General features: G+C 36.2%; 3 protein-coding genes across 5 annotated transcripts; all 3 read right to left on the reverse strand.

The window, feature by feature from the left end:
* Positions 1–7824: 7824 nt before the first annotated feature.
* LOC110696447 lies at positions 7825–8433 on the reverse strand. The gene has a single exon (XM_021873734.1). The coding sequence runs from the start codon at positions 8431–8433 to the stop codon at positions 7825–7827; it is 609 nt and encodes a 202-aa protein (XP_021729426.1).
* Positions 8434–24300: 15867 nt separating this feature from the next.
* Positions 24301–41715, reverse strand: LOC110696539 (3beta-hydroxysteroid-dehydrogenase/decarboxylase-like). 3 transcript variants are annotated; one of them, XM_021873862.1, is made up of 13 exons: positions 41582–41715; positions 41103–41353; positions 40878–40967; positions 40626–40759; positions 37617–37787; positions 35173–35298; positions 34411–34490; positions 32863–33061; positions 32487–32592; positions 29879–30053; positions 28276–28432; positions 25082–25148; positions 24301–24994 (listed from the first exon to the last, which is right to left on the reverse strand). In XM_021873862.1, the coding sequence occupies exons 2-13, from the start codon at positions 41332–41334 to the stop codon at positions 24867–24869; spliced, it is 1665 nt and encodes a 554-aa protein (XP_021729554.1). In that variant the 5' UTR covers positions 41335–41353; positions 41582–41715; the 3' UTR covers positions 24301–24866. The 3 variants fall into 3 exon arrangements, with proteins under 3 accessions (XP_021729554.1, XP_021729555.1, XP_021729556.1); XM_021873863.1 differs by lacking the exons at positions 24301–24994; positions 25082–25148 and having other exon boundaries at positions 28348–28432; positions 29870–30053; XM_021873864.1 differs by lacking the exons at positions 24301–24994; positions 25082–25148; positions 28276–28432; positions 29879–30053 and adding an exon at positions 30411–30836.
* A 28078-nt stretch (positions 41716–69793) lies between these two features.
* LOC110696448 lies at positions 69794–70504 on the reverse strand. The gene has a single exon (XM_021873735.1). The coding sequence runs from the start codon at positions 70502–70504 to the stop codon at positions 69794–69796; it is 711 nt and encodes a 236-aa protein (XP_021729427.1).
* Positions 70505–72089: the final 1585 nt, after the last annotated feature.

Below are 72089 nucleotides of genomic sequence, written 5' to 3' on the forward strand. Positions count from 1 at the left end.
GCCCGATCGGGCGAATGTCTTGCGAGTTTGCTGTTGACTAGTTATGTCGGTTTTGATTTCCTTTAGAGTTCTATTCTTAGTGGGATTTGTAAAAAAAATCCCATTAGCTTGGCTATTTAAGGGGGTAGTACGTAGAGTAGGGGGTTTAGCTTATTTTTATTTTAGTCTTAGTCTTGTTTTAGGGAATTAGTTTGCAACTTTAATTATTAGCTTAGAATAAAATTTGTCTTTGGTTTTTACGTAGTTAGCTTCGTAGGAGGTTGTGAGGGATTTTTGTTTCTTGTTATATTATCTCGCTTTCGTCTCTTTTGTCTTTTCTTAATAGCATTAGTTAGAACTTTCTTGTTTTCTTTATGCTTTTTACTTTATTTTCTCATATATTAGTTTTGATTTATTTCATTAGTTTGAGTTTCATTAACGATAGTTTTTACAAAGTAATTTTTGTTTTATTATGCATGGTTTTATTGCTTTGTTTATTTTAATTTTAATTATGTACGAGTAGTTTAATTCTAGGATTTTTGGGGATCCATAAGTAATATGAAGGGATGATTTATTATTGTTGATTGTTAATGTTTTAGATTAATTTCCTATTGATTGATTTAATGCTATGCAATTAGATTAGCGCTGGTTTAATTGTATGAGTTATGCAATATTGATTCGAGATTCAAGAGATGAGAATTGATATTTAGGCTTAGTTTATGAATGGTTAAGTCATGATTCGAGAGATACAATTTAATACCGATAGGTTAATTCTGTGATTATAATACGTAGCGAAAGCCCTTTATAATCTGATTAATTATGCATTGATAATTTATTGTTGTCTTTCATCTCGATATTGGTGGACCTATGACCCTAGAATTTTTGTTATTGATTATTCCCTTAGTTTAATTATTGTCATAGTATAATTCTCACAAAAATACTCGTTTCTTGATAATTTAGATTATAATAATTTATTAGAAATAAAAGAACATTGTTTCCCTGTGGAATCGACCCTACTTCCCTATATATTTTAGTTAGTGGTTTTAGGAATTACTTTTGATTATGTGATACGACTTTAGCCTGTCAGGAATTGATGACCAGAAATTCTACCCTTACATTTCTGGCTTGTGCCCCCTCTCCAATTTGGACTGATAATTCTATGATACCCTCGGGAATCATTCCTGGGCCATCAAATTCGGTGACCTTATATTTCACTCTCTTGAGATCTCTATCATCGAGTTTCATCTTCTAGAAAGCTTCGATAAACAGGAGTTAGTTGAACTTCCTCCATCTACCAGGACTCTTCGGACTTTCCACTTTGCAAATGTCATGGAAACCACCAGGGGTTCGTCATGAGGATAGACGATGCCTAGTTAATCATGCTCATCAAACACCACTTTAGGATAAGGTTGGTTGTAGTTTACTTGGTGTACCATATCTCTGACGTCAGCCCTTACTCGGCTGACTGTCACTCCATGTACAGGTCCGCCACTTATCACCAGCACTTCCCCTAGCTCTTTTTTGTCTTTATCTTTGTCGTCACGTCTATTCCTGTCATTCTTATTGTCCCTCCATCGCTCGTTTCTGGGTCTATCATTACTCTGAGCCCTGTCCTAGCCATAATATTGCTTAAACTGATTCAGGTACCCTCTTCTGATGAGATCTTCAATGTTATCCTTGAGGTGGATGTATTCCTCAGTCGTATGACCTTTATCTCTATGAAAGTCACACCAAGTCACGCATGGTCATTCTTGGGGATTTCCGCCACCTGTCGTCATACTTATTCATATTGAAAATGTGTGATCGGCTGTGGGTGAGAGGCGTGTACTGTTCATATCTGCCCTGCAGGCGTCCTCTGCCCATCCCCGGTCTTCTTTGACCTGTCCCCCTGTCATTATCTCCCTTCTGTTGATCATGTTGGGGATTTTCTTGTAAACAAGGGTCACAAAGAAATGGAAATGAAATTATTGGAAAAATCTTCGAGGCGTGAACGGGATCACTTTCCCAAAAGTATAATTCCGACCTTATACTACAACCGGGTATCACGGAAATTACTCTGAAGATACAACGTAGAAAAATTACGATAACTCGTAGGGTTATTGCAATTTAATGTATAAAAGTGTTTGTAATTTTATGAAAATTAACAACTAATTATAACTTCCTATGCCAAAGTGATAAGATAAAAATTATATTTCATTCTCAACCTTCGTCATATGAGGAGTCTCATATATATAAGATAGTAGTATGTGAAACAATGCATTAAGTATCGAAACCGAAACTATGCATTCACTAAATAATGCATTAAGTCATCAAACGTTAAGAGATGCATTAAACAATGCATTAATACATTCATTAAACAATGCATTAAGACATGCATTAAACAATGCATTAACAATGCATTAATTCATTAAGTTATAATGCATTAAGTAACTTCCAAACTAAATCAAGAGAAATCAAAACCGAAACCGTAAGTAGTAACGGTTGCAACAATAGTGACGAATCAGGCACTTTCTTTTATTTCTCTTGATTAGTTGCATACCACTATCTTAATCATATGTTGTCTAAGTCATGACACCTTAACAAAATGACTTAAACTTAACATAACATGAATATAATCAACTAAATACTCTAAATTCTCCAACAATCCTCCCCCCATTTAGAGTATTTAAAACGATTTATTGCATAAAAACATCATCATTCCAAAAAACAATCTTATGCATACATGAAAGTGTACAAAGACTTGAACTCCCACTTAGTGCAATATACAATCCAAGAATCTGTATCCATTCGGTATCGTAAAACGTTTGAGCCAAAAGCAATACATATTGGATACTTGAAGATATTACACACAGAAGATTAAATACTTAAATACATATTAACTTGACACTTAAGCCATGTGTCCATATCGAAGTTATGCCCATAATAACTTCTTGAAGCAGCTAAACCTCATACTTATATAGGTAGATTTCCAAAACATGCTCCTGTGACAAAGCACAATATTAGGAATTCTATTAAGTTAAATAACCTCTTATACATCACAGAAAATCTGGAACTTTACCTTAGATGAATAAACACATTCCCAATTAGCAAATGAGAAAGTTAATCTTATTGAACTTAAGACCCAACGTCTTATTGGGCGTTAAGTTAAGACTCCCTCATTTGCAATTATTTAGGGCTCCAATCCTAAACCGATTGACATCCTATTGATAACATCTCTTTCCAATGCCTTTGTGAAATAATCGGCGAGATTAAGATTTGTTCGAACATAATCAATAGTGATCACACTATCCTTAATAAGTCCTTGGATGTAACTATGTCGTGCTCCAATGTGTCTTGACTTACCATTATAAACTTGGCTATAAGCCCTTGCCAAGGTATCATTATTATCACAATGTATCACTATTGGTGAAATTGGTTTTGGCAACAAAGGAATCTCAAACATGAGATCCTTCAACCATTGGGCTTCTTTACCATCCGAATGCAAAGCAATGAACTTCGATGTCATTGTGAAGTCCGCAATGCAAGTTTGCTTTTTAGAAGCCCATGAAATAGCACCTCCTCCATATAGAAATACCCATCCACTTGTGGACGAATGATCTTTACTAGAGATCCAACTTGCTCCGAATAACCTTCTACAATCGAAAGATATCCACTATAAGACAAACCATAATCCGTGGTTTTCTTCAAGCACTTTAACAAGCGTCGAACCGCTTTCCAATGTAGCATACTAGGATTACTAATGTACCTACTTAGTTGACCAACTACATAATCAATATCCAGCCTAGTACTTGTCATGGAATACATCAAACAACCTATTACTTTAGCATATTCAAGTTGTGAAACTGCATTACCTTCATTAGGAATCAACTTTATGCTAGGATCCATAGGTGTTGAATAAAGAGAGGTCGAATCATCACTGACATTGAATTTCTTGAGCACTTTCTCAATATAATGAGATTGTGACAAGATCAATTTTTCTATTTTCCTCTTTATCCCTATGCCCAAGATGACATCCGCTTCTCCCATGTCTTTCATAGAAAACTTTGAACTAATGAAAGACTTTGTCATTTCAACTTGTGACAAATCCGTTCCAAAGATCAACACGTCATCTACATATAGACAAATTATGACACCTTGACCGTTGTCATCAAATTTGCTATAAATACACTTGTCTGAGTTGTTCAACTTGAAACCATTAGACAACACAACCTCATCAAACTTTTAATGTCATTGCTTAGGTGCTTGTTTTAGCCCATACAAAGATTTAATCAACTTACAAACTTTTCCTTCTTGACCTTCCACAACAAACCCTTCCGGTTGTCGCATGTAAACTTCTTCCTCTAGATTTCCATTCAAGAACCCTGTCATGACATCCATTTGATGGATCACAAGATTGTGGAATGTCGCAAGTGCAATTAACAACCTTACAGTTGAGATTGTAGCAACTGGTGCATATGTTTAAAAATTATCGATACCAAGCTTATGTGTAAAACCTTGTGCCACTAATTGGGCTTTGAACTTTTCCACCGTTCCATCAATCCTCAATTTCTTTTTGAAGATCCATTTGCACCCTATTGGTTTACATTTTGGTGGAAAATTAGCTAACACCCAAGTATTGTTTCCCATGATAGATTCTATCTCATCATTAATAGCTTCCTTCCGAAATGGAGCATCACGAGATCTCATAGCCTCATCATAGGTCAAAGGATCATCTTCCACATTAAAAATGTATGGAAATTGTGTCGTAACAGAATTCCTTGATCCCTCAACTGAGTACGCATGAAAGTTCGGGCCAAAAGATTTTCCTTTCCTTGCCCTCTTACTTCTCCTAGGTTGAGATTATGATGTTGATGCCTCCTCTAAATGATTTTGGTAATCTATCTCTTGATCAAATTCAATTTGGTCAAAACTTTTAGCATCGGTATTTGGAGTTATATCATTTGGTCTAGGAATTGATGAATATCGATTTTCATTAAACAATGCATCTCTAGACTCAATGGTGGTATGAACCGACCAATAGTCATTTTGTTTAATCACATAGAACCTATAGGATTTGCTATGTTCCGCATATCCTATAAAAATGCATTCCACTGCTCTTTCACCTAACTTTTTACGTATAGGTTCCGACACTTTTACAATTGCCCTACAACCCCAAACTTTGAGATGACTCAAGTTTGGTTTCCTTTTATACCATAGCTCATATGGGGTTACCTCATTCCTTTTCATTGAAACTCGGTTTAAAATGTAAAAAGCGGTTAATACCGCTTTCCTCAAAATCCATCACTCAATCTCGAATAGGACAACATGGAATTAACCATTTCATCAAGAGTCCTATTCTTCCTTTTCACTACACCATTTTTTTTGGTGTATATTCCGCGGTAGTTTCATGTACTATTCCTATTGATTGGAAATAAATTGGATTATAGTATTCACCGCCTTTATCGGTTCTTAATCTTTTAATTTTACCGTTTGTTTGCAATTCTACTTTATTCTTGTAGATTTTAAATTTGTCAAGGGCTTCATCCTTAGAATGAAATAAATAAAGATAGAAAAATCTTGAAAAATCATCAATGAAAGTTGCTAAATACTTTTTGTTGCCTAAGGAAGGTGTGCTATGAAAATCACATAGATCACTATGCACTAAATCAAGCAATACATTATTCTTTTCTACAACATTAGGAAATGGTTTCCTTGTGATTTTTGTTAACATGCATGTCCTAGACTTCTCTAATCCTTGGATCAAAATATGGAATTAAATCATGCTTTGACATAAAATATAACTTTTTATAATTAATATGTCCAAGTCTTACATGCCATAGAGAAGAGCAATCATTAACAACATACAAATTTTCTTTTAAAGTATTAGAAATACTAAGTTTAAACATTCCATCACATAAGTAACCAAGTCCTACAAATAAACCACCTTTAGACATTATAAGTTTATCCGACTCAAACACCATTTTAAATCCTAAACGATTCAAGATAGCATCAGAAACTAGATTCCTCCTAAGTTCGGGAGGATACAACACATCCCTTAAAATAAGAGATTTACCAGAGCTAAACATTAACTCTACTTGTCCCTTGCCAAGTACTTTTTCGGTGGAATCTTCCTCATGTAAAGAATCTCTCCATTGGTCACCTCAACAAAGGATTTAAACAACGAACGATCCTTACAAACATGCCTCGATGCTCCTAAATTGATGTACCTAGAAGTATCACCTTGTACACATAGGATTTCAGAAATCACACACAAATAACTCATTAAAGAATTAAATGAAATTTGTGTATAAGTATTACCTTGCTTGTCTTGGGATTGGCTTAACCCGCCTTTCCTGCCTTGAGCTTTCTTGTTGCTCATCTTTTTCTTCCAAATGGTACAATCTTTCTTAAAATGTCCGGGTTTTCCACAAACCCAACAAGCTCGTGAATTTTGACCATCACTTCTCACTTTAGGATTTTTGCCTTTGTTTTTGTTTGAGTCATTTCCTCTCTTCCTCTCATAAGACTTAGCATCCTCCACCACATTCACCGTGGTAGAACTAGGATTAACATCCTTTTGTCCCTCTTGCACTCGGATGTCCTCCTCAATCCGAATGTGAGAAGCCAAGCCCTCAAGATTCATATCATCTTTCTTATGCTTTAATACATTTCTAAAATCTTTTCCAAGATGATGGTAGTTTATCATTATAGAAGAAACAATAAAGGTCTCATCAAGATTGATATTATGTTGCCTAAAACTCCATAAAACTCTTTGGATTTCATGAAATTGTTCCATAACCGGCCTACTATCAATCATCTTGAAATTATTGAACTTACTAACAAGAAATTTCTTGCTAGATGCATCCTCAACCATTACTTATACTTTAATTCATCCCAAAGCAATTTAGCGGACTCATGAAATTGATAAACACCAAACAATTCATTAGACATGTCGTTAAGGATGTGACCACGACATATGTAGTCATCATTCTCCCACTTGTTCCACTTTCTAGTAGCCTCCAATGTCTCGTTTTCCTCCTCAGGTGGCTTCGGGAATGTGAGAACATAAGCCACACCGAGCAATGTCAACAGAAAATGCATTTTATTTTTCCACCTTCGAAAATCCACACTCTCGAACTTGTCCAATTTCTGGAAATTAGTCATCATTTCCTTCACATTTGCCATCTTTGTAGTGGATTATACTTTTGGACTATTCGGAATTTTCTAGTAAACAAGGGTCACAACGAAATGGAAATGAAGTTATTGGAAAAATCTTCGAGGCGTGAACGGGATCACTTTCCCAAAAGTATAATTCCGACCCTATACTACAACCGGGTAGCACGGAAATTACTCTGGAGATACGACGAAGAACAATTACAATAACTTGTAGGATTATTGCAATTCAATGTATAAAAGTGTTTGTAATTTTGTGAAAATGAACAACTGATTTAACTTTCTATGCCACAGTGATAAGATAAAAATTATATTTCATCTCTCAACCTTCATCATATGAGGAGTCTCATATATATAAGATAGTAGTATGTGAAACAATGCATTAATTATCAAAACCAAAACTATGCATTCAATAAATAATGCGTTAAGTCATCAAACGTTAAGAGATGCATTAAACAATGCATTAAACAATGCATTAACAATGCATTAAGACATGCATTAAACAATGCATTAAAAATTCATTAATACATACATTAAGTTATAATACATTAAGTAACTTCCAAACTAGAACAATAGAAAATAAAAATCGAAACCGTAAGTAGTAATGGTTGCAACAATAGTGACGAATCAACCACTTTCTTTCATTTCTCTTGATTAGTTGTATACCACTATCTTAATCATATGTTGTGTAAGTCATGACACCTTAACCAAATGACTTAAACTTAACATAACATGAATATAATCAACTAAATACTCTAAATTCTCCAACAAGTCCACCCTTCCATTTCCGCTAGAATTTGAGTCCGTCCTGCCTGCTACCTCTACACGACTCGACTCTGGCTTTCTGCCTAATTTGGCAGAGATCGACCTTCTAGCCAACATTGCTCTGTCTATCTCACCCCCTTCAATGAACTCATGAGCTTTACCCAGTGCTTCAGCCAGGGTTTTCAAGTTCTTTCTACCCATGTATTCTCTGAAGGCTAACCTTGGCAATAAGCCACTCTGCATTACCAACAAGGCCACTTCTTGGCTCATATTGGGGATTGAGGTTTCCTCCTTGTTGAACCAAGTAATGAAGTCTCTAAGAGATTCTGTCTCTCCCTGCTCCAGTGACATTAGCTCTGTTGTCATTTTAGTGCTATCCACTAGTGTGACGAAGTAGTCCATGAACAATCTCTTCAAACCATTGTAAGAGTAAACTGACCCTTTATCCAGCAAGCGATACCACTCTACTGCCAGCCCTTCTATGGTAGGAAGAAAGGCTTTGCACCATACTAAATCAGTTCTAGTGTATAGGACCATGTGGCTCTCAAAGGTAGACAGATGGTTCTTTGGAGTTGTGGTGCCGCTGTACTAACATGAGGGAATTTTAAATTTCTCCATTGGATCCTCTAGAATTTCCTTATAGAAGGGTGAGTCCTCAGGGATCACCATAAATTTGCCTTCTTTGACTGCTCTAAACTCAAAGATCGGCTATGTGTTGGAGATCTGCTACGAATGTTCCCAAATGGAACCTCTCCCAATTCCTCTATACTCCATTCTCTGTTCAATTTTTTGTCCTCCAGCTCCTTCACCTTCTTATGCAGGGCTGCCGGCACTTTCTACTCTAGGGTCAGATTGAGCGCAGGTGACCTGTCAGAGGGCTGACCAGCAGGTGCCAGCGGCCGAGTGGAGCTGGATCCTTTCTCTAATGAGTTCAGCACAACTGTCATGGCAGCCAAGTGATCCTTACTACACTAAGACAGATTCTATAGCACATCTGGTATTTAAACTGTCGGGAATTTTCCAGGTGGTGTTTGAGTAATTAGCTCATTGTTTGGTTTGAGGGTGGCATTCCGAATCGGATTGTTTGAGGTGGTCCTATTGGCCTTTGAACTCCAACGGTGCTTTTGGTGACACCCGAAGAAGCTCCGGTGGGATTTGGATTCTGGATACTAATCGGAGTTGATTTCACGATAGATTTCGCGGAATCGGGTTTATTTTATGGTGTTTGGGTGTTATTGATTGTAGGTGTTTGGTCTTCAGGTCGGATTTTTCTCCCATCATGGCGGTTTTCCTAGCTTAAGATAAGCTAACCGGCTGAGCAAACGTGTTGGAACTACCCCCTCTTTCTAGCGGCAATTGTTCCGGTGTAGTTCCGGAGCTAGGTGGGCAGCTGACTCTGGACTTCGGCTGTGTTATCCTGCACAATGAACGGCGGTTACTGCCCTCGGGGGTGGTTTCGAGGAACCCCCCTCCGATGCTTAAGTTAGTATAATTCTTGGTGAAAATGCAAATAATGGAAGGTAAGTGATGAAATGTGATTCTCTAACCTCTTCTTCGTTGTACTTTGCTTGCTATTTATAGTGGTACTATTCTTTGTGCTGCGAGTTGGAGCCCGCTAGAGTCAGCCATGAGGCTGAGCCCCTAGGAGATTACCCATGACTTCAAGCTCACGTACCGGTGTGAGTGTACACTTCTTAGGGTGTGCTGGAGCGTGGGTCAGCTTTGCGGGAGCTACCCTATACAACTAGCCCCCCAAGATTTGGTTTGAGGCACTCAAGCCAGCTTTTGCTGAGTGAACATGTTCTTCCAAGCTGAGTTCGGAGCATTGGGAGAGCTACCCCATAAAATAGTATTTTGAAACTTCTCAACTAAACCTATTTTATAGCATTAGTACTAGGTCTTACTGTTTGTATGTGGCTATTCTTTTTGCCTTCTTTCTCAAGCTTAACTGCCTTCTGCTTATATGATTTTCTTTCTCTTCTACAAAATTCTACCTAAATTCGGCTTTAATTTTAAAATTTCCCTCTAAATGTCATTCAATTTGTGTTATAGAAATTAAGCTGATGAACTAAGAATATATAAAATAGAAGCTTTACATTGCAAATGATGGAATTGATTAAACTACTTATTATTAATCCAATCCCAATTGATATCAAGAATCAAATTTAGCTTTGCATGTGCATCAATTTATGAGAATGAAAACCATGAACATAACAACATATTCGGTTGTGGGTTTATTTATAATGTTGAAACAAGATCTTTTCAGTGGTTATTTTCAGCCTATTTGAAGTCCATGAATGTTTAGAGCAATTAATTTTGGCACACCAAATTTATTGTTTGCACACCCATTCTAAGAGCACATTTTTCTAATCCTCCTATCTCATGGAGGTGTGCCAATATCTATCAAAGGTGTGTGCCTGTCATACATCAGCAACTCCTATTGTAATTAATTGCTAATAATGGAAATAGAAGATGGACTGATGATTGATAATTTCTGTCAAAAGGTTACAAGTTGAGCGACTTAACGCTGCCAATTTCCTAAGCAACTTTAGGTTGCAAATCTCTCAAGAATTTCCTCACTAATTTTCTGGATGGATTTCTTGTTACACATACTATTATACTTATACTAAGATTACTAATGGTCAAAGCTGACCTTAAGGCTAAACATGTGACTACTTAGCTAATATAGAAAAACCATGAGAAAACATAATAGAAGCTGGTTGCTTTCTTTCCTTCTCTTTTTGTTAATTGATTTTGTCACCTTACTCTTTGCTGTTGTTGACTCATGTTTCACCCCTTTCCTGCTACTGATGTTCCCTTTTCTTTGATTGTCGCTTCTTGACCATTGACTATCCGTTTGTCATCCTTGGGCCTACGGGTGTACACTTGTATGGGATGGGCCGTTTGGTGATCCATAACATTACCCGTCAGCTCAAGATTCACCTTGTCCTCAAGGTTGAACCTAGGGAAACGATATGTCACCTCCAAAGTCAGTTCGCTAGTGAGGGTGATTGGCAGCCCTGCCATGGTGAATCTCATTTCTTGAGTCTTCCAGTTGATGCTCATCACCCCTAATTTCTTTAACCATTGAATCCCCAAAACTAGACCGGTACTCCCCAATTGTAAAGGAAAAAAATATTCCACAATCCTCACACTGCCATCCATTTTCACATTCAACCCTTCACACACACCACTTCCTTTGACAGTAGCTCTATATTAAAGTCACACGGAAAGAGTCCCTTTTCTTCACCGGAATTGCCGCCTTTTCTACCACCATCATAGAAAGAAAATTGTGTGTTGCCCCAGATCGATCGTCAGCACCACTCCCTGACCTTCGACTTCTCCCTTTAGTGTCATGATTTTTGGGTTGGATACATCCACCATGGCGCACAAGAATCATTTAACTGTCGCTCCACCCTCTGCAATTTCAGCACTTTCTTCTTCCGCATCATCGTCTTCGGCCGCCACCAACACGCTGAGCTCCTTGCACATACATCGATGGCCCACCCCCCACTGCTGGTCACAATGGAAACATAATCCTTTTGCTCTTCATTCTTGAAGCTCTGATTCTGTCAGCCTCCTTGTCTCACTATTGCTCTTGTGAACAGAACTCTCACTAGACTTGGCAAGATTAATTGAACCTTAAGATTCTGGTGGGGCCTCGGGCCATGTTTTTGCTGGGCTGGCTGGCCTTGGATTCCACAAGTCTGAATCAACCCAGAATTCCTACCTTTGCCATTTGAGCTTGAGGGATTTGAGGAACCTAGTTTTGGCCCACTTTGAAATGAGCCCAATCCACTTCCACTAACTTGACTGACCCTATTCCTATCCTCAATCCTCCCTGCCAGATTCATGGCCTGGTCTAAATCATACGGATTTAAAATACGCATCTCAGCCTTGATATCTTCCTAGAAGCCTTTGATGAATTGCCCTAACATTAAGCTCAAAGGTATGTCTTCTAACGGAAAAGCTAGCTCAATGAACCGTCGGCGATACTCCTCCACCGTTGACGTCTGAAGTGTCGTCTACCACTACTCGTGTAGCGTGCCCGTGTTCCAAGGCCGAAATTTGTTGAGCATCTGGCGTCTTAGATCAGGCCACCGCGTAAATGATTGGCATTTGTTTTCCGACTGAAACCACTTCAGTGCCGCCCCATCCATGGCAAAAATAATAGCATCAAACTTTCCCTCTTCCCTCAACCTATGAAACTCAAAGTATGTCTTGGCCTGCACGATCCAATTATCGAGGTCTTCACCATCAAAGACCAGCATCTCCAATTTCCGGTACTTTCGATAACCGCCCCCGCCATTGCCGTTTCGGTACCCGCGTTGGTCGAAGGCTCGGTTGTCCTCCTCCCTCACCGGTGTTCACACCCTGTTCTCTCCATTGCCTGGCTGGCCTCCAAGTGGATGTACGATGGCCTTCTGGTGGCTAGGTTGCCTTCAGTCATGGCCTTAAGCTCTGCCTCTTACTCTCCTCTGTCCTCGGCTGCTTGAGTTTCATGACGCTCACGGAAGCGATCTATTCTCCCCTCCAGGTGACACTAGCCACGTTTTCTTCTTGCTTCTTCCTCTCTGCCTCCATGAGGGTGGCGATCTGTTACTGTATGGTTTCCTAGACAGTTTTCATAGCCTTGCTAACGGCTTCAGACACCAGCTTGCTAATGGAATTCTTCTGTGTTGCAAGATTCCCATCAGTGGCAGCAAGTTTGGCATCTACGCTGCCCACCTTTTCCTCGTCATGGATGTCACCATGATCGACTACTGTAATACCAAGTTTGTAATAGACTAGAAAATCCTACTATAATTAATTTCATTTAATGGAAATAGAAGATGGACTGATGATTGATAATTTCTGTCAAAAGGTTACAAGTTTAGCAACTTTAGGCTACCAATCTCCTAAGCAACTTTAGGTTGCAAATCTCTCAAGAGTTTCCACGCTAATTTTCTTAATGGATTTCTTGTTACACATACTAGCATACTTATACTAAGATTACTAATGGTCAAAGCTGACCTTAAGGCTAAACATGTGACTACTTAGCTAATATAGAAAAACCATGAGAAAACATAATAGAAGTTGGTTGCTTTCTTTCCTTCTCTTCTTCTTAACTGATTTTGTCACCTTGCTCTTTGTTGTTGTTCCTGCTATTGATGTTCCCTTTTCTTCTATTGCCGCTTCTTGACCATTGACTTTCGGTTTGTCAACCCTGGGCCTACGGGTATACACTTGTATGGGATGGGCCGCTTGGTGATCCATCACTATGCCAAAATCAGATTCCAAGCTTTGTATCCTAAAATTTTCATGACAACACAGTCTTTTACTATATATGAAATCGTGAAAACGTGTGTGGTGCAACCATGAAGATTGGATTTGTACACTTGAGAGGTGATACATCTGCTGCTTATAGTCTAAGGGGGCATACAATTGCATTTGCTCAAACAATAAACTATAAGTTGGTAAGGAATAAAAGAAGAGATATAATTGGTGTTTCTACTATTTATTATAGCCAACGTTGTTGAAGATCTAAGTTGTTGAGTAGGAGATCAAGATTGAACTAGCTATTAAAAGGAAGATCCGGTGCATATTAAGGGAATCATGTCAAGGCTATGGTGGAGGAGGGCATGGACCTGAGGGTTCAGGGTTTATCTCACACATCTTATCTGCATCAGCTCTTTTAGAACAACCCTTGAATCTCATACCAAATCGTCATCAGATATGTACAGATCACATGCTGTAGCAGCAGAAGCAACCAACTCTGGTGGTGGAGGGTGACTGAGGCCTCGAGAGCATGCCTTTAAGATCCAGAAAGAAGCCCATTCCGCCCATTTGAGTCACCCGAGAGACACCCCCAATGCGCTGACATCATAGATTCTCGGTTAACCTATGCCCAGAAGAGAGCTAGGAGTCAGTGTCATCAGTGAAAAAGGCAACGTCATGGACGTCTACCTGCATCAGCCCGCAGACAGCACCATACATCATGAACAAGTTCTAAACAGTATATCAGAACAAGTTCTAAACTTCAAAATATCAGATCATAACACATAACTTCTAAATATCATACTTACTCTGTTTCTTGATACATGCAACAACTCAAGATGACTTTTTATGACTGTTTAGTGAAATCAAGTTGTTGCATGTATGAAGATATGGAAGAAGTAATTCAATTTTCAAATGATAGTTTTATTATGAAATTGAAAACACTTTGTCAAAAATTACACTGTGAATTATAACTAAATATAAATATGCCTACACAAGTTTTATACATAAGAGTAAAATAAATAAGTAAAACCGAGCACACACTAAACGTAATTCGTGAACGTATGATCTTGTTTGCATCACCGACTTTGTACTCCCTAAGCTTCCGCTTCTTCAATAGCTTATATTTTGCTTTTACATATGAGTAAAGATTATAAACAATTGATAATTTGAAAATATATATCAAGACAAATTTAACAAAATCCCATATGATAATATTGTTTTGATATTTGTAATAATTAGAACTTTGACCACCGCTTAAAGGAACATAGGGGCTAGTTATGATTGTAGGTGCCTCAACCCAAAAAGAATACTTCCAATCTCTTAACAAAGAAGGATTAGGGCGATCTTAAATAGCAACGTTCTCGTTGTGCGCATCTTCTTCAACAAAGTAGATACAATTAGGCTTACAATAAGAAGGAGATGCCTCAATGGAAAAGGAAGACATATCACTCAAGAAAAGGGCTTTGTTCCCCAGACTCTTCACCTCCTCCTTAGTCAGCCCCATTATCAACATTTACCTCATATACTTTGAAGAATGATGGCTTTGATAATAATAAATGGTTAATCCAATAGCGATCATACTCCATAACTACTTGCAACAACACCCCGTATGATTCCACACATTATATCTTGAAACGAAGTGGCCTAAGTTCCATTGCCTCCTTTAGTCTCACAAGCCGAATTGCGTCTCCAAACTCACTTACCGCAATCCTTTTGCTGATCTCGTAATCCACAATATAGAATTCACCCTTAAAAAATGTGATACTATAAATCAGATCAATAGAATAAGGAAGTGTCGTAATCACCCCCCACTCCCATCCCTGCTATTCCAAAATCACTCAGAGTTCTCAGGGCACTTGTTGAGAACAACGGCAAGGGTGTAATGAGAAGTGGTTGAAATAGGGCATGCTGAGAGAGCAAAGAGTGCTTCATCATATAAAACTTCTTCACATCTTCCTCCTCCTTCGCACAGATCACGCATTACCAAATTTTTTGGAAGAGAAGGAATTCTGATTCTTACCCCAGAAAGCGGGTGCACTAAATAAATAACTTTATTACCAACATAATCGTCTACGAAAATAAGCTACCCACGGGAAGTACCGAATTGTCGCTTGTGCTTATTCTCCCCCATATCGTCTAAACTCGGGAATTCCACATCCTTAACCGAGCGAGTGAGCGACCCAGCACAGGCCTTCAAGCAATGGAAACCCGGAAGAAACAACCATGGGGTATTACGCGATGCTGCATATCTTGCAGTTTGTTTCATTGCGCTTCTCCACCGGGTACAAACTAGACCAAAATTCTCAAAATCTTCGTGGAGTTATATATGCTCCGTGATCTTTATAGTCAATTCTAAAGGAAGCTCAGTATAACTTACCATAATCATTCTTTGTGTTATTAGCACTGCAATTTGTTAGGTTTTCAAGTAATTCAATAACAAGAACTACTTTAATAATTGTGGGAACAAAACCTAACTGTGTATGATCAAAATCAAATTATACAATAATCCAGATACAAATCAATGTATTTCAACCAAACACCAAATTACCAAAGTATTACAGAAAATACAATGAAAAACACTAGTTGTGAAAGATAATATACTTGCCTCTACTTCAAGCTTTAACAACCAACATGAACATGAGAAAAACCGGTGACCACTTGAGTCTCAATCCTTGATACACTGACTTAGGCGTATGAATACATTCCTAAAGAGTTTAATTTCCCCCACAATGGTGCTTGGGTTTGATCCGGAAATACTCTTTGAGATACAAAAGTCAGCCCAATTGTTCTTTGCACTAAGAAACAAATTGATGATGAATAATTCACAAAGAAGGAAAAAATCAAGAAGATTTCTCACAAAAGTTTGCAAGATTTTTGAGAGAAATTATGGAGAATATCTTAGGGAGAATATTAGAGAATAAAGTTCTGTATATCTTCTATCCCGAAATCAAGTCTTTAATAAAGACTTCACCGTCAAAAAATTCGCGAAAAACAGATGGCGCGGGCGCTCCTCTTCTGGAATCCCAACTTTCTGATTTTCCAGAAAGTTGACGCGATTTTGTCGCGATTTAGGCGCGGGCCGCTCCTAATAGTGGCGTGGGCGCGCCACCTGGAGGAGCAGGCGCTCCTCCAAAGACTTGCAAGATTTCCAGAAACCCATCGCGGTTTTGGCGCGGTTTCATCGCGGGTCGCGCCTAGTTAGCGCGAGCGCGATCAAACAGTAGAGCACACTCCACTCCGACACTCTAAATATTCCAACAATCCTCCCCCATTTAGAGTGTCCCTTTAAACATTCTCCAATTCTATCATTTAGCCACATCTTATGCATCAATGTTAATGTCCCTTCGGATTGAATTAACACCTAGTACAACACACTTAACGATGATTATATCACATGATTTCCATATGGATTGAATCACACGGATATATCCAACCATTCGAAGGTGAAGTACACACAAGATAACTCGAATCATTCATCACTTGACACTTTTAAACAGCCATGTGTCTGTATCTTTCATAAGTTCATTAAAGTCTATATGTCCATCTAGACTTCTTGAAGCGGCTAAACTTCGAACTTATATAGGTAGGTTCTCATATACGTGAATGTGCCCTTGTGACAAGACACTTACATTTAGAGCTTCTCAACTCTAAACCTTCGAGAACTTTTAATTGACGCTACCTAATACATCACAAGTACCATAGTAATATGGGTCATTAAATATTGCTAACAAACATCAAAGATGCGATTCAACCACATTGAATCTAAGACTTGATGTTTCTTCAAGCGTTAGATTGGGTTTCACAAATTTGTGTTTTTGGACATAAACCCATTCCATTCATAGCAAATATGATGGAATGTCTTGGCATTGCATTTTTAAAGCAATCCGCCAAATTCAACTTTGTTGGAACATAGTCAAGACTTATGACCCCATCATGGATAAGCTCTTTCACTAGGCTATGCCTTAGTGAAATATGCCGAGACTTACCATTGTACACTTAACTATAAGCCTTTATCAACGCCGAATTGGAATCACAATGCATTGCCACCGGTGGCATTGGCTTTGACAATAAAGGCAACTCTATCATGAGATTCCTCAACCACTCAACCTCTTTACTAGCTGAAGCAAGAGCTATAAACTCTGCTTCCATAGTGGAATTCGCAATGCAAGTTTGTTTCTTGGAAGACCATGAAATGGCACCTCCTCCAAACATGAATACCCAACCACTTACAGAGGAGTCATCCTCTTTGTAAGTGATCCAACTAGCATCCGAAAATCCTTCTAAAACTGAAGGAAATCCACTATAAGGTAGACCATAGTCTAACGTACCCTTAAGGTACCTCAAGACCCTCCTTATTGCAAACCAATGTTGTGCACCCGGGTTACTAGTAAATCTACTTAATTTTCCCACAGCCAATGCAATATCCGGCCTTGTACTAGTCATGGCATACATCAAGGATCCAATTATCCTTGAATATTCCAATTGGGAAATTGTTTTCCCCGAATTCTTAACCAATTTGACATTTAGTTCCATGGGGGTGTTCACGGGACACTTATCAAACATATTGAACCGTTTGATCATTTTCTCAACATAGTGAGATTGACTTAAAATAAGTCTTCCATTGTCCCGAATTATCTTGATGCCTAAAATGACATCCGCCTCCCCCAAATCCTTCATCTGAAAAGATGAGGATAAGAATTCCTTGGTCAATTCTACTTGTTGTAGACTTGTACCAAAGATAAGCATATCATCAACATATAGACTAATGATGACACCATGACCTTTGTCATCAAATTTTCTATATATACACTTATCAGCTTGATTCACCTTGAATCCAAAAGACAAAATTGTGTCATCAAATTTTCGATGCCACTGTTTTGGTGCTTGTTTAAGTCCATACAAGGACTTAACCAATTTACACACCTTATCTTCTTGTCCTTCCAAAACAAACCCTTCGGGTTGTTTCATATATACTTCTTCCTCTAGCTCTCCATAAAGGAATGCCGTTTTCACATCCATTTGATGGATTACTAGATTGTATACCGAAGACATTGCAATTAATAACCTTATTGAGGTGATTCTTGCAACCGGTGCATAGGTGTCAAAATAATCAACACCATGCTTTTGCCTAAAGCCTTGGATAACCAATCTGGCTTTAAATTTCACAATGGAGCCATCTGGTCTCCTTTTCCTAGTGAAAATCCACTTGCAACCAAGAGGTTTGCAACCGGAAGGTAAATCCTCTAAGACCCAAGTGTTATTTCCCATGATGGAATCCATCTCATCATTTATAGCCTCTTTCCAAAATGCACTATCTTGGGAAGAAATTGCTTCATTATAAGTTTTTGGGTCACTATCCACATTGAAACAATATGGAATAGTAGAACTTAGGGTATCCTGAGAACCTTCAACTAGGTAGATTATAAAATCATCACCATAGTTCTTAGGTCTCCTATCCCTAGTACTCCTCCTAACTTGAGGAGGCTCAACATTCTCTTCTTCGAATATTTCTTCATGAGGAGGTTCAAGTTGGACATCCAACTCTATTATTTCCCTATCATTGGCACTAATTTGTAGATCTTTCGGTCTACTCATTGATGAAAATCGGTTTTCATAAAAAATTGCATCCCTCGACTCTATAACCGAATGAACGGAAATATAGTCATTTTGTTTTATTACATAGAACCTATAGGTTTTGCTAAACTCAGCATAACCTATAAAAATGCATTCCAAGCCCCTTTCACCGAGCTTTCTCTTCTTGTTGCCGGGCACTTTTACGACTGCCCTACAACCCCAAACCTTGAGATACTTCAAGTTTGGCTTTCTCTTGTACCAAAGTTCATAAGGAGTAGATTTTTTTCCCTTTGTGGGAACCCGGTTAAGAATGTGACATGCTGTCAACATAGCTTCACCCCAGAACCCTTCACTCAAACCTGAGTAAGACAACATGGAATTAATCATTTCTTCAAGAGTTCTGTTTTTCCTTCCAGCTACACCATTTGATTGTGGTGCATAACCAGCTGTAGTCTCATGAATTATACCCAAAGATTGGAAATAACTTGGATCATAGTATTCCCCTCCCTTATCAGTTCTAATTCTCTTAATAAATGAATCTACTTGCAATTCTACTTCCCTTTTATAAATATCAAACTTGGTTAAAGCTTCATCTTTGGAATGCAAAAGATACACGTAACAAAACCTAGAATAATCATCTATAAAAGTGACCATGTATCTTTTGTTCCCCAAATAAGGCGTACTATGAAAATCACACAAGTCACTATGAATTAGTTCTAAAATGTTAGAACTTCTCTCAACTCTCTTAAATGGAGTTCTAGTGATCTTGTTCAACATGCAAGTAGAACACTTATTAGGAGAAATATCACAACATGGAATCAATTCTTGTTTGGACATAAAAAGCATTTTATTATAATTAACATGTCCTAATCTTGAATGCCACAAGTCAAATAAACTTAAATCAACATGAATATCACTTGCATCAACATTCAAACAAACATCATCAAATCCATACATGTCTTTCAAAGAAAGCTTAAATAATCCATTACATAAATAACAACGACCTATGAAATTTGTTCCTCTAGTAATAATACACCTATTAACTTCAAACACTAGTTTATAGCCAAGACTATTCAGGGAAGGCCCCGATACAAGATTCCTACTAATATCCGGAGAATACAAAACATCCCTAAGAATGATTGCATTCCCCGAACTAAACATTAGTTCTACTTGTCCTCTACCAAGGACCTTGATGGTTGAATTGTTCCCCATAAAGAGATCTTCTCCATCACCAACCTTGTGAAAGGTTTTGAACCAATGCCTCATCTTGCATACATGCCTTGAAGCCCCCGAATCAATCCACCATGAGTCATCATCCTGCACCATAAAAATGTTAGGATCCGTTGCATTTAAATCCAAACCGGAATTAAATTCAACCTCATGAATTGGAAAACCTTTGGTGGGTTGTTCCTTGCTAGTGCTAGCATGGCCCTCCTTGGCTTTCTCCATCCTTTTCTTGTAAGAAAAGCAGTCCTTCTTACGGTGACCAACTTTACCGCATTCCCAACAAGCAAACTTGTTATTGTTTGCTTGCTTCTTGGACTTTCCCTTGAAAGAGGTATTATTCTTCCTCTTTCCACTAGTGGAAGCACCAGTTTTTCCTTCCTCCACCAAATTAATGGTAGATGAGCTAGGATTCCCATCCTTAGCATTTTCCATGGCTCTTATCCCTTCTTCAACTTGAAGATGGGTGGCCAACTCGGACAAAGACATGTCCTCTTTCTTGTGTTTAAGCTCATGCTTAACACTTTTCCAACTTGTCAATTATACTTGAAACAACAAACAATTCATCCATATAAATACCATGTTGTTTCAAGTTCCCATAGATTCGTTGTAATTCATGAAATTGGTCCATTATGGACCGACCATCAACAAACTTAAAATTATTAAAATTACTTACTAAAAACTTCTTACTTGAAGCATCTTCAGCCATATATTTCCCCTCCAAAGACTCTTAAAGCTCCTTTGCCGACTCCACATTTTGATAAACATCAAAAAGATCATCCTCCATACCATTCAAAATATGACCACGACAAATAAAGTCATCGTTGTCCCATTTTGACCTTTCCCGAACATTCTCCAAGGATTCATTCTCATGTTCACTAGGTCTTAGAGTACTAATGACATAGGCCACATTCAAAGATGTAAGAAGAAAGTACATCTTCTTCTTCCATCTCCGAAACTCCACACCGTCAAACTTCTTGAGTTTGACAAAGTTTGTGGTCAATTCTTTCACACTAGACATGCTTGCTAAGTTTGCTTAAACTTTTTAGATTGTTAGGTTTTCAAGTAATTCAATAACAAGAACTACTTTAATAATTGTGGGAACAAAACCTAACTGTGTATGATCAAAATCAAATTATACAATAATCCAGATACAAATCAATGTATTTCAACCAAACACCAAATTACCAAAGTATTACAGAAAATACAATGAAAAACACTAGTTGTGAAAGATAATATACTTGCCTCTACTTCAAGCTTTAACAACCAACATGAACATGAGAAAAACCGGTGACCACTTGAGTCTCAATCCTTGATACACTGACTTAGGCGTATGAATACATTCCTAAAGAGTTTAATTTCCCCCACAATGGTGCTTGGGTTTGATCCGGAAATACTCTTTGAGATACAAAAGTCAGCCCAATTGTTCTTTGCACTAAGAAACAAATTGATGATGAATAATTCACAAAGAAGGAAAAAATCAAGAAGATTTCTCACAAAAGTTTGCAAGATTTTTGAGAGAAATTATGGAGAATATCTTAGGGAGAATATTAGAGAATAAAGTTCTGTATATCTTCTATCCCGAAATCAAGTCTTTAATAAAGACTTCACCGTCAAAAAATTCGCGAAAAACAGATGGCGCGGGCGCTCCACCGGGAGGAGCGGGCGCTCCTCTTCTGGAATCCCAACTTTCTGATTTTCCAGAAAGTTGACGCGATTTTGTCGCGATTTAGGCGCGGGCCACGCCTAATAGTGGCGCGGGCGCGCCACCTGGAGGAGCGGGCGCTCCTCCAAAGACTTGCCAGATTTCCAGAAACTCATCGCGGTTTTGGCGCGGTTTCATCGCGGGTCGCGCCTGGTTAGCGCGAGCGCGATCAAACAGTAAAGCACGCTCCACTCCGACACTCTAAATATTCCAACACAATTTCAATTTAAAAGGTGTTCAATCAATCAACATTGCAGTTATGTTTTCTAGACAAACTAAATCAAATAATTGATAGTTCAATCCTAACATTAAAGGGTTCTGCAACACATAAGCAACCAAATTTGATTCAATTATTAAAATCACATAATTTTAGGGAGAAAAGGCATAGATGATTCACTTATAAAATTAGGCTCATAAGTTAGTAATTAGAACCAATTGTTGAAAACATCGAACCTTAAATTTAGTATATAGACAATTAGATTAAATTAGATCAACGATTAACCCTAGATTGTGAAATTGATAATCGATGATTACAAAATGAAATAATAACAACTTATCTTAGAAGCTGCTTCAATGGAGGTTATAAATATCAATGGAGAACATGGAGTGCGCTTCAATGGAGAACGTCGAGTGCACTTGGAAACTGAGAGATAGAGGAGGACAGGAAGGTGTTCATTGGTTACTTTCAATACTTTGAGGCAGCCTATACTGAGCAAATACAAGTTGGTCTAATAGATCAACAAAAATTGTCAATCCATTAATCGCAATCACTATGCTTATCGTTAAGAGCTCCATTTGCTTCGGTTTTGCAAACCGTTTGCGACGTCGGTTTGGTGTGAACTAACGACGTTTCCTTACCTGTCGAATAGATGAATTCGTTAGTCGTTGGTGGTTATGTAAAATGATAAAGCCCAGCATTTCGTATTACCCCAAATCCGACTGCAGTCCGTAGATTTCGGTGTTAACCTCAAACCTTTATCGAGTTTATGGAGCTTTCGTCTAAACACTGAGTATATCAATAGATCCTTTACTAAATTGATTTTCGGCAGAAGGATTTGTAGGAGGATCTTGTATTTAGAGCTGTCAATTTGGGTAAACGGGTTGGGTTTGGGTCGGGTTAGTGTGGGTCAGGTCAATTCGGATCGGGTCAATTTGGGTTAATGTCGTAACCTATGCAGGTCGGGTTTGGGTTGGGTCATGCTTGAGACTGCAGTCCGTAGATTTCGGTGTTAACCTCAAACCTTTATGGAATTTATGGAGCTTTCGTCTAAACACTAAGTATATCAATAGATCCTTTACTAAATTGATTTTCGGCGGAAGGGTTTGTAGGAGGATCTTGTATTTAGAGCTGTCAATTTGGGTAAATGGGTTAGGTTTGGGTCGGGTTAGTGTGGCTCATGTCAATTCGAATCTGGTCAATTTGGGTTAATGTCGTAACCTATGCGGGTTGGGTTTGGGTTGGGTCATGCTTGTGACGGGTCATACATCTTATCGGGTTTAGGTCGGCTCAATAACAACTCGGGTTACATTTGGGTCGAGTGAATAATAAGTCGGGTTTAATACGGGTTTTAACGGGTTAAAACGATTAAGGCATTCTCGGGTTCGAGTCGGGTTCGGTTCAAGTCAATAATTTGCGCGTTATAATCAGGTCGGGTCATTTCCAAGTCGGGTCATGTTCGGATTCTGGTCTCAAATATTGGGTTAAATTTGGGTCTCGAGTTGATTTCAGGTCGGGTCATATCGAGTTCAGGTACATTTTTCGTATTGGTTTGTTAACAGTTCATGTATTGCCAATTTAATACTCCATTCTTTATTACTTTGTATAAGCTTTATGATTCATATTACAATCCTTCTCGATCAACTAGCTTCATTAAGGAAAACATTTTAAAGCATTAATGTGCTAAACTAGATTACTAGCTATATTAGATAAGAGTATAAGAGTTAAGATATGTGTGTGGTGTGGAAAAGTTGATTTAAGGAATCAATGTTAAAGGTAGATTTGTCAATTTGAGTGTTTAGGTCGAGTTAGCTCGGTTCGGGTCAATTTGAGTTAATTGCATTACTATTCGGGTCGGGTTACATCAAGTTTGGGTCAGGTTAAAAACAGATTGGGTTGAATTCGATTCGGATTAGTAACAGGTCGAGTTGAATCCAGGTCGGGTTGAATCCAAGTCGGGTTAGTAACAGGTCGGGTTGATTTCGGGTTTCAACGGGTGAAAATGGGTTTGGGTCAATCTCGGGTTCAGGTCGTGTTTAGTTCAGGTCAATAATTGACGGGTTATTTTCGGGTCGGGTCATCTCACGTAGGTCATGTTCGGTTCGAGTCACGAATCCTAAGGTTAACTCGAGTCTCGGGTTGGTTTCTGGTCGGGTCATATCGGGTTCGAGTCACCAATTTCTCGGGTTCAAACAGGTAGGTCATGATCGAGTTCGGGTAAAATTTTTGGGTAAGGTCAGCTTTTGACAGCTCTACTTGTATTAAGGTAGCGGGATCCCTTTGTCGTTGTTTGGGTCGAAGTTAATGGTAAGTATTCTAAGTAAAACACTCTTATAGTTTACGCGTCAATTAATATGAAACGGAGGAAGCATATATCTAAACTCTAAAGTCTTGTCTTTCCAGCAATCTATTTTTTCCTATTCTAGATATGCACTACACTTTTAATGGATAAAATGCACCAAAACTTACAAGAATTGGGTCGAATATATTTATAGTTACAAGTTGAAAAATACATTCAATGATCAACCAATCAATTAATCAATCAAATCCTTAATCCCATAAGTGGGGTAACTAACAAACCTTCAATTGCCAAAAACAACTCAATTTCTATCCTAGGAGACGAATGCCGCCAAAGTGCGTTAAATTTGAAAAGTTACATCACGACTAAGCACAAGACTCTCCCCGTCCCAAACACATGGACCCTAAATTTCACCAGGCTTTTAAGAACCAGTAATATGGAAAACTGTTTCAAGGCCCATGGCTACTATCATCCTACAAACTCCGTAACACGAACCAAAAAAGCTGTACATGTCTAGGGTTGTAACACTGAGATAGAATAGTTCCTTGACCTTCACCAAAGTAAGTACTGTAAAATAAAGAAAAAGGAACAGCCCAAGCCAAGCCCTTAATAATTTATGGCATCTCTGACTCGAAGCGAGTCACATGTGAAGAGAATGAGCATACCACCAACTGGCAACCAGTGGTAAAGACTTATAGATCTTTCGTCTTCGTGTAGGATTTCAACTTGCTACCACATTTGGTAACCCTTGATATTAGATGATCAATTTCTTCTTCTTTCTTATCATAGATGTAGAACGCTACAAAGATCATTAGCATTCCTACAATGCCAAAGCATAACTGCAGGTTAGCTTTAAAAGAGCAACATATAGTAACACTATAAAGTGGGAATATGATAGGTAGCTTACCAACCAAATATAGCCGCTGAAAAGATATAAATCCTAACAGACTGACAATCAGAAGCATCGTGACAACCTGTTTCATTTATAACAACAATTAAAATGGCTAACATTCATACAATCTAAGCTTCAAATTGAATAAAACAGCAAAAGAACTCGTAGAAGCTTTGACAATGTCTGAAAACAAGGTTTTAACAATGGCTACAATTAATTGCAATAAAACAATCCGCATTAGCTGTGATCGCTACTAGATTGATTGAGATCAAGGGCATAGAACATTATACTTTCAGTAGCTACAGTAAAGTTTAGCCATAATTTTCTCCAACTATAAACAATAATTAATTAAAGAAATGTATCAATCTAAAATATCAAAAGGAGCCTGTAGAATTATCTTTAGATTAGTATATTAATCTAATATCATTTTAATAGACACTGCTGAAAACCTGCCCCGGTTCATGGCCCATTATTATGATACAGTGAAAGTACTAGCAAATATGTTGAAGCTTACTAGAACAGGGAGAATCGGAGAAATGAGACGTTCAAGACTCCCCTGATCCTCTCCTTCATTGTAGGATCAAGGAGTACAATAGAAACAACAAATGGAAAATACTTGAACAGGATGCCAAGTCTTTCACAAAAAACACAGGGAGCTATCACAATATCTAGTTTCCAGCTATGAAGCATGGGTAGATTGGTTGATCAATTAGGACAGGAAATTGACTCTGTGTTCCATATTCATATACTCCATCAGAAATGACTCCATTGGCATGCTTACTAGTAGGATAGACCAAACATAATAGTTGAGGATATAACCTATTCTAAGAATTTGGCATTGTCACTATAAGTGCACCCACATCTCTTGGTATACTTTCTAACTTCAAGAATCTTGATGCATCAGTTCCTAGCATCTTTTGTCAGCCAGCTCCAATTCACGTAAAACGGTACAGCGAGTACCATATTATCTCAAATCAAGGTAAGTGATAATCCAAGGATAAAATGAAAGCTGGATTTTAGGAACTTAAAAGATCCTCTTATACACCTTCTGTCCTCAAAAATGACTTCTCAGTTTGTTTTGCACAAATATTGAGCATGTCTCTAGCTCATACATCAAGAAGTACAAAACATGTCTGGTAAAAAGCAGCAATTAGGACATCCAAAAATATTAAATAAAGCAGTAATCTTCGATGAAGGGAGTATTGAGAATATGGCAGTATTTTGACGACTTTTAGTAATGGGGATTTTATCATTTCTAACCCCTATCCTCTATCTTGGATCCCCATTATACCTGTCTTTGTCGTTTTCTAATTTACCCATTTCTCTCTAATTCTCTCATTTCTAGTACATTAATAATTCATTACCATGTCAGACCTCCATTTGTAAGCTACTGCTATTCACGCAATTTCCAATTATAATCTGCACCAACTCCTACCAATGACCACTTAGCTTTTTGATCTCAAGGAAAAAGGATATTGGATACACCGAGAAAAGAATAAAGAATAAAGAGGGTGCTCCTAGATTTTTCTTAAAACATATTCTCGTTCTCTATTTGCAAGCTTCCACAATCTTTCTGATTCAAATTGATAACTTCCTTCAATTGTTTTCTCGCACCAGTGTACCAACTTTCCCCCCCTAATTCCATATAAGGAATTCAAGATGAGTGTGGACTTGTTACTTATCAGGGTTAGGTTGTGCTGTCAACCCTTTTGAGCTCAGTGAAATAAAAATGTCTGAGCTTGTTTGGTTGACAAAATAAAATGGGGGAAGTGAAAAATCATGGGAATCGACAAATTGGATACTTGTTTGATTAACACAAAAAAGCAAAAATGGAAGAAGTTGGAATTCATGGGAATTTCAACTTCCCAAAAAACATAGGAAGTAAATTACCAAGGTTCCCCTTGGTCAATCAAAATTCATGGGAATTTCAACTTTCCAATATCATAACCAAACAACTTTGTGAAATTCCTAGGAATTTCATGAGGGTAATAACTTCCCATGAAATACAACTTCCTATAATCCCATGGGAATTTATTTCCCGTGTCAACCAAACACTGATGCAGTTTGGTTCCAAAGAGGCTTACTTAAGGATTCCATGTAAAATTTTTGTACCTACTCACACATGAAACACTGCATAGCAAAAGGAAGAACAAAGTATTCCAATTATTTGGTGTATCAGAGAAGCAACTCTGCACACATTCACTTTTCTAGAGATAACGTCGTTCAACTTCCCCATGAGATGCCTCAATCAGTGAACATAGATAGCCTAGGCTTACAAGAAATATAGATCTCAAAATTGAATTGCTAAATCAAGAGATGAGACCAAGGTGGGGGAATAATGTCCATCACCCAGGCTGTCTTTTGATCTGGCTACATTTTTCTTTTTCTTCCCTTGTCAATTTCATATTAACCTTTTTAAATGGTATATTTGCATTAGCGAAATATGTACCCCAGCGCTCTTGGTACAATGCACATTTTGCAAACATTAAAATGTAATGCAACCTCATCACTAAAAAGTCAAATTACATGGTAAATCCTACATAACAATTAGCAATATGCCAAATGCTTGATTAGCAAGAATAACCTCACATGGATAAAGGAAAAGATGATCTACAAAGGATTATACCCAGATAAGCATACACATTTAAAGGGAGATGCTCTACATTTTCCTACAGTTTTTCAAGAATTATACCCAAGATGTTCTCTTCTTTATCATCTTTACTATCCATTTTCATTTTTCTACCCAGCAACTGTAACTCTCTCTTGAGTTACCTTTGTAAGTGAATATTGGGCTCGTTATATCTTAACTGATACTGATTTTCCATGGCTATCAGACGTGACTGATATAATGCCAGCGTCAATTGAGTCACATTGTCTATCTCCAAGACTAGATTAAATTTATAAATAGATTTACCGAATCCACATACCCTTCCCCAATTCTTATGTAATTAAGGCTCTGAAACAGTTATTTGTTGCAATTTCACACACGTGCCTGACCCAAAAAGAGGAAAACATAGTCCTAACAGAAGTTCCAAACTTGGATAAGTGCCACAAGTGATCCCTATCCAGCTATTCCCTAATCAAAATTATAGCAAATATAGCATATACTAAAACAAACATTACCGAAAAGACAACAAATGATGCCTCCACTTCCAGCAAAAAGTGAAAATATGGGCTACAAGCATCATACCATAGAGAATAAGTATTACCTTAAGAAACAACATCCAATCATTGCCCCTGCAAAGCGATTTTAAAACACCAACTGCAGTATTCCACCGAGAAACAAGTGAAAGAGCAGCTTTACGTGATTTCTCCTCAGAGCAGTGGAAAGCAGATACAGGAACTTTCTCAACAGTACATCCAAATCTGCACAAGAGAATTTTCCCTTTAGAATTCCAACTAAATGATCTTTCACCTATGTAGGTTTTATCTAGAGAAAAAATAAAATCAACCAATTGAAAAAGTGGAGATACAAAGAAAGGGATCAGATTCCACCAATAAACAAGACACAAGAATTAAATAACTCCAATCTCGCAAAACATCAGAAGGGGACATGTTTGGGAAAGCCCAATGAGAATGAAACCACATTAAGCTAAACACACCACTCGCTTAGATAGAGTATTCAATGAAGATTCCCAGCCATGGAATTTTTTGCTTTTCTATCCGACCAGATCACCCACAACTCGACCCCTCGTCTACTCTTGTATCCTTACAATAAAATTATCCTATCATCGTCAAACAAATATTTGTGAATTAACATCCTAGGGGAAGGGTGAGGGATGGGCATGGCTTTGTTGTTCTTGACTTAGTCCAATAGACAAACTTGAAGGAAAGTAACAGAATATAAAATTGATTAAAATAAAGTTGAACACAATGCATCTTAAAGCTGCATAGCCTAAATACTTGGGACAACCAAACATTGTCTCAGTAGTCTGCAGATCTTGCCATGGATTCAAATGTATCTAAACAACATGATGAAAGAGCTTTGCTGGGAGCTGCACTGTAAGATGGAGCAGCACATCGCAGATGATTTCGCCTTTCCATAAATGGTCAAAAGAGTGAGTCAAGAATTTTTATTACTTCTAAAAACAGTGGATTGGTCATGTTTTGCTTCCCAACTGCTATGTACAAGGGATTCCTTTACCCATAAATTAGTGTGCAAGTTATTCACACTATATCCAAAGTCCGATACCATATTAGCAATACAATTAACTTGAACCTTTTTTTTTTTTTTTTTAAATTCTGGTTTAGGATCGATTATAATAACATGGACTTTGGGTTAGGATATACTCAATAATTTGTTCCGAATAAACGGCATAAGCCACAAAATAAGAAACAAACAAAATAAAAATCTTAGCACAATATGAAGTATGCCAGAGATTCAAGCATACGCATGTTTACAAGTCCATAACTCGTGTAATATTTAGTAAGGACTTAAGTAACTAAGTTATTTACACTGATATATGGTTTCAGCTGTACAAAGAAATTAGCCAAATATTTCAAAAAAAAAATTTATGGAAAAGAAACAACTAAAAGAGCATCACCAGAACTGAAAATAATATTAGATAAAAAATGGTTTTGAGCTTGTTCCATAATTGGTACCAATCCAAACGACTTCAGTATGGATTTGAGCCTAAGAAAACTCCAATCTAAATTGTCCAATTTTACACCCCATCCTTGGATGTGGAGTTCTCCACAATTCGAAACAGCAGGCTTCCTTTAACATTTTCCCCTAACTTTAAACGGGTTAAGGGAAGAAGGGAAACTAGAAGGAAGGATGGAGTAAAGATAGAGGGAACAAACCAATCATACATTCTTTCAGGCAAATTGGCATGAATGTAGAGGAACACTGATGCCAACAATATGAGCTTGAAAACTGTTGTAACAATGGTATATCCAGATGCGACGAAGTTGTAGTAAAACGCAAGGAAAATAAGCAGGGTGGCTAGGCTTTGCCTTTTGTCCTTCCATAAGAGTACATCAGCAACTGCAGGGGGTACCAATATATTTTTATCAAAAACATTTACAGTTAAAAATAATATATTGCTAATAAGACAATGGAACGTCAAATAAAAGTTTCAGAAAAGTATGGATATCAGACTAATTTCATAAAAAGATAATAGATTATAATATTACAAATACAGAGATACACCCAAGATCCTTTTGAAATATTGAATAGAAATGCTTCTCCAATTATTTCCCATAGTGATTCCATATTACTTATAAGAACATCAGAATTCACATGCTAAACTGATGGTGCAATGAAACAACGGATAAGAATATTTGAAGATAAATATTTCACCAATTCTAACAATCAACGATGATTAAGTAAGCACAGATAGACTAAATTTACAAAGAAGTTCCATTAGACATCATTAATACTGATAGTGCAGACTCTTAACACTGCCAAAATATAAAGCAAACTTAAACAAGGCAATATGTTTATTCGTGTTTGATTGGCATTAAAGCTTTATGGCATTGGAAAAGAAAAAGGGGAAAAAAAAACAATACACACCCCTTGGGTACATCAAATGACAGAGGTATTAAATAATGGACCTTATGTCACATAGGCCAATTTCACCTTCAATTTAAAAACCAAATAAACACATTGAATCTCCCCCAACCCCACCCTCCCACCCCCCCCCCCTCAACCGGAGAAAAACCCTCCATCTTCGTCTTCATCTTCATCCTCCTCAATGTCCTCTTTAAGTCTCTTTAGCTTTCTCCATCACGAAATTCTCATGCAAAAGCCCCTTCTCTTCTTGTGTACCTTTTGAAACAATAAATTGATTACGGAGATGAGTGTAGAATCGAAAGAACACATACCAAGGTGCAATGGGGTTCAAATTCTTATCAGTGTCCCTTTATTCAGCAACTCTTCAAAAACAAAGTTTGCTTTTTCATCTTCAATGTTTTATCTCTACTTCATTGTTTTCATTAGTACTGGTAATGTAGAAAACTTCAGAACTCAAACCTCACACTCCTCTTTTTATTTCTATAAACTATTAGGTCACCTCACTCTTAACATTTCCTTAGTTTTAAACAGAAGGGAGCACAGATTTGAGTGGGGGTGAACAGCATACACCAAATGTAATCAAATATAGATGGCCATCAAGCATCTAATTTATGCATTTTCATACATGTATTTATAAAGAGAACAATGAAAAAGGTCATTTATGACACGTGCCTCCATACTTGCTAGTTGCTACCATGGTAAAAGGGGAGGGATATATATTATATTTGCAATATTTAATAATTAAAGATTAGAGGTAACATAAAAAAGTATCATATATTGAATAAGCACAAGCAAAGTTTTGTAATTTCTCACAGGAGATTAGGGGGCTGTTTGATCGAGGGGAATCACGAAAGGGAAAGGGAATTCATATTTTTAAATCCCTTTGTGATTGGTTGGATATTTTTTAATTTTCTTTCCAGCTCTCCCTTTTGGGATTCCCCATAAACCTCTACATCAAGTCCTGCTTCTTACTTGGGATTTGAAGATTACCTCATTTCCACCTTCCCATCTCTACACCACATACCCAACCGCCTGCCAGGCTGCCATGAAAAACCCACCATTAACTCTGCCTACCATCCGCCCACCAGAAATTCAATCTGACACTGCCATCAAATTAGATTTTCAACTGCATCATCACAATCTTGACCACCACCATCCTTCTATAAAACCTTAACCCCAACAATACCCAAACCATTACTTACCAACAACCCCAACCATCAAGTCCAAAACCCATTACCATCTCAACCACCAACCCAAAATTTTGAGGGCAAAATATATAGGATGTAAGAGAGAGTCCAAAACCCATTGCCATCCACCATCCCCAAAATTTTGAGAGCAAAAATTATAGGATATGAGAGAGATAAAGAACCAACCAAGAAGTACCAAGAGCCAAGTTTTTACCAGACTAGCTTATCAAATTTTTGGGAACAAAACAGCCCTATTTCACTCAAAAAGTTCATTTCAGTACCAAAATCTCATTTGCAATTCATATTCAAGACTGTTCATTTTTTACCAGACTAGCTTATCAATTATCATCCTAACTCAAGGTTCAGTCCATTAATTTACCTACAGGTCTGTAAGTGGCTGATGATTTATCTAGCCTAAGTGGCAAGGGTATTTTTGTGCCACCAGTCAAGCTATTTGACTTATTTTTTATACTAGCTCCTAATAATCATCTGCTACTTATTTAATAACCATAAAAAATTACACTTTCACTTTACTCATGTTATAGTATGTTTATTGTCATTATAATTCTAGAATTGGGTTCATATTCCATCTCCTTGACATTTTCAAGTGCAAACTTTCAAATAATGGGCTGTTATAAAATTAATACTTAAAGTTGATAGCAGATGCAAATAAACACAGAAAGTAGCATATAAGAATAATAGAGGAATTAACAACTACCTCTTCCACCTCCAAGATATCTATGCACTTTAGATGGTCCATCTCTTTTAGGCTGATGTTCTGCTCTTAAGTGCGAGTAGGACTCAATTGTTCTCTCAAGACCCTCCTGTGATCAAAACACAGCAAAGATTACACCAATGTGTTATAAAAAATTTAAAAGCCTTAACTACCAATCTAAAACCATTCCCAAGACTGAATCTTTACACACAAAAGAAAATAATTATGATTTATTATTTTGTGAAATCAGTAGCTTATCACGAAGTATTATGTAGAAAATAATTTCCAAGGTTAAAAACATTCCCATAGAAACTTATGCATCTATTGGAAACAGATCACATAAGAGCTAGAGATTACATATAACTAAATAAAATGAAACCTGCAGTGATACAATTGGTGTGTAGCCAAGTCGATCTTTGGCTTTCGAGCTATTAAATGTTCTGTTGCAAGAAAGGAGCCTGATTCTTGAAGGTGTCAGCTGTGGAACTTTCATACCATAAGGGGCCAATAATTTGTAAATAAGCTCCACCAAATGTGCAATAGGCATCATAATAAATGCAGGAATCTTAATTCTTGGCCTGAGAAAACATAAAATTAAACGAGTAAGACGGTTAAACTCAATTCCACTAGGAAATTCAAGCTGTACAAATCCAATGTCATAATCACAACAAAATTTTCATGAAGTTCGAAATGTAAAGAATATAAAAGACCAAACTTTTATACCATGCTTCAAATAAGTGGTGCGCAAAATGGAAAAAGTCAACTCCCTTAATGCAACAATCATAACTTCTCGCAATAACCAAAAGGAAAACAACTCCACTAAATCAAACACAACTAATAAAATAAACAAACAAAGCAAATGGATCTTACAAACTTTTGATCCATAGTGTTACACTGTTACCAAATACCAAGGCATTAACCAGAGAACTAGTACATTTGCGAGGTATTTCATTTAATTCCAAAAGAGCAAAATAAACATAATGAACCATACATATGAGGGGTATAGCTAAAATTACATAACAACTATAAAAATAAACAAACAAAGCATATGGATTTTACCAACTTTTGATCCATAGTGTTACACTGTTACGGTATTACCAAATACCAAGGCATTAACCAGAGAACTAGTGTGTTAGCGAGGTTTTTCACTTAATCCCAAAAGAGCAAAATAAACATAATGAACCAGACATATGAGGGGTATAGCTAGAATTACATTATAAATCAGTTAAGAGGCTAGAGGAAAAAGGCAGAACTTCGTCAGAGGAAAAGAGATAATATTGCCATATATAAAAAAATAGGGAAAAGCATGAATTTGGAAAATGCCTACTTCAAAATAAATTATATAAAAAAAAATAATAATAATAAAAAAAAAAAACCCCATTTAAGTCTTTTTTGTTACAAAATTCACTCCCTCCATCACAATAAATTTTCTCTATATCCCCCATTTAACTTTTTAAAGAGTTGGTTTATGTGTAAGCATGTGACATTGTATTAATCAAAGCACATGGACACACCACAAAGGGAATGGGAAAAGGTCAATAGGATGTCCAAAATAGGTAATTGGGAAATCTTGGTGGGATAGAGGGAGTGTAACCAATTCTCTAAGTTTTCTTGTCACAAGAATCAGCAATCAGGAACAAACATTTCATTATACTCATTACCCAAACAAAATAAAAAACTTTACTCCCAGCCAATTCTATGTAATATACTGCATACACAATGTTGCTAAAGATGGGGGTAAACTTTCCCAAAATGACAAGCCTCCTACATTGGACTGACTACGAAATCATTAGATTAGGTGGAATACTTGCTGGAACAAACTATCAGTGCTTAGACTCCAGAACCTATAGCAGAAGGTGTAAGGGAAGGGGGGGAAATTACAGAGTAATAAAAGAAAAAGAAAACAAAACTAAGGGATGAGAGATACCTTTCATAACCTAGACCCTCAAGTATGAGTGACATGAATTCCCAAAATTTGATTGGCTCCATATTTGTAATGAAATATGCCTGAAAATCAATAATAACACTAAACCTTTTTGAATTATAAATGGCTAAAATGGTTTCAAAAAAAAATTTAGAAAAATATAAGGATCACTAAAAGGGGTTCAATTATTATGGCCAGAATAACTAAAAAAATCTACTCCTAGGTAAATGGAATAGCCATATACTCCTTACGGTACAAACCATATGTACACTTGATTGCAAACCCATGACAGGAAACATAGGACCTTACACCAACGTCTATAATAAAAGTTTAAAAGGAATTGGATTTTGTGATAGACATTATATTAAATTTTGTCAAAACTGCTTGAAGTCCACAGTTGAAATTTAAAAAATATATACATACACCTAACAATTGTAAAAACTTCCTCTGTCCCATAATTTACATTTACATTGCATAAAAATTATGGAGAGTGAAAAAGTAGATCAGAAAATAAATATAAAATAAAAAGTGGGTGGGAGGGTGTGAAGCCCAATTTCGAAGAAAAAAGTAGGGAGGAAACTTACTTAACAAAGGTTAAGTATTTGTAAGGCATCCCAAATTGGAAGATGTAAACTAATTATGGAACAATGGGAATAAAAATATATTTTTTTTTTTCTTTCGGCATTCTCTAGTCTAGTATTGAGTAGCATATGTTTAAAACTGTAGAAGCGAAGAATAATGCTCAAAAAATGAATGGAAAAATACCTGCCCTGAAGCTTTTTCTGCAACTGTTCCCTTAGATGCTAGAGCTCTTTCAGCACATATATGGGCATGAGCAACGTTTTCAACGTAGGTGAAATCATACATATTATTTCCATCTCCTATGATAAACTGTTTATGATTACATACACAAAAATGTCAGTTGCTTCATAGAAGAAAAACACAAGGGGGGATCACAGCAAAAAGAGAGGGGGGAAGGGGGATAAAAGGGTGGAACCAAAAAAAATCAAAGGGATTATATTGATTAGTCCAATTACTTCCTCTTTTCTAATTTAATTGCTACATTTACTACTTTGGAAACTTCACATAATCATATCAATTGCTACACATCCATTTTTGGTTATTTGGTTTCTCTACCTCTCTCCCTCATCATGTCTCTCTCTTTTTATATCTCTCTCCTATTCACATGGATTCCTTAATATAAGTGCCTCCCCTACATGTAGTAATTAGCATCAAATGGAGGAAGTACTTATTTCCATTTCAACTCATAAGTTTCATTATAGTTTATACTCCTTTATTCACAAAAACCTGGTTATGCGTAAGGGAAAAGAAATTCCACATAGCATACTTTTCATCAATGAGTTCTAGAGGTATAATTCTAATACAAACTTTAGATACATGCATCATTTTGGGCCAAGTGTACAGATAAGAATTGATCCTCACATTTACTCCAACAGTCTTGAGCTGAACTATTTTAGTAAATTTTAAAGCCAATGATAAATGTGAATTTTAAGTAAGGCCAAGGTCAACTTGCAGTTTTGCTGAATGCATTTTTGTAGCATGTGTTTCAAATCAGATCATAACATCTATAATTAACTCTCTATTACATCATAAATTATTAATGTATATTATTAAAGCTGATATGCGTGATTGACACTATTAAAATTCTTGAAAAAAAAAAATTAAACTCATATTAGTCAACATACATCTAAATTCTCTACTCTTTACAATATACAGAGTACTAAGTAGCAGAATGAGGTAATAAAAATTATAGTCTTTCCAGTATGTTCAAGAATCAACATCATGTTGCCAGACTCCAATAAAACAATGCTGAGGTTGAATTTTTTTTATTTTTCCAATTTGTTTACATTACACCAACAATAAATTGCACGTGACACCGACGAGGCTATGATATTTATCAGAAGCATAACTTTTTCCTAAACATACAAGAGTAGGATATCAACCTCGAAAACTTTACATCAATTTCAAATTTGATAAGAACAAATTTAAATTAAAAATTACAAATACAAAGGACAGGGTCAAGTAAGGGAGATGGGCTTTGCAGAAAGGATTTGAAGATCCATAGGCCTCTGGGGTTTTTTTTTTTTTTAAAAAAAAAAAAATTTACCAGAAAACACGCATGAAGAGTTATAACTCAAGAGAGGATAAGGACAACTATGCCTTTGCCTCATATTCGAGAATGAAAGATATAATCTTTTAAACTTAACAAGAAACAAAAATCATTAATTCTAAAGAGAAAAAGAAAACATTAGCATAGTGGACGAGCACTTCTTTTATAGCCTAATAGCCCGTCAAAATAAAACGAGGAAAATATAGATCAGCAGAATGAATCAGCACTTCTCTAGTGAGTGGGGGAGCGGGATGTCTGTTCCAGCTTTTTCTACAAAGCAGTGAGCGAGGGAGGAGGGAGTTTCTTAAGCAGATAGAGAGAGACGCTACGGAGGTGTTCCATGATGTAGATGCTATAATCAGAGAGACAACACAGTTCTAGAAGACATTAATCACAACAGAGTGGGTTCTAATTTCAGGGGTTAGAGTGAGACCCATTCCATCTCAAGTAAGTGTTTCGCTGGAAAGACTTTTTGAGGAGGGCAGTGTTTGCTATGAAGGGGAATAAGTCTCCGGCACAGATGGGTTTACAATGGCATTGTTCCACAATTTTTGGGGTATAATCAAAGATGATTTGCTTGGCTTTTCTTCTTTTTTTTTTCCTTTTTTTTTTTTTTTTTTTTTTTTTTTTTTTGTGGAGCTTCACACTTTCACTGTTGGAGTTATCAAGAAAATCATTTACAATATTAATATCTTGATTCCCAATGTTTACCACCGATCAATAAGTTGTTTTCCCACACTGCTTTAACAAGCAAGGAACACAGCACATGACAGCCAATCTTAAACATTGAAACCAAGCTAAATTTCAACTTATACAGAAAAAAGTAAAAACAACCTATAGGAACTCAAAAACTTTATAACATTTGTCAGCCAACATGTCTGTACATCCTGTATTTGACAGCCAACATGTCTGTACATCCTGTGCATCTATCTGTCTATGTATGCCTGCCTATGCATTTGAGTGAAAAAAGCCACAGGTAAAAGTATTTCAATTCACATTCTATGGCACTTTCACTTTTGGCTATAAAACTCTCTACATGTGAAAGTATTGTAAGGACTATAAGTATAAGGATGTATACCTTAGACTTCCCAGCCCTTGCAGCATCAACTAAAGATGGAACTAGTAGCTTGTCACCAGGGCCAAAGATACCGCTTGGACGCAATGAGCAAGTAAGAAGCCCCTTTTCACCATTTGCCTTCAAGACCAATGCCTCTCCTTCAGCTTTGGTGGCTGAATAAGAATCATTATGCTAAAAGAACAAAAGATAAGAGCTAAATTATAAAAGAAAAAAATAATAATTAAAAGTCAGCAACTCGCATGCAAACTAGGATAAAGTAGCCATAGAAATGGATGAAGTAAAGTAAAAAGGATTACAGCAGCACATGAATTTATTCAACAAACTAAACAATGCTCTGCCTTGTATATTGATCTCATTTTCTGCATTATTATCAATTCTGAAACATTAATAAAACTAAGCTTAGCAGGGGAAGTGCTTGCATCAAAGTTGCTGTAAGTGACTAATTAAGATTCAAGCTAGTCATGCAGTATGACTAGCATATTTCAACAACAGAGGTAACAGTATTGTTTAATACCCATCAATGCTATCATCACATTGGAAACTTAATAAAATAAGTTAGCGTGGAAGCTCTTGCTTCAAAATTGTTGTGATCTAACCAAGATTTGAGATGGTAGTCAGCACGATATGACTAGCATACTTCAACAACAGAGCTAATAATAGTATAGCATGTTACAAAATGCTTTAAAAAAGAGGAAGAGATAGAACAAGTGACCTCATTCTATCTCAAAAAAGGATACCATGTTTTCTTTTCCCCTCATAATCTCATGTTAACAATGGACAAATCTGGCTACCAAGTTTCATGTATCTATTAATACTCCCTCCGTTCCTAATAATTGTCATGGTCAAACTTAGCACACATGACAATGCACTGGTTTAACTTTAGATATATATGATTAAATTATTTGTAAAAAAATATAAATAATTTGATATTATGAAACTTTATATTAATACCTATATAACAATATATTTCATGATTAAAAAAAATATTATATGTTACTAAAAAACGATGGTCAAAGTTAGAAAATGCGTAGTGAAAAAAGTCAAACGTGTCAATTATTTAGGAACAGAGGGAGTATATTGTTAAAAGCGCCTTTTCCTACCCCTTACTCCCTCTCCACACCTCACAATAAAAAACAGTATTGAGTTAAGTGAGGATGCAATAACATTGGGTGGTAAGAAGTTTTCCATGAACGATTTTTTCGTGTACTTGGGATAATTGTACAGAGGAATGGAGATATTAAACAAAATGTAACTCATATGATTAGGTCTGAGTGGCTCAAATGGAGAGAACAAATGGAATATTGTCACTATTGTGTGACTTTAGTATACCTTTAAGATTAAGGGAGAATTCTATAGGGTGGATATAAGACCAGCAATGTTATATTGGATGGGAATGTCAAGCATCATAGGAAGGATCATATTAGGAAACAAGAGTAGCAAAGATCTGTTACATGTGTATGTTGTGATGGATGCGTGTGAACACCTTATTATGAATAAAAGTTGGAAAGAAGATGCTTGGACGAAAGTTGGAGAATGAATAAAAGAGAATTAATTGTTGGAGCCGATGACATTGAGATAATAAAGGGACAATTTATTGTGTTGGTTTAGGTATGTACGAGAAAGACTAGTAGATGCACAAGTAAAGAAAGTAGAGAGCTCTATTCAAAAAAGAAAAAAATAAAATAAAATAAAATAAAATAAATAAAAAGAAAGTAGAGAACTAGTAGTGTGGAGATCTTAGAAGAAGTAGAGAGAGACCAAAGACTTAGATGGAAGGAGCTGAGAATATATGAAGAAATTGGTTTTACGAGAGCATAAAGCCTTGGAAAAAAAGATTAAAGGGCATTAAGGGAAATGATCTTAACAACTACAAAAGATAAATTCTTGATTCACGTTGTCAAGTAGCCAACCCCATCCTATTATTGGGATTAGCTCTGATATTATTGTTGTTGTTGTAGTAGTATTATATGAACTTAGATAGTTTAACAACGATAAAAAAAAAAAATAAAAAAAAAAAAAAAAAAAAAAAAAAATTACCTTACTATCTTCCCCTAAAGACACTTATGTTTTGCAGATGACAAACTTCTTAACTCTGGGGGGCCTCATAATGGTTGCAAGATTGGATACAAACTAAACTTTCAAATGACGATGCCAAATAAAAATTTATTCCATATACACTATCCACTATATAGGCAAAAAATTCAACAATTCTATCACGAAATAATTTTCCAATAACACCATCCGCGTTAAAATATGCCAGGAAATAAAAGGAAATTGAAGTCCTTCAATAAAGCATGTGATTACTAAATAGGATAAGAGATATTAATTCCGTCATTATAGGTAGTAGTAGTGCTAGAAGACAACTAAGATCCAGGATAGTAGAGTTTGGATAAAAAGAAAACACCAAGGCCCAAAAGGCATCATAGTGGGCAGCTATATGGACGATTTTAGGTCAATTAGATTTACTACTAAATGCTTAATTATACTATATAATTAACCTAAATATATCCGATCCCCCTTCTCAAACAAAGTTAAGAGAGTGACTTAAACCTCCTTTCGTTCTAGCAAACATTGAATCTAATATCATATTCATGGACAAAATAGAGGAGCAATGAATGAAGCTCTTGATCTCTAAAGGAGAATAATGTAAACCTAATGGAAAGCACAGATAAAGGGTTTTTATTTTATACTTATTATGTGATTTGTATATTTAATATGTTTGGGATCTTGTTTAGATGCCAGGAAAACTGTACATAAACAATGTAAAATCAATATACAAATAAAAGTGTCAATTTGCTCCAAATTTCTCAAAGTAATCTCCCAATAACTACTATCTACCCCCATTAAGTTCCCCAATAACTATTAAAGATTACCTATTTTGGCAAAGGATATATCCCATGAATAGCACTAATACATTCTAGTAGAAAGAAAACATTTTTAATAAATGACAAACTAGAATTTGCAATTCATAGAAAGTATAAACGGAGAGTAGAACAATGAGATTGATACCTTGACTGGGTAGGATAAAGACTCGTCTGCATTAATAACCCCGCGCACCCCATCAAAGACAACACTGGCAGAGCTAGTATAAATCAATCTCTTTACTTGCATCTCAACACATGCGTCAATCACATTTCTTGTTCCTGCCATAGGATAATGGTAAGCATAGTACTAATTCTACTTGGCATTAGCGATACTCTGACAAGTATGCAGCTGTGACATCCAATGTGACTACATGTATATGTAATTAATAAAGTTCACCTTCAACATTGACAGAGTGATGGAGGTTGTAATTATTAATAGAAGAATCCGGAGCCGCCATATGAAAGACAACATCAGCTCCATGACAGACTGCAATACAATAAACAATATCTTAACATTAGCTATCCTCCAGATCCTGAAAATTCACTTTAAAGCAGAATCGAGCAACCTAATGAAAGTGATGTGAAAGTAAATAAATAAAAAGAAAAAGGCAAGCAAAGCTACCCTTAAGCACTTGACCCTTATCTCTGAGATCAGCAGATACATACTGAGCACGGCCAGACGACAAAGCCTTGCCAAGTGTTCCCTCCTCCTCATAAGCATCAAGCTTAATAGAGGGACCCAAATCGGCTATTCGAACACAGAACATTTCGTACCGAATCAGCATTTCGACTAAATGCCGGGCTGCAAACCCTCTTCCTCCGGTAACCACACACCATCTCTCTTGACTTGTCATCAGTGAAATTCAACTACAACTACACACCCCCAATTGCATCAATATTACGCGAACAACTCAATAATTTTACAATGTTGAAATACAAATTAGGTGAAAAAAACAACAATTAAATCGCCCATTATAATCTTATAGTAATTATAACCAAAAGTTCAATGATCCAACATAGAAGACCCTAAACTGAGAATTAAATTAACGATTAACATTAGATTGTGAAATTGTATTCGATGATTGAAAACAAAGATCATACCTCAGAAGCTGCTTCAATGGAGGAGAGAGGAGAGAGGAGAGAGGAGAGAGGAGAATTGAGATTGAGGGATACGACGCAGTGAAAAAGCTCCAAAGCAATATGGCCTGTTTTGGCATGAGGAAATACTTGTTGCTCTCCGTGATTAAACTTCACAAAAAAAAAAATCACAGGGCATTTTCGTCATTTCGAAGTTAAAAATAGGGGTGTAGTTGGAAATTCACTGGGGAATGGTTACGGCATACTTGTAAACGGCAGTTTACTCTCACAAACGGAAGTTTGGCAAAATGAGGTGAGCAAATTCTTAAATCACGAGTAGATGAGGGAGGATCTATCTTCGAGCAGATAAGACCTTGTTTGGCAAGTGGCTATAACCTGTTGACTGCTTGCTGTTTAACTTGGTTGTTGGTTGCTGGTTGTTTAACTTGGTCGTTTGTAGTGATTGTTTGACCATTTGTTGTATGTAAATATGTTTGGTAAAATTAGATGTTAGCTATTGATTGTAAGTATGTAAAATGACTTTAAAGGACATTATTATTGTGTTCTTATTCATTTATTATCAATATTATTAATTACTAATTATTAGTTACCAATTTTTAATTATTAATTACGAATACAAAATACTAACTAAATACTAGTATTAATTGATTAATACTAGAATTTATTTTTTTTAAAATAAACTTGAACTTAATATGTACGTTGATATCAAAGGTTTTTTTATTGTAAATTTTAACTAGATTTAAGCCCGTGCGATTGCATGATTTTTTAGAAATAAATTTCACAAAAAGATAACCTTTGTATAAAATTTGATTAATTTGTTATTGCTTGTTAAAGATAATTTTTATTAATTTTATGTAATTATAATGCGACCTTATTAGTTGATGTTAGTTATGTGGAAATTGAGCTTAAAATTAATAACTAAATTATAAAATATGGTATCCTATTCGTTAGATATTAGAATTAAATATTTAATATTAATTTCAAAGACACGGAGTATTTATTAAAAATAATTTAAATCCTAAATGACTCTTAGTAGTTTTTTTTTTTTAACCTATGTGACACATAAAATTAAACTCTCAAATCTCATTCGTCAATTTTGCTTATGTGACGATTAATTTTTTCAGTTCTAAAATAGAATATAATTTATTTTCATTGGTCATAATAATGTCTTTGTATATGTTATATTATCCGGATATTAGGATAGAAAAATTTTAATGTGAAAAGATATTTTTTTGTTTTTAAATAATTTAAATAATCCTAAATCAATATTCGTATTTTTTTTACACATAATATTATACGCTCAAATTTTATTCGTTGGTTAGTGTTATAGCCATATGGTGTGGCCAACCACACAAAACACGCTAAATAATTAATGTTAAAAGATTTTTTTTTAAATTAAGTTAAATCGTAAATCATAGTTTTTTACATGACACTTGAAAATACACCATCAAATTTCATTTGTTCAAATTTTTTATCTGACGATTCATTTTGTTAATAATAAAAAAAATTTCATTGATCAAAATATTGTCTTTGAATATGTTATCTCATCTGATGGATATTAGGATAAAGATTCTAATGTGAAAAGATGACTTTTTTTAAGAAAATAATTTTAATGCTAAATCACTATTTGCAGCTTTTTTTTTAACCTACGTGGCATGTAAAATTAAATATCTCAAATCTCATTCATTAATTTTACGTACGTGGCGATTGATTTTTTTAATCCTAAAATAATATACAAATCTCTTTTTTTATTGGCTAAAATAAGTCTCTTGCTTATATGGCGCGCCGAATGCTCCCAAAAAATGTCTTCTTTATTTATATACTAGTACGTGCCCCAGGCGTTGCCTCGGGTTCCTATTTAGAGAGTTTACTTATTTGTGGGCTTGTTTTGTATTATTATTTTTTTTTTGAAAGAATGTTTTAATTATTATTATTATTATTATTATTATTATTATTATTATTATTATTATTATTATTATTATTATTATTATTATTATTATTATTATTATTTAAGTATAAGATGTAGAAAGAGAGTAGGAATACTACCTATTTGTTGTGAAATAAGGAGAAACATGAGAGATTGAGAGAGAATTAATCTGTGTGTATTTATTCCATATGATAGGGGTATATATACATACAACATAATTAGGGTTTGCTTGGATAAAAATAAACTCTATATCTAGAATATTCCGGAATGATAAAAGGAGTATAATGGGCATCCACAAAATATTTCATAACACTCCCCCTTTGATGTCCATTATTGAAGATCGTGCCTCGTTAAAACCTTAATAGGATAAACCCTGTAGGATAAAAACCTAATTAAGAAAAAAGAGTAAAATATTCTTCATAATACGCTCAAGATGCTGCCTCATTAAAAACCTTACCAGGAAAACCCAATGTGGGACAAAACCATGGTCAAGGGAAAAATATTGCAGCGCGTATTCTCCCCCTGATAAATACATAACGTGAAATCTTCTAGTGCAATAAATCCAACGAGATATGGTTGGGTAACTTCTATTGTGTAGCAGAACACCATTTGTTGATAATTGATCCTTTCAAATTGAACTTAAATCTTCAAATCTTCACGTGAACAAGTGAGGCGTCTTCAATTTCACTATATTTATGATAATAATACATGTGTTTGTCCACAATCCACATCTCATTCGAAATCTCTGTTTAAAGTTGCCTTAATCGTTATACTTATGCCTTTTTCTGGAGGCCGATCGACATATTTAGTAGATATTGATAATTAATAAGAGATCATATTTTATGGCAACACGTGATATAATCGTCCAATTTTACACGATTTAGTGAAGATAACAACTCGTATACATCACTCATGATTCTTCTGGACCATAAGAAAAGTATTCTAGCCGAAAAATATCTCAATGTTATTCTTTGGAAATTTCATATTTAATATGAGAGTTTCCAATAAGTACAAAGACTGATTGACTCTCACATACTCAAACTTCAGGTTGAGACATCAATGATGTAGTCATATTGACTTTTTCGGAGTTTGATAATAATTGCAATATTCAAAATATAAAATTTTTAGGGCTGGGTATTTAAATATATACATCGTACATAAGTTCTTCAGGAACTTTTCTTACATGATTTCATAACATGCTATTAAATCGACGTCATCAATAATTTCAGCACAACTGTAAGCCCATTGGAATATAAATATTTCTTTGTAATTCCCATCAATCTTGTAAATACGCCTTACTACACATTGGACGAACATTCACACATACCACAATTATTATACAGAAACTAGTGCATGCAATATGAGATATAAAAATCATGATAGGATATTGAACTACATATACAATATGTAATGCATCTAACAACTTCCTACACATGTAATAAGTAATCCATTAACCTATGACTCACGCATGCACATGGACATAAGACTCAAAATTATGCAAGACAATGTACAGTGTGGATTTAAAAATCTATATTTCATTGGACTTCTAGTCCATGATAAACTTTTGATCATTATCATTATGTCGACATCAAAATGGACATATATTTCAGATCCCTTATTCACTAGTCCATTCTATCATGCATATGCATATTATTCGTTGGTTCCATAGGATATCGATATGATAACATTCTGGAAATATAATTTCGCATGCTATTTTACAATGATATTTGAATATATCTCCAATCGGTACCATTATAAATTTTTTTTCTTTTTTTTTCATATCATATGCCATTTATTATAGATCAAATATCTATACCACCTATATGGGGTATTTCTCACTCTATGGTATTAATATACTATTATTATACTTTAAAAGCATCAACTGCAGTATCTTGCCATATATCACATATTTATATTGGAATCGATCATACAATCTACACTTTGGGTGTAGTGATTCAAAGAAAAATTAGCAAGATCTATCTTAATTAATGCAAATAATATCATTATCACTATGACCAAAATGTATTTCTCCATGCCTCTGGATGGGTTATAACAGTATACAAATCAAATCATAGATGTGCAACATATCTTGATACAAAAGTTGGCATGTAACTTTACAAAGTATCATTAGAGGGATCAACTATTTATAATTTTATAATTTTGCCAACTTACTTCAATTCTTCTCCCCCTAAATATTGGGGCAATTCTTCACCAACTTAGAATATAATTTCATGTGCAACAAATTTCATCTCTCAGGATAATCATATTTAACAAATTTCTATCTCTTATGGAGAATAATGAAATTTTGTTCTCTTCTAGAGATCAATATTAATAGGTAGTCATGAATTATATATTTGTCTATTTACTTATTCTATTTCTTATGTGCTGACATAAAATAGCCCCAATCAAGAGATTAATTTACTATTAAAATCACTTGTATGTAAAGCCACTATATGGTGATTTTTTAATCCTCCAAATACTTTAATATTGAATTTCTAGTTACTCAAAATTTCTACACATACCAGTTGTTTTAGTGAGCTCCTGACTACTTATTACTTGTTCACATGCAAAATTGTTCAAAACTAGCATATAATCTCTTGAAATTTCTTCAAAACAAAATATTAAATCACAATTTAAATATAGCTCAATTTCAACGTTATGTCCTTGCAATTTAATTCATTTCATATATCTAATATGAGAGAGCATCAACACAATTTCTTTCACATCAAGTGAAAGTTCAAGTTTTCATGACGGGTAATTATTAAACTCGGATGGCCTAATTTAATTATCACATCTAGTCACTTCTTTAAATTTGAACTTTGGTCGGTTTTCCAACACTAGTGGTCACTTTATTTAACTTACTTTATGCATGACCATGAATATGATGTGATATTAGAACACCAACATGTGTTTCTTTATACAATTGGAAAAACAATCAACTAGTATTTTATCCAATAATAACTCATACTCTACTGGAGTTTTGACTCTAATCTTGATACATGTATCTTATTGTACATTTCACACTCTTCTGGAGTCTTTTATATAATCATGGAACATATGAATTTTAATAAAAGTGATTTCTTCTAGAAATGTAATGGGATTTATCACTTCCTCAAATTTGTCATTGTCAATAGTCGTGGCTCCTTTCCTTTTTGAAGATACTTAATTATCTTTAAAACCTATTGATTTATCACGCTTCAGGCGTGCTATAAGTTCATCAACATTTGATGTTATCTGTCTAGGACATCAATTTTAATAGAGCATTTACAACTAGTATATGCTCAATGACATTTATTTATATCCATCTTCAAGATGGTATCATTTCAAAATATTTAACTAACATGTGGCCACTTCTATTAAATAAATCATTGATATTTAAATTAATGTATGTACCAAACTGATCATCAATATATTTTATTATTTATGTGTAAGGATTACATAAAATAATGGAATAAATACAATTTCCCTTTAATCCTTCCATATGGGGCATGAAATAAATCCAACAACCTTTAAATCTCTTCCACCTTGTAAGGCATAAATTCTTTTGGCAATGCATGTATCAAGCATAATAAAATTATTCTTATATTATAAATTAAACTCTTACTCGTAACTCTTGCCCAATTATATTAATCTCCTATAAGTATGGACATAATAAATATATTTTTACAAGTAAGTTTCCAACAATATCATCTATCTCTTGCTTAAATAAATATTGTGCAATCATATTTAATTTGTAGATTGTATAACTTTTGCATGAATTATATTCATCACAGAAACATGCATGTATCATATCAATCATACAATTATTTCTCATTCATTTTTGGGAATAAGAATCTAGTAAGCTATGAATCTTTAATAAAGGTAGCCTGTCGTTGGGGACCCCACTTCCTCTATGCCCATGACCCTTTAAAAGCCTAGGACTTTATACTTTTGAAGGTGTTTTAGGATTTGAATTCCTGACTGTTTGGGGGACCTTGAATTAGAATTGACTCTATCATTACGCTTTATTGTAAGAAATTAACGAATAAGGAGTCGCCAATGAGTTTTAGAAAAACTCATAAATCTCGTTCATGCCTTTCTCCAGGTAAAGTTCAAGGGATATTTAGCATGAATCATAAGTTTACCCATGCCCAAATTGGTCTACTTGTACCAGAAATGAGTTCGGGAGCAAGGGTACTAAAATAACGTTCCCTTTAGGGGGGAATCTCTATCTTAGCCCTAGTGCGGCCTCTACTAGTTGTTCCTTTTTCATAATTTTATCACCAAATAATATATGCAATGTGATTCCTAACACTAAGTTAGTTGATTTTATTGACAAGCATTTATCACAAAAGTCTACATTGCAATGAATGTCGTTATTCTTATTTAATTCAAATTCGTGAAAAGAACAAGAAATAAATAAGATTCGCCTTGACTTAAGTGATAAAACAACATTAATTATTCAATTCTAGTATTTAATTAACGCAAGAATACTATGTGAAATTAATTCATTAAAGTTTGTTTAAAGTGATCAAACAACACTAATTAATTGATTAGAGTTATTTAAAAAAGAAAGGAAAAGTGATTTGTCTAAGTGCTCATGACACTAACTATTCTCCTTTGTTTGCTAGATCTTTGTTTTGGATGTTTATGGACCTTCCTTCTTTTTCGTACCTCCAAGGCTTCAACGGAATCAATTAGCGTTTGAGTGTAATTGGGAAGAGAGGAGAAAAATAGTGTGAGACATTAGGGATTTCACAATGCTAGGGTTTTAATTCTGATTTTTCTGTTGTATTTAGTTCTAAGCAAAGACCCCTATTTATAAGCGTAGGAATCTAAGTTTAGGGTTTTAGAGCCACGGTGTCAGGTGGCGAGCGCAACTCTGAGAGTCGTGCTGAGCGCAACTCTAAGACTTGCGCGCGGTTCGGTTTGCCTTATACAAAAACACGTTTTAAAAACTTCCATAACTTTTGATTGCAAAGTTGGATTAAGGCAAATAAGATATCATTGGAAAGCTCTGAATGTGTACTTTCCAATGTTATTAGAATTATGTTAAAATCTATTATGTATCAAAAGATATGGCCGTTTGAGTGCAAGGGTGTCGGTTTTAGGGCCCGGTTTAGTATTTTGATGATAACTTCTTCGTTTTAACTCGGAATTGAACTTATAATATAACGTTGGAAAGCTCTTTAAAAGTTCTAATCATCCATATAGAACTTGCACGGAAATTGGATAGTTGGTTATCTGGTTGGCTCGGTTTTTCAACAATGTAAGATCCATTTGATCCAATCATTGCATTTGACGCATTTAGGTCCGTTATTAACCAAGATTAAGCATGTATGAACATGTTTTAGGCCTAATTCGTAATAGGAAAAGGCTCTAAGATAAATTGGTCTCAAATACGGGTTTCAACTTACTTCATAATGCATTTCTTAGTTCATAAACACTTCAACTTTGATCTAGCATGAAAAACGAGTTTTTGTAACATTATTGCACTTCCCGTCGAGACAGGAGATAAATCTGAGACTCATTTTGCGAAGTTCTTTAAAATAAAGAATCTTTCAGTAGTGTTGAGAATGTCGATACTATTCTCGATTTGCTAAATGTTCAAAACAAGTAGCTACTAATGTAATACCCCGTATTTTTATAAGTATTTTAACTTAAATAAGTATTTACTAAAGTATTTAAATGATTCAAATGAATTATTTATGGTGTTTCATTAATTTAAAAAGAATTATTTTAATTAAAAGTTTATTTTTAATTATTTAATAATCTTGAAAATATTTTATTTCATGATTTGAAAACTTTGGGGCATATTATTTTATAAAAGGAAATTTTAAAGTTAACGAGTTTTTAAGGAAAGTCAAAATATTTTTTTGAATAGGAAAGGGATCATTAAGGGTAGTAAAGGAATTTTAAGTAGGAAGGTTATTGAGAGAGGGTATAAACATTTGTATAATTTTCGATCTTAGTGAAATTACTGTCATCCGTGATAATTCTTGTACTGAAACTTTCGCTGGTATTTCCACTTTCATTAAAAATGTAACTCAAAATGTAACTATCACTGTAATTGTCACTATCACTTAGGATGGAACTGCCACTACGGATTTGAGAATGAAGATAATTATCAATGCAATTATTAATGTGATTATTCCAACTATCTTCAGTATAATCCATGAAATGATCATTATAAGTATCGCCACTCTTATCTAGAGTTCAGATAACTTGAATTCCAATAATTCGAAAAGGAACTTTGCAGTTCACTCAGAAAAGACGGATCGTTGTCAATCTAAAAAATTGATTTTCAATATCAAAGTATACGGATAACTGTCCTCTTTACTATCTATAAGTAAAAAAAGAGTATCAAAGATGAAATTCCGAATGTTCATACACTAGGCAAAAATTGCTAATCAGCACCGGTTCAAAACCCCCATTTCGCACTGGTTCTGATTTGAGGGATGTCAAATCCCAAGACTTTTCGCACCGGTTCAAAACCGGGGCGAAAACTTATTTTTCACACCGGTTCTTGATATGAACCGGTTCGAAAAAGTCCCCAAAAATATTAAAAAAAAACTTTAAGCACCGGTTCTTGCTGTGAACCGGTGCCTAAAGTGGCCAAAAAAATTTAAAAAAAACTTTTAGCACCGGTTCTTGCTGTGAACCGGTGCCTAAAGTGGCCCAAAAAAATTCAAAAAAAACTTTTAGCACCGGTTTTGTTTCAAAACCGGTGCTAAAAATGCCCCAAAAAAAAAAAAAATTTTTGTTTTTTTTTTTGCATTTTTTTCACTTAAATTGATATATAAACATTAACATATATATAAAGTTACATAAATTTACTTCTAATACTCCAAAAACCTGTTCTAATGAAGCATACAACTTCAACAATGCTCCTTGGCTCTCATTTCATATACATTATAACCACATCAAAAGTAACATCAATGATAAATGGAATGAACAAATTAGTAAGATGTTTGGATAAGAGGCAGCTGGAGTAAATCCTGATAACTGTTTTGGGGGTTTTCGGAGTCCCTCGGGAGAGTTACAATTCTGGGAATGCGCGCCGACCGTTTGTACCTGCAAAACCACGAAACTCCGATTGGGCGGAGTTCCGCCTCCGACGATCAAGTTAGTATGTCTCCGTATGTAGAAAAGTGCGGAAAGTAAATGGGTTTTTCTCTCTGATTCAGAGAGATTCTGCAATTAATATTGCTCGGTTTTTTGTGTTTGTATATGTGAATCTTTGTGAATGTGCAATAAATGAGGGCTGCCACGTGTCAGCTTGCTATTGGGCCACGTGGCTTACGGGTATTTTACCCCAAACATTTGCCCCTCACACGTGTAATGTGGCTTGCCATGTGGCACCTGTGACACGTGTCACACTCCGGGAAGGTGACGGTTCGTCTCCTTCCCTCCATTTTTTTTTGAATTCGAATTTCAAATTTGAATTGGAGGGGGAGGTGACGGTTCGCCTTTTGCCCCCCTCTTATAAATAGGAGGCTTCCTCCTCCCATTCCATACTTTACGAATTTTACAAAAATTTCCTTTGAGAGAAAAAAGCTCTGACACGGGCTGCTCTTGCGTTCAACCAACTACTTTGATTTAGACACGTCCGGATACCAGTTGAGTACTTCTTTGATCCTCTCCAAGGTACCGTCTGACTTAGTCAATTTCCTTTTCTTGATTTCAATAGAACCACAGCTGGTCTTACACCGTCTGAGTCACTTATAAGCAATTTCTTTCATTATTTGCATTCAATAGACCCACAGCCGGTAATATACCGTCTGGGGCGTCTTCAAACAATTTGTCTTCAAAACTTGCATTCAACAGACCCACAACCGGAAATATTCCGTCTAGGGCATTTTTGAGTAATCTTCTTCATAATTTGCTTTCTATAGACCCACATCCGGTCTTTATACCGCCTGGGGCATCTTCAAGCAATTTCTTCCTTGATTTGCATTCATAAGACCCTCAGCCGGTCTTGTGCCGTCTGAGGTACTTTTGAGCAATTTTCCTCAAAAATTGCATCTTATGGACCCTCAGTCGGTCTTATATCGTCTGGGGTATCTTGGGGCAATCTTCAAAAAATGCGCCCCAAAGATACCGTTTGGGGTATCTTTGAGCAATTTTCAAAAAAGGCACTCTATAGATACCGTCTGGGGTATCTTTGAGCCATCTTCATAAACTGCTTTCAATTTTCTTTCAAAATGCATGACCATCTGCTTTCTTTATAACTTTCTAAACAACCACAGCCGGACCCTTCCGTCTGTGGTATCTTAGAGTGATTTTCTTTGCAAACGTCTGACTGTTTTGTTTTGCATTTCAGCTTTCAAAACATACACAACTGGACTCTTCCGCCTGTGGCAACTTCAAGCCACATTTTGGGATAACGGTCAAGTCTTCTACAAACTTCTTCACAACTTCAAGGTACCGTCTCTGCCCTTTGCAACTTTTTGAGTTTTCCCGGTTGTATAGGTTAGAGAATAATGGACTCTCCCAACACACACACGGTACAGCCTAGGGCAGATGTCAACGTTCACCGGGTACGGCTGAGTCTAGGACTAGGGATGCCGTCTGGGGGTGTTTGGACCACCCTTATTCTTCTACGAATCCGACCGTCTATGTTCATGTGCAGGACAGAATGGCTCGGATAAGGAAAACGGTTGTTGACCTCGAGTACCAATCAGATGATTCAGCCGGAACTCCGGTTGAGGATTCTCCTTTTGACCAACCGGGCGTACCTAGCACGCCCGGAGATGAGATCCTAGAAGAGTCCGGGAGCTCAGGCGGTGAGGAAACCGTCCAGCAATCTTACTCAACTGAGTCTACAATGACGCTAGATGCCCCTCAAGAGGATGAGGAGGCCTATAACTGGCCATCAGCAAATAATCCAACAGAGGCGCACATGAGAGCGCCCGGGATGTTGTGACCTTAAATGCAACCCTCCCGGCTTTTTTGGAGAAGCGTCCGGTGGGCGCCGGATGGGAGGTAATTGTGCCTCCGCCTGATGCTGCCATTGTCTGGGATGACGACTTAGATCACGCCGATAATTACTTCGGCTGCTATGAGGCGGCATTCAAAGCCGGCCTCCGGTTCCCACTTCACAACACAATCAAGGCCATTCTAAAAGGTTACGAACTTGGCGTCTGGCAGGTCACACCCAACTCTTGGGTGAATATTTTGGGATACATTGCCGCCTGCGAGATGCAGGATGTGACACCTAGCTGGGAGGCATTTGCGCACATGCACTATCTGAGTCGTACCCCAGGCTGCTGGAATGCGTGGTACACACTGACCACGCATTCGGAGTATATGATGACTTTGGAGAAGCCATCAAAATGGACCAGCTGGAAGAGCAAATTCTACATGGTCTCTTCTCCTTCTCTGGCTGTGAACCACCGGCTGCGCCGGTACAATAAGAACCCGGCTATATTGGGAAAGAAATGCGCCCTCCCCAAGATACCGGCGAGGTCTTGGGATACAATTATGGAGCCGGGGCTTTTTAAGAAAACTACAATGCCATTGGATGATGGGACACAAGTTATTGTCCCCAAGTTCTTGGTCCCTCATCCGGACTGGTTTAAAGACGAGGGGTTCCTTCCCGCCTACGGTCTTAGCACCTTTTTGAGCAAACGTAGGTTTATTGCTTATCCTGCGTATTTTGCCGCCTGTATAGTGTTTGAATGCTCTCTAACTTATCTTCTTTTGTATTTGCAAAGAAAGGACTCGAGATGACTCTTCCCGAGAAAACGCCGGCTAAGTCAGCCGCTGAAATTAGGAAGGAGCAGCTTGAGAAGAAAAAGGCCCAACTTGCGGCCAAAGGTGATGGGGTAAGCACCGGCTAATATTTTACCGGCTGATATTTTACCTCCTGTATGCCTTGTAACCCATCTTGATAATAACTGGTTGTTTTTCTTTGCTTTGCAGTCGGGGAGCCAAAACGTCCCTCGGTCTCTAAGAAATATGCTTAAGAGACCGGGAGAGGAGCCTGCCCAACCCTCTTTACAGAGGCGGAGGATTTCGCCTGCCCCTGTCACTACCTCAGGCGGAAGACAACTGGCTTCTGAGAGGCCTACGTCCGCAGGCAAAAGCCTGAGCGATCTGGGCTTAGGCTCAGGGCCGGCTGAGGCCGGAGCTAGGGAAGCTGGGGTTCCCTTTGACCGGGTGCTTGCTGTTGCACCCGGCTTTAATGCGGCTGGGGGTGGTCTCACCCCTCAGCCTGAAAACCAAGGTACGGATTTCACTTTTGACCCCTCCGGCCGCTTGGGCCTGTTCGAGTCAAGTCCCAAGCTTCTCAGTCAGGGGATTCTTCCGGCAGCCGGCTGAATATAGGAGTTGCTTATGCCTAACACTTAACCAATATATCTCATGATGCAGATACTGCTTCTCGTTGGCCAGATATGCAAAGCTATGCCAAGAGAATGCTAAGGACCCTCACCCTGTCTGAGAAAGAGGCGGTACCGGGTATCAACCAGGTCAACATTGACCGCATAACCTCACTGCTGGCTGATGTAATATACCGGTTGGGGTACTTTTTGGCAATTTTGCTGATATACTGGATGGGGTACTTTGGGACAATTTTGCTGATTGTCGATTGTAATCTAACTGAACTAACTTCTTTTTCGGCTGGTTTTGCAGGTTATGTTGAGGGTTGATGGGTTAAAAGCCCCCTTGCGGAAGAAGCAAGAAGAGGTAAGGGATGCCCAAAGACGGGCAGCCGAATTAATTGATTTCTGTCAATATAACTCCCTTATTCTTGAAATCCAAACTAAAGCCCGGGAGATGAAATAAGAGGACTCATCGGGGAGCTTACGGCTGCTACTGACACAACCAACAAAAATGCTGCCGACTGGCAACTCCAAGTTAACCAACCTAAGGCATACGTCAAGGCCTTGGGGGAGGCTGATAAGGAGAATACTAGACTGAAATCTGAGGTCACCCGGCTGAAGGACGAGCTGGTTAAGACCAAGAAGGAGCATCTGGACCAGCTATCAGCTGAACAGAACCGGCTGGTCACCGAGAATGAGCGTGACTGCGAAGCACGCATAAAGATGGCATGGTCCATGATCCACCCGGACACCGACTATGCTTTCTTTGACTTGAGGTACAGATACGCAACCGAGGTATTTAACGCTCAAGTCCTCGGGATCAAGAAGCCGGCGCCCTTCTAGATATGGGCCGGCATAGAGGAGGAGCAGGCGGAGGAGAATGCGCCGGGTGGGGATAGAGAAGCCCAAACCCAGGAAGTATAAGAAGCCCCTCTTGCCGGTCAGGACCAGCCGTCTGAGCAGCAACAGCAACAGCAACAGCAACAATAACTTTATTATTTTCAACTCTTGCTTTCATCCGGCCTACGTGCCATGTACTTTTGTATCAATTTCTCCGGATAAGGGTCCGCTAACATTTGAATTTTGAAATATTTATATATATGCCGACTGTGTCGGTTTGCTTTACCACTTCGTTTCAATTTTTTGCAATTTTTTGCCTTGAATGAAATCTTTGCAATTCGAATTGATACATGCTGGATGCATTAGTCCTGTGTGCCCCTGGATGGTTGTTTGCTTAATAGTTACCAACTTGGAGCAAGCATCCGTCCATAAGCATCTGGATGAATGAATAGGCGGTCCTTGACCGTTTTAAAACAAAATTGATCCCAAGCTGAATCTGCCGGCTGTACCGATTAAATCAAACTTAGAATACACGTTTAACCGGCTGAGGATTACCTCTTGGGTATCCGACAATGCCGTTGGTTGGCATGCAGGCGGCCTGTGGCCGGACGTATGCATTTTAAACAATTGCGGGTTAAACGACAAGGTTTTGACCTTGATAATGGAAATGGTAGCCGGCTGTATTGCTTTTTGGCAAAAGCTGGCTGAAGACCAAAATTTATTTCACCGCCTGTATTGCCTTGGGGCAATAACCAGGTGTCTCTTGATTTTAACAAGGTTTTGACCTTGTTTATGGAAGCTGGAGCCGGCTGTAGTGCTTTTTAGCAAAAGCCGGCTGCACATCAAGATTTAATTCACCGTCTGTATTACCTTGGGGCAATAACCAGGTGTATCTTGGTTTCGATAGGTCATTCAAACGGCCATGGGTTATCTTTAACCTAACCGGTTAAAGCCGTTTGAGTCTATAACCTGTGGAACAATGTACCACCCGAAAGGGAGATGTTCTCTTCGACGAATTCACCCAAATGGGCGTCGCCGGATGCCTGCTCATGGTTAGAGCAGGCGGTTTAAAATATGTTGGCCTTTGGCCTTTTGAATAACTAAGTTAGGTACTTAGCCTTCTACTCAAATTAAGCAAACGGGTGCCCGGTTGTGCATTGCACAGGTGGGAATTGGAAGTTGCCCGGTTGTGCATCGCACATGGGACTTAGAAGTTGCCCGGTTGTGCATTGCACATGAGACTTTATACAAAAAGCAATTGAAATAAAGTACTCTTTCATTAATATACTCTATTTACAAAATATTTACAAATCCTTAGTAGTAGTACTTTTTCAAGTTATCTACATTCTAGGTTCTGACTAGCTGCCTGCCGTCTGGTGTTTCCAGGCGGTAGGTGCCGCCTCTAACTTCTTCAAAAATCCGGTAGGGGCCCTCCTAATTAGGGGTTAGCTTCCCTTTCTCATTTGCCCTACCGATTGCCTTCATTTTCTGTAGCACAAAGTCCCCCACTTTGAGGGGCCGTTTGTGTACTCTTTTGTTATAGGCCCTCGTCATTCTCAGACGGTATATCTCATGACGCAAGGCGGCATTGCCCCTGCGCTCCGGGAGCGAGTCCAATGCAAGACGCATGGCCTCCCAATTAGCCTCTTCATCATAGAGCATGACTCGGAGTGTTGGCTCATAAAGTTCAATTGGCAGGACGACTTCAGTGTCGTATGTCATGAGAAATGGGGTTTTGCCGGTTGCCCCTTTTTCAGTTGTTCTGATGGCCCAAAGGACATGAGGTAATTCGTCTGCCCATAGACCACCAACCCTTTCAATTTTCTTCTTAATGCCGTCTGAGATAAGCTTGTTGAAGGCTTCAACTTGGCCGTTTGCCTGGGGCCGACCAACGGTTGCAAAGCAATGCGAGATCCCTTGATCTCCCAACCAGCTCTTGAGGGTAGGCGTTTCAAACTGAGGGCCATTGTCAAAGACCATAGACATAGGAACCCCAAACCGGGTGATGATGTTTCACCAAATGAAGGGGATGACATCCTTTGTCTTAATTCCCTTGACCGCCTCTGCCTCAACCCATTTGGTGAAGTAATCTACAGCCACCAGAATGTACCTTCGCCCGCCTGTGACAGGCGTATATGGACCCAAGATGTCCATGCCCCATTTTGCAAATGGAACCTTGTTGTAGATAGTCGTCAGGTCTGTAGCCGGACGGTGTATGAGCCGGCCAAATCTCTGGCACTTGTCACACTTTTTCACCATTTCCATGGCATCTCCCTCAAGAATAGGCCAAAAATAATCCTGCCGCCTGGCCCTTTTTGCTAGAGTTCTGCCGCCTATATGTGATGCACAAAAGCCCGAGTGCAGATCCTCTAGAACCTCTTTGCCCCTTTCAGGGGTAACACACTTCAGCAACGGCTGGAGGTAACCCTTTCTGAAGAGCTCCCCCTTGTAGATTTCGAAGCTTAAAGCTTGCTTTTTCAATGTTGCCGCTTCTGAAGGGGCATCTGGCAAGGTGCCTTCTACCACATAATCCCGGATGGGGTCCATCCAGGTAGAGCTTCGATCCAGAACTCCAATGGGATCATGCTCAGTACTTCTTTTTTCCATTACTTCCTAAAAGACTGACCTAGGCGTATCACAAGTGGCGGATGATGTCAGTTTGGACAATGCATCCGCCTGATTGTTTTCTGACCTAGGCACCTGACTTAGATGGAATTCGTCAAGTGTCCCGGCCTCACCTTTGACCGTCTGCAAATACTTGATCATCGCCGAATGGGTGGCCTCATAGTCACCATTAAATTGGCTAACGATCAATTGAGAATCTGAGCAGGCGTCAACGTTCCTTGCCCCTGCCGCCTTACACATGCGTATACCGGCTAACAGGGCCTCGTACTCCGCTTCATTATTAGAGGCCTGGAACTTGAACCGTAGTGCGTATTCATATTTGTCCCCTTCCGGAGATATGCATATTACGCCTGCACCACATTTTTTCTATATTGTTTCACATATTTAGGAAATGAACAAATAATTGAATGCTCATTTATCAAATGAGCAAATAACTCAATGTTGATTTGTGAAATGAGCAAATAAGTATTTAGGAAGCACAACCCCAACAAAACAAACTATCCTAGCAACAGCAACAAGATGCAACAATGATATCACTATATCAAATACCATTGAACATGACTGCCTATACCACCTCCATCAACTATAAGCTTTAATCACTACTATTAAACATGAATGAGAAAACAAAGATTATAGTATTTGCAATGTATCCATATGAAATCATAGCAATAGAAACCGACAGTAGTACATCTATAATAAAGCACCAAACATAGCACCAAAACCGACAGTAATACTCTGTAATTGTTTTATTATTAGAATTTCAAGTGGCTGACAACTTGTAAGTTGAGAGAAGCCATGCTCATTATATTTTTTCTATATTATTACACATATTTAAGTTTGCTCATTTTCAATTTATTTGCTCATCTTAAATTTGATTGCAAATAAGAACCTAATAACATAGGAGCATAATAACATCATTCGTAAATAAGAACATAATAAGAACATTGTAATGAATACTCTGACCATAAATATAGTACTGAATTTAATTTGGAAAAAAAATTAAGCCATTGTCAATGATTGTACAACTCCATTCTTTGAATAACTCGAATAATGCTTCAATTTCATTCATCGTAACAAATTCGAAAACTAGATCCACAAAAAATTAAAATTGTTAAATGAAACTTCATCAAATTCCGGAAACTTACGTTGAGATTCACGAGTAAGGCAAGTGAGGTCGGTAAAATCGAAATTATGATTGAACTTATCAACGTTGGAAGAAGATGATTTGAAATTATCAAAATTACAAAAATTAGAACTAGAAGTTTGGGAATTCAATTGAAATTATCAAAATTAAAATCAAATTAAGAGAAATTCGAATAAGAGAAATCAAATACTACTTGAAATTATGCAGCAGCGAAGAAGAATAAGAGAAATCAAATCCCACCTTCAAGCTTTGAAGAGAGAGAAAGAGGAGTATACAAAATAGTACGGGATTTGGGGTTGATTTGTTTATTTTCAGAATTACATTATTGCTATTATTAGTGGAACAATCTCAGCTGTTGGATTAATACAATCTAATGGATGAGATTTGTTCTCACATATGGGATGTGTTCTCACATAGGAGGTTGTTCTCACCGGATCCCGACCCTATATATATATATATATATATATATATATATATATATATATATATATATATATATATATATATATATATATAAGTTTTTGCTCATTTGACAAATGAGCAAATATTTTTTTGCTAATTTAGGAACTCCATTGATGCGCCATAATAGAGTGCCACATTGCATCATTATTCAAATGCTGCTGATACTCCACAAACCCAATTTTGCCAACCAAACTTCATGGAATAGAATTCAGAACATTGAATCAGAACGAATGTCATTAAAAAACAAAATAAATTAATATTAGATCTACATTGAAATATTAAAAATCATATAAATACCTTCTTTGGATCTACTTCAACATCTTCGTTAGTTTGTGGAACAGTTGGCACGAATGTTTCCTGAATGCAAAAAAAAAAACCAAAAAAAAAAAAAACCAAAAAAAAAAAAGTCAGAATAAGTTGGGACCATTTGCAATGAAATCTAACAAGATTTGTTCCAATTCAATTCAATTTTAAAAGGCAGAAAAGCTAAGTATTGATTGAAAGTGAAATACCATTTTTGGTTGTTCGGTGCCAGAAGGACCAACAACCTTCAGATTTTTATCAAAAATTCCAAGCCTCCCCTTAAAAATTTCCAATTTCTCACGACTAGACAACATATTGGTTGTCCAACCTTTGAAATAGGAGTTTCTCGTTTGGCTCTTACTTCCTCAATGACGAACTGATCAACATATAAAAGCTACAAACAAGTAAGATAGAAAAAATTAGTACATTAAAACTAAACAAATAAATAGCAGTTAATACATAAATTTTTTTTAAGAAAAACTTAGAAAATACCAGCCCCACCCCCTATTGCCACCTACCCACACATTTCAATTCAGTAGCTGATCACAATTCTGATTTCAGAAACTAATTTCAAAATCTAATTTCTGAATCTAATTTCTGTCTGTGTGTGTGTGTCTGTGTCTATGTGTGCGTCTGTGTGTGTGTGCGTATGCATATATGTGTGTCTACGTGCGTGTGTATGTGTATTTATGTGTATGTGTGTGTGTAAGTGTGTGTGTTCTTGTTTAAGGGAGGAAGGGGGTTGCAGGTGATCCTGCTATTTTTCAAACAATAAAATGCAACACATAAAAAATACCATAAGAAATAATAAAGATCCTGGAAAGTAGCGAGTAGAAAGCTCATCCCATTTGATCTTCGCCTTCACAAGAGAATCAAGGATAAATTTCGACAAATTTAAATCCTTGATTTTAGCAACACTAGTCAAATATCTGAGAATGTCATGATTAACATTCTTGTTTTGTCCTCCTAACATAAAATAACAAAATTCAATTAAAATGATCAAACAAAAACTAAAATGAGCAAAATGAAAGTAAAATGAACAAAATGAAATTAAAATGATCAAAATGAAAGTAAAATAAGAAATATGAAAATGGAAAGACTACCTGACATTAAAGTGGAAACACAAAGAACTACAAAATTGCGTTTGAACATTGGCCCAGCTGATTTATGGTCCTTCAAATACATTGAAAGCTCCCCAATGTTCACAGATAATGAGTTCTTTGGGAACTGTTTTTTCCATTGGTTAATAACTTTATCATCCTTTGAAAAAACATTAGCATCCATCTCTATGCCTCCAACAGCTGGCAGCCCTAGGACCTCATGTACATGTTGTTCCGTAATTTTGAAAGGTTCGGAATCAGGAATATTCAGTGTACAACTATGAGCATCAAAGAGCTTGACCAACCAAAAACCCAATTGGAAAGGCAGTTGGGACACTTTCAAAAACTCCAAGGACCCAAATCCTATAGCTCTAATCGCAATCAACTGATCTACAGAAAACTCCTTAAAAACATTAACGACAGATGAAGGTGACATCTTATTACGCAACGTCCCATAAACAACACATTTTGATCCCTGCACTTCATCAACATCATCTTCACCGTCTGGATCCTCTAACTTCACATTATGCTTTTCTTTCACTCTTTTTTCAACCTTTTTTCCTTTACCCTTAGTAGCAACTATTTTGATTTTCTTTTTCTTCTTTTCACTGATCTTCTCTTCTGCCACTAGAGCACCTGATGAACCAACATCAACAGCAGCCCCTGATGAACCAACATCAGCAGCAGCCCCTGCTGAACCAACATCAGCAGCAGCCCCTGATGAACCAGCCTCGGCAACAGCCCTTGATGAACCAACCTCGGCAGCATCCCCTGATGAACCAGCCTCGGCAGCAGCCCCTAATGAACTAGCATTGACAGCAGCCGCCCCTAATCAACAAGCATTGGCAGCAGACTCCTTTTCAATAGAGTTCTTGCTAATACAAAATCATAAAAAAAAGTCAAATATCACATAGATTTAATGAATAAGGAAAAACATAGATGCTCAATTGTCAAATGAACAAATAGTTAGTTGCTCATTTGTGAAATGAGCAAACATTAGTTTGCTCATTTGTGAAATGAGCAAACTTTTGCTCATTTGTAAAATGAGCAAATAATTTGTTACTTATTTGTAAAATAAGCAAAATAGATAGTTTCTCATTTGTCAAATGAACAAATACTTAGTTACTAATTTAACAAATGAGCAAAAACTTAGATGCTCATTTATCAAATGAGCAAATATTTAGTTGCTCATTTGTCAAATGAGCAAATACTTAGTTGCTATTTTACACAAATGAGCAAAAACATAGATGTTCATTTGTGAAATGAGCAAAAATATAGATGTTCATTTGTGAAATAAGCAAATAGTTAGTTGCTCATTTGTGAAATGAGCAAACATTAGTTTGCTCATTTGGGAAATGAGCAATCAGTTTTTTGCTCATTTGGGAAATGAGCAATCAGTTTTTTGCTCATTTAGAAAATAAGCAAATAGTTATCTGCTCATATGTCAAATGAGTAAGCATTTCTTTAATAATTCATTAAATCAACAAGCATTTAATAAGAAAACATAAAACAAGGAAAGAAAACACGTACATTATCCTTTCCAAATGTACATCTGTATAGTCTTTAGCATTGTTAAGATCAGTAGCAACCGAAGACTCCATATCACTATTACAAAAAAACCAAAAAAAAGTAAGCTAACTAAATCGCAGATTATAACATCCCCCATTCATGGTGTGAATCCATTGTAATAGCCTCGGCGAATGATATGTGACTAGATTCATATACATCAAGCCAATCTCTTGCTACTCAGTCAATAAGAGCAACCAGACATCAATTATTACTTAATGACTCAAAATATAGGATACTGATTAGAGATCAGAGCAATTCTCATTAATAATGAACAATCCTTATAAATGCAGTAAGCATGCCTACAATGCATACTGCCTCTAATAAAAACCAAAGTCTGGAATAATCTATTCTGTGATTCTTTCTGGAGTCAGAACTACAATTAGCAGTTTTTGTCTCACTGAAATTTAGTACTAGGCAATTACTAGCCCCTGCATTCAAATGACTTGAGGACTCAATCACAAAAACAAAAACATTGAGCCCCAGCCAAAAACAAAAACATTGAGCCCCAGTTTTTGTCTATTTTACAGCCAAAAACAAAAATATTGAGCCCCAGCGCTATTGTCAGATCAGAAGTCAGTTTTTGTCAGACCTAAAGCTTCATTACTACAACAAAGTAGGGAAAAATCTAAGTTAGAAATCTTATGTAACTTATTGTGATACAGTGCTTAAGATGCAAGCAACTCTTCCAATATATTATATTTTTCCAGAATAAGAAAATGTTTACCACTTAGACATTACAAAGATAGAGGTTTGGTACTCTACCATAATAGATAACAATCATGTGTAGGCATACATCATTGAATTTTCTACATAAATTAGCAAAAGTGATTCAGGCTGAGCCCTATAAATCCGTATTATGTTTTGGCTTATACACTTTCACATAAAGAACTTACAGTTTATAATTTCTATCATTTCTGCCCAATCAAACCTGCTAAATGACAGGATAGAGGGCTGATACCAGTTATACTCCAATACTCTTCTCCCTTTAAAGCACCCCGGTCTCGTACTAAAAATTGTAAGAAAGAATGGGTGGATAACTTAAAACATTCACTCCAAATATCTAGTAATAGTCAGTACACTGTGAGTGGTGCTATTCATAACTACAAGAGAGACAATATCATATTCCTGAGCATGCATGAACCAAGCATCATGGGAAATGAAATAGATTAAGTCAGCTAACCCCACACCAACACACACATGCACAACAGTTGGGTAGAACCGTAGAAGGAAGTCAAGAGTCTCAAGATAGAGAAATAGCATAATGGACCTAGGTTTTAGAAAAAGTTTCAAATGACAAAATAATTAATGATGATTCAAATTATTGTTACCCAAGACTCTTTTACAACAATATAACTTACCTAATTTCCCAAGTAAGGAATTTGAAAGTCCAATGTAGATATAGACTTTGAACACACTATTCCAAGCCAAAAACATACAAAGTTTTCCTAAAATTAACCAAATCTGGCACCAGAATATATAACCATCCCTGAGTCTAATAGATGAGTTTGTGTAACACAGTGAAATTCACATCTACTACTTCATTAAGAAATATTGATAATAGATTTGGGGTAATCTTAAGTTGCTACATCTTCACCTACTAATACATATCATTAAAGCAAAGCCATATTAGCATAGTAAATCCAACCCACCCTTCAAACATTGTTGCACACATCACAGCCACGACATAGTCGCCTCACATTTTACCAAAGACACGAGGAACAACGAAATTTAATCAAAGGGATCTTACTCTCTCACACAAATGCTTGAACATGAATGGTATGTGACTAGATTCAAATAAATCAAGCCAATCTCTTGCTACTCAGTCAATAAGAGCAACCAGACATCAACTATTACTTAATGACTCAAAAATAAGAACAAGAAAACCTAATCAACCACCACAATCGAAACCAATCGAACAAAGATAAATACACCACGAAACAAACATCAAATAACAATCAACAAACCATCCATAAGATACTACAAAAAGAAAATCGACAATACCATTCCAATTCACAATCAAACTAGATCTATCAATGTCATCAATAATCAAACGAAACGATATGAAATAAAATAAAATAGAATAAAACCCTAATTAAATAAAATAGAACAAAATAAAAAATTACACAAAATTAAAAAAAATCAATAATTAAATTCTACAAATTAGACACCTAATTGTAAGAAATATCAACAAAAATCGGCAAAAACATCTCAACAATAATAATCGAAATCATAAATTGTTAAGCAAAAAAGAGCAAATTCATAAACTTAAAAAAAAAATTGAATAAATAACAACAAAAAAAGAAAACTCAAATACCTTAATTATCCACAATCAAGGTATATGAAGAGCGAATTGAAGAAGATTGAAGCAAGATCGATGCAACAATGCGAAGAAGGTTAAGCTCAAAAACGAATTCGCAGAGAGAGAATATGAAAGAGGAGAGAGAAAATGTAATAAAGAGAGAGAAAGTGAAAATGAAAAATGAGAAGATTGAGGGTTGTCATTCAAGCTGTGAAATTACCCGGTTACCCTTAATTAGGTGGGTTGAATAAGAGCCGTCAGATGAATCTAATTCAAGGGTCTAGATTTGTTCTCACATAAGTTAGTGTTCTCACATAAGGGATGTGTTCTTACATGATCCCATATAAATATATATATACACACACACAACAATTTATTTTGCTATGAAAATGATGACACTTTTTTCTAACGAAAACAAACAATGACATTTTTCTTTTATATATGACTTATTATGAAAGTGTATATGTTTTTAAAGATAAAATTAGTTGATAAAATATGATACGTTATATGAAACATATTATATTAAAATTATTTATTTATTAACAAATTACGTAAAACTACATGTATATTTTATTGAACATAGTTAACACATGTAATTATGTGTTGTAATCCTCCGTAATTTTGTGAATTTTTTAGCTATATTGTATTATGAATATGTGAATATTCAAAAGGTGAAATAATTTTTGACATGAACGAAGAAGATGTTAAAGACATCAATGAAGAACAAGAAAATAAAAATATTAATAATGATGTTATGGACAAAGCATCGAAATTGGCGATGGCGGGTGCTACGGTCGAGTACACCTTTAAAGCCGACGTGGTGGCAAAAGCGTATGCCAGGGAGATGTTACTTTTGAGAAGCTCAAAAGAAAGCTCGGTGTCTCGGGTTCAGATGCATCCTACCATGATGTGGACAACATGCTTGAGGAGGCAATAGGAGATGTGGAGGAGCAAGAAGAGGAGCTCAACAAGATTGAGGAGGAAAAGAAAGCTAAGGGCAAAGCAAATGTGGGGGAGAGTGAAGATGAAGTGTATGATAAGAGTGATGAGAGTGAAGATGATGATACCAAGGGTGATGTATTTGTATAATTTATTTTAATCTCCTACTATTTAAAAGCCATTACGTGTGTTACTATTTGAAAGGAAAAGTGTCATTCCGAATTTTCTCTCGCCCTTTTGTTAAATTGCAATTAATGCCCTTTCTGTCAAACATAGCTTTTTTCCTGCTTATTTCTCGAATTTTCTCACAACCATTCAATGTTCATAAAGTTTTTCTCCTCTACGGTGATTCATTTTCCTTATCTTAGATTTTTTAACAGAGATTAAAGTTACACCCATTGAAATACAACGTACGCAAAATTCTCCATTCAAGCGAATATCAACTTTACAATTATCAAGATGATAGGGTGAGCGTCTTGCAATCTCATCGCAAGAATGGAGAATTATGAACTTCTAAACTTTTTTTCCTTAATTTGATGTGCTAATCAAAATTATGAATTAGGTATGCACAAAGTTTGATATTCTTTCTTAATTACTCTTTTAAAATCCTTTCTTCTATTAAATTTGAAATTTTTAGCAAGATTATGAAGTGAGTACTCTGAAAGTTTGATTTTTTGAACTTTTCCTCCTTAATTCGATTTTCTAATCAATATTATATACTGGTTATGTCTAATTTTTTTTTTACTTGCTTTTCTTAATCTAAAGATTTATGTAGTATTATGAAGTGGGTATGCTGAAATACAGCTTGGCCCTTCTCCGATCGAACAATTACAGCTACAATTGTCAAATTTTTCCTCTTTTTCTTTCATTTCTAGATATCACCTCTTTCCACCAATTTAATCTCATCCTCTCACTTTCTTCCTATTTCTTTCATATGAGTTTTTTTAAAGACTTTGATATAATGTTCGATCTTAACCTTTTGATATCGATATTGGTATTGGTATTAATAAGCCTCATCACATGACATTCAATTAAGGTCAAGGCTAGAGATTGTAGAAACATTGAAAATCTACATTAAAAATTAGGGTTTTTGCGTTTTTCTAATCAATTTCGAATGGGTCTCATAATCAACTTGAATTAAACAATGGAACACAAATTAGAATTATATCAAATTAAACTAATAAAAAAAAAAGACCTAAAATTTGCACTTAAAAACTATAGGATGTGGAAGACCTAGAAAACTCTTCTATTTAATTCAACATGCCATTCAAATCAATTCCTCAAATATTAAACATGAAAATTAATTTAATTCTTTCAAAACACTAACCATGATATTCAAACCCATTCAAACATATTTTCACATAATTTGATGATTGAAAAGCACTTTGATAAAGTATCTAGCCACCTAAACGTAAGTTGATCTTTAATTAACTTTAAAATCAACACTTCAAACCCTCGAGAAGATTCACGAAACACCCTACAAATAAATAGAACCTTAATTAATATAACGTCGCCAAATAATCAACAAAACCTTAACTAAATGTGCATAAACTAATTAAATTCTTTTTATTAATCTTTACAAAAATTCTATTTATTAAATAAAACATTAGAGAGGTAATTATTTATAAAACCATAATAATAATAATAATAATTAGAATTAGAATAAGAGAGAAAGAAGAATATAAAACCAAAAGAGAAGGGGAGTGGCCGGCAGGACAGTGGCGGTGGTGGTCATTATTGGAGGAAGAAGTTTGAGAGAAATATAGGAGAAAACCGTGAGAGATTAAGAGAAAATAAGTGAGGAAAATGTGTGTTTTGTGTGGATTTTTGGCTTTTTATGAGAGAGGTATTTATAGGTGTAAGAGTGTAAAAATTATGGAAAATAGGTTTAGAATGAAGTATGGAAATTATAAAGATATGGAATTACTTGAGCTACAATGATAAAAATAAGGAAAGTGCTAACTTGGTGAGCAAGTAGAGATTCTGGTATATGGAAAGTATGAGATTGTGAGTTGATCATGAAATGAAATAAAGAAGTAAAGCCTTGCTTGGAAAATAATTATAGGAGATTTGAGATCAAAATATATGTGATCATATTCTGCTTGCTAGTCTGTTGGGATAGAAGCCGTTGGGATCCAATTCATTGGCAAATGAGAAATAAGATCAAATATAGTGTAGATTTTATTTCATAAAAATAGGAAAACCTAGGAATTAAGGTAAGATAATTATTTTATAAAAATCTAAACAAAATCTAGTTAATTATTTACTTTGGCCGAAAATTCCAAGCTTCCTAATTAAATTAATTGCTCAAGATTTTGGACCATATAAATAATAAAAATCAGATTTTATTCAGTTTAGGAAAATCCTTATAAAAATTGGACTAATTAATTAAATAAGAAACTTATTGAAATATTTATTGAAATATCCCAAAAATGCATAACAAAAATATTTATTTTTCGGTTTTTATAAAATAGATAAGTGGATAATTAATTCTATTAAACATCCAAAACAACGTTTAAGTTTGAAAATAGATTTGGCGCCAAAATTGGTATATTCTTTTGGCTCCAAAATTCAAATAACTAAAATATCCATTTTAAAAAATAATTAATAATTAATTAATTAGAAAATACTAATTTAAAATATGGGGTATTACACAACATCTTTCCAGTCTTTAAAAATTGAAGGACAACATCAGTCACTCTTTCACCAACTACACTCTAGGAGGCCTTAATAAAAGTTCTATTAAAACCATAAGGATCTGGAGCCATAGACCCAAGAATTGATAACATAGCCTTCTTCTCATTCTCCCTTGAGAAAGGCGGAGAAAGCATCTAAACTTGCGCTTCACTTAGAACATGACCCTGTTGAACCACAATTGGACAAACACTAACCCTATCACCTATTTCTTCACCTGTAAGTAGTGAAAGAATTAAAAACCTACTTCAGAGAATAACACCAGGCACCCGTAACATCCTTGATATATAGTAATAACTTCCTTCTTATACTTTCTCATTCTAGTACTTTTATGAACGTATTTTGTATTATCATCACCCACCTATAACGATTTAATTTTAGCCTTCTGAAAAAGCCTAGAAAAATATTACCTTCTCACCAAAGTAGACTAAGTTAACAACTTTAGCTCCTTCTCTTTAACATTACTATCATTTTGATTTTGCTGAATAGCAAGCTGAACATTCGCAAGCTCTTCTGATCTATGCAAATGCTTTAAATCCAAGCAATTTCAACTTTTTAACCACCTTGCACATCTCCAGTCCATACAAATCATTGATCCAAGCTTTCTTAACAATCTTTGGATATAAAGGATGAGATGAGAGGTTCACATAACCAAAAACTTAAAAATAGGCTTAGAAATAGCACCAATTGTACCACTACTACAAAAAAGGCTTTAGAGAACTGTTAAAATATGCTTTATATAATGCCTGAGGACCGTTCTTCTGCTAAGCGATATATAAAGTTTACAGAACAGGCTGTAGAGGCGTTTTGTAAGTTAAGAATAGAGAATGGTTCTGTATTACAACCATTCTCTTTTCCTCCTAAAATTAAGTGAGAAAATGGAAAAAAAACAACCGTTTTCTTTATCTAACTGTTCTGTTTTCCCTTCACTAAAGAGTACTGTTGGGTTACCTAACAGTTTTCTATTCCTTTTTTTTATTTTTGAAAAAAAAAAATAAATTCCAAAAGATAAAGAAATAGTTACAAATTGCTTTTTTATCTTTTCTTTAGACAATTAAATAGTTACAAATTGGCAAATTGCTGACAATACCTTTTCCAATGACTTACAATTGTATTCAGTAGGAAGAATTTAAGACGAAATAAAAAATAGAAAAAAGATAGAGTTTAAAATTTAAATTAGAAAAAAAAAAATTAAACCAATAATTACAATAGATTTAGAATCTAAAGAAGCCATACTACAAATGCAGGGAAAAAGTCAGAGGTTGCGGATTTTTTGACTGGGTGACTGAAGATGATGTGAGTATTTATGATGCTTCACCAAATTCTGAGATTGCCACAATACATAACATGGTAGAAGACCTTTTTGTTTGCTGCAAGAGGCTTATTAAGATTGCTATTATCATATTAGTAATTTGTGTCTTTTTTTACCTTAAATGATGTAAACAGGGTAATGAAGGAAAGGGGAGTATCAAGTAGTTCAATCCTAATTAAGTTATGTAATCAGGGTAGTGATGTAATTTGTATGGGTTTTATGAATGCAGTTATGTAATTCAACCAAGTGTAAATAAAAACTCAGTTATGGTACTTGCTTTCTATTATATTTACATGTGCTGTTAATGAAACAAAGTTAAGGTTCATGATAATTTAGTTCCTAATTTAGTGTAATAGATTAAAAAGTTGCACAGAGTTCAAATTATTCCAACATTCCAGAAAGCACTCAAGAGCTAAATAAGATTGCATTATAACATGAAATTAAAAGCCTGTGGCAATGTATAAAAAAAGACATATGATCAAGTCAAAGTACAGATCATAACTAAACCTTCAAAAACCAAAACAAAGCCAAGCAATTGCAGTGTCATTTACAAAAAAAAAAAAACACCTAACTTGGTATTAGTTCAGCAAGCTACAGGACAGATTAGACTTTGTTCTTTCCTTTCCCATACTTCTTTGACCTAGTAACAGGTTGGCTGCTTAGACCTTCAAATGCTTGATATGAATGCTTAGTTGTGTTAATAAAGGGCGTGTGGTTGAGAAACAGACTGCAATGAGCTTCTTGTGAATCTTCTAGGTGGGTTTGGTGGGTTTGATGTGGAGGTACTCTTTGGTGCATTACGTTTAGTGGATTCAGAAGTTTTCTTTGCAATTCTATGTCCATCCCTATCACTTTGCTCTGCTGCTATGAGTCCACCCTTACATGTCTGTTTGTTGTGTCCATAACACATACATCTCTGACATTGGACTGTTGTAGACCTTTTTCCTTTGTCTGGTTCATCAGGTGCCCTTCTTCTTTGTCTAGATGGCCTACCAATGCCTCTTTTCATCTGTGGTGGTAGTATTGTAGGCATATCAATCTCTGGCCAATGCTCAAAATCTGGTACAGTGTGTATTGAGTTAACATAAGCTTGCTTATAAGTTTGGACTGAGAACCATGTGCTGCAAAATTTGTATGGGTTCAATCCAGCAGCCAAGATTGCTCTAATTGCATGTTTGCAAGGCAAACCTGGAATTTTCCATGCCCCACAGAGACATGTCTTTTTGTTTAGTGACACAAGAAGCATAGACTTCCCATCCTTCACTTCATATTCACCCTCCGTTGACTGATAAGCTTTGCAAGTTCGTGATTCAAAGGTCAAAATCTTTATTCTCTTTACTATATTAGGACATGTTTCATCCTCATTCCAGTTGTTGCACTTTTGTCTTCTTGTTGATAGTCTCACCATGTGCATTCTTCTTATACATATGCATTCATGTTAGGATAGGTTAGCATCAAAATGAAATGATGTCAAAAACCATTAAAGATGTTAGAAAAAGCAAACTTATACCTTCCAAAAGTGTTAAGACAGGCCTGCATCTGTCCACACCCAAAGTTGCATTGAAACTCTCTACAAAGTTGGTCTTATTTTCATCACTGCAAATTTTGGGATCAAATTTGTGCCTTGTCCACCTTGACTGCTTCCCCAAATCAGCCAACCATTCACAAGCCATTGGATTCACAGCCTTAATCCTATCCATAGCCTTTTTAAAGGTGAAAGGAGATGTTCCACTACAGGCCAACCAGAAGAGTGAATGCATTAAAGGGCTAGGAAATGATCCTTTCCAATTCTTGGCTAAGTGTTTACAACAATATCTCCTGTCCACTTCAGGCCATATCTTAGTTAGTGCCACATCTATTCCCTGCACACAAATACACAAAAGTGAGTTTAGTTGTTACTTGCAATTTCAGAAATCAAAGTGTGAGTGACAGAGCTAACTTACTTTTTATCTGTCTGAAATAATACACCAGCCATTACCCCTCCCAGAACCTGACAGAATATGCTTCAAGTGCCAGAAAAAATACTTCCAACTGTCACCATCTTCCTTGGGAACTATAGCCCATGCAAAAGGAAACAATTCATTGTTTCCATCTACAGTCACAGCAAACAGAAGGACCCCACCAAAATGTCCTTTCAAGTGAACTCCATCAACCACCACTAAACTCCTACATCCTGCAACAACACCATCAATGGCAGCCTTGAATGAAATGAATATACTTGAGAAAGTGAGGGATGGATCAGGTGGATTAAGTTGCTTCCATACACAGTTAGCTGCAGATCCTGGGTTGGTTTCTTTAACCATCTCACAATACTTTGGCAAATGTCCATAAGAAGTATCATGCCCACCATTTATCTCCTTCAATGCTACCCCTCTCATCTTGTAAACGGTACTGGTTGCCATATGCACTCCATATTAACTGAATAAGAGATCATTCAGTGTCTTTCCAGAGATGTCATTATTAGCCCTTATATCTTCCATTAGTTTTTCTACAACCCATTTAACAGTCACTAGGGGATTCCTTTCATCTAGGCCTCCACAAGTGTGCTCAGAGTTCTTTATACTCTTTATAGCCTAAGTAACTCCATCTGGTAGCTTACTTGAATGAATTCTCCAATCACAATTTAAAGCAAGACAGGAATCAGTGAACCTCCTTGGACTGCTCCTATCAACCACTACTGCAAAACCACATTGTATACAATAATCTCTGAAGACAGACATGAAATGCTCTTTATCACTGAAGATTATCCAAGGCTTCAACACTATACTGCCAAACTCAACATCAGACACAAATTCACCATTTTTATACATTCTACTAAAATAAGTGTCATCTGCATACAGACCTCTTTGCCAGCAATCTGATATGTATGGGTCATATGTGTCATGAATACTCCCAATTTCTTCATCCTCTTCATATTCATCATCAATATCATCTTCCAACACAGCACCCTCATCCATTTCATCTTCCAACACAGCACCCTCATTCATTTCATC

This window comes from Chenopodium quinoa, unplaced genomic scaffold (genome assembly GCF_001683475.1).
Source record: "Chenopodium quinoa cultivar QQ74 unplaced genomic scaffold, ASM168347v1, whole genome shotgun sequence".
Lineage (NCBI taxonomy): Eukaryota > Viridiplantae > Streptophyta > Magnoliopsida > Caryophyllales > Amaranthaceae > Chenopodium > Chenopodium quinoa.

Coding starts and splice junctions, on each gene's coding strand:
- LOC110696447 (XM_021873734.1), bottom strand. CDS start 8,433: ATGGTCCTATACACTAGAACTGATTTAGTATGGTGCAAAGCCTTTCTT.
- LOC110696539 (XM_021873862.1), bottom strand. CDS start 41,334: ATGACAAGTCAAGAGAGATGGTGTGTGGTTACCGGAGGAAGAGGGTTT. Junction 30,054..32,486: donor ATATCTTGGAGGTGGAAGAG/GTAGTTGTTAAT, acceptor TACCCCCTGCAG/TTGCTGATGTACTCTTATGG. Junction 28,433..29,878: donor GCCAATTTGCCTGAAAGAAT/GTATGATTGGTT, acceptor TCTCTTGTGCAG/ATTTGGATGTACTGTTGAGA.
- LOC110696448 (XM_021873735.1), bottom strand. CDS start 70,504: ATGGTGAGACTATCAACAAGAAGACAAAAGTGCAACAACTGGAATGAG.